The 72,089-nt window shown below is 35.8% G+C and overlaps 1 protein-coding gene across 2 annotated transcripts; it reads right to left on the bottom strand.

Annotated features, from left to right (window-relative positions):
* Positions 1-25,626: 25,626 nt before the first annotated feature.
* Positions 25,627-34,898, bottom strand: LOC149194800 (putative serine carboxypeptidase-like 23). Of its 2 annotated transcripts, XM_089407906.1 has the most exons (10): positions 34,207-34,880; positions 34,003-34,110; positions 28,997-29,095; positions 28,803-28,895; positions 28,378-28,463; positions 27,073-27,321; positions 26,693-26,814; positions 26,434-26,523; positions 26,050-26,155; positions 25,627-25,941 (listed from the first exon to the last, which is right to left on the bottom strand). In XM_089407906.1, exons 1-10 carry the CDS (start codon positions 34,874-34,876, stop codon positions 25,801-25,803), a joined length of 1,764 nt encoding a protein of 587 aa, XP_089264032.1. In that variant the 5' UTR covers positions 34,877-34,880; the 3' UTR covers positions 25,627-25,800. The 2 variants fall into 2 exon arrangements, with proteins under 2 accessions (XP_089264032.1, XP_089264031.1); XM_089407905.1 differs by having other exon boundaries at positions 34,003-34,898.
* Between the last annotated feature and the right edge of the window lie 37,191 nt (positions 34,899-72,089).

The following is a 72,089-nucleotide window of genomic DNA, read 5'->3' on the forward strand; positions in this document are numbered from 1 at the left end:
TAGTTATTTCACAAAAATTTCCCTTTTTCGTTTCAAAGCACTCAACCACTACAAAAAACAAACTTTTCCCAAAAGAGATTTTTTTTATTTTTTATAAAAGATTCAAAACTATGGAAATGACTAACTTTGAGATCTATAAACTATAAAAACCTATTTGAAGTCAAAGCCTACAGGATGTCCTTTTTAAGGATGTTTTACTTAGCTAGATGTAAGCTAAGGACCAATTTATGCAGAATCATAAATCAGTAAAAAACAACCAATTTTTTTTCTTTTTAAAAATGAAAATCCAAACTTTTAAACACAAGATTTTCGATGTTTTGTAAAGAGAAAACAAAAAGCGGATTCCTCAACAAGGGTAGATTTCATAAATGGTCAGACTCGTAAGAAGGTTGGTAGAAACCAATGTGATCTGAGGTCCCTACAGCTTCTAAGCTCAGAGCTACTACAAGACCAAAATGAAAAACAAGCCCAACAAACAAAACTCCTAGGAATTTCACCTAAAACACTAACACCAATGAAATCAACCTAAGGAAAGCTTCTGACAGGTTATATGCAGGTCTGGGCAGTAGATAATAACTTCTAAACAAAAACTAAGCTGACTAATAGAGGAAATCTTAGGTTTTTCAAAATTTTGACAGGGTCCGCAGGCCCATGCTTAACACAGGTGCGGTACCACTCTGTGCTAAAAGAAAAAGTGTGGATAAGTACACACTGTGTCAAAAGGCTAGGGTTCGGTCCTCTCCCAAAGTTATGAAAGACGAAAAATAACCCTGGATCTACAATCTCTACCCAATTTCACACACAACAAGCCAAAAACAGAAAAAAAAAACACAGTTTCTCAGGTCAAAGTAAAAACAAGGAAAAAATCAAGTCCCCAGTATGGTCACCATTTTGTCATACAGAATAAGTCGATCTTGCGGACAAGATAGACCTTCCTAGAATCTAAAGAATACCTAATGACAAGAAAACCAATCACACACTATCTTTCTCTAAATATGCTTTTATAAACAAAGGGAAACAAGTGTTTTAGGCCTACCTTAGGTCCACCGCAAGTTTGTGGAAGCCTTTGCTCCTTCTATCCAAATGAGCTCCTTTGTCTCGAAGCTGCAAACACAAACAAGCAAACAAATTAAATAGCCCCTGAAAAGCCAATATCATAAAACATATTTAACATGAAAGTCAAGGAATTCATGAAACAAATGACATGAGACAATTTGTTGAGAAAAATGAGTTTGATTGTATTAATTCAAATCAAGAAGAACTTTACAACCTGTGCCTTGACACTGTACAGGCTTCTCCCAGGGTCCAGCAAGAAGTCTCCTCTACTTTGACAAGTTTCACTCTCTTCCCAATGAATCCAAAAAGGTATGTGATCTCTCCTCTTAATATCAACTAGGAAGTCTTAATTTCAACAGCATTTACCCTAAAAAATGTTCAGCTTCTAACCTCCCCAGCAACCAGCCCAATGCCTGAATTTATAGTGGTATGGAGGGAAGTTACTAGGTCCTCCTTCAAAGGGATAGCTCCTCTCATCAAGGGATTAGCTCCTTCTCTTTTGGGATGCATGAACCACCTAAGAGCAGCCAATCCACGTCAAAGTTCCTTCTAGAATCATCTAGAATTAACCCAAAGTGAGTTTTTAGAATAAACTTGCGCCATTTTAACTTTCACAGGGGTCCGCACCCACACCTTTAGAGACAAAGCGGGCAGGTCCGCAGTTTTTGTAAACAGAAGGTGCGGGACCACAGGCAATAGTGAGAGAAAGTGTGGAACCAGAGCTTTATTGATTTTCAATGTCTTTCTCTCATTTTCAAAGCTTGACTTGAAGAGCTGAGGTCTGAGACTTGCTTAGGAGGACAATACAAGTGATGATAGACCCATACTGACTGCAAATAATCATGGTGACGATATTTTTTTGTAACACATGTTAGGTCCCTATACTACTAGTGTAACCCCTTATTGTTATTAGTACAACCCCCATATTATATTGTTGTGCCCATGTAGTCCCCATATTGTTATTATTGTGCCCCATAGAAGCCCACTATTTTTATTGTTGTGCCCTTACATTATGATTATTATGTCGTCTCTGATTATATTATGACCCCTTAGACTCCTATATATAGAAAGGAGGTCATGTCTTTTTTATCATCTAAGAATTGTTCATTTGTGTAATGTAAAGGAGGTTGCCCCGTCAAAGAGGCTTATTTCTAAGGTGTTGATCTATCTTTTCTATCTTTTAATGAGCTGGTTTCATAACATTTGGTATCATAGCATTGGATTCTAGGGTTTCGTTGCTCCAAACAAGCCATCGTGGCATTTTTTATATAACTTGTTTTATGTGACGTTTCAAAAGCCAAAAAAGGAAACCCATTTGAGAAAATATCTCGCTAAACCTTAGGTCCGAATTTCAGATCTTGTGTTGCCAGATTTTTGGAGATATGATCTGAGGAAGTTAGGGCTTTTGCAAACTCCAGAATTTAATCTAAAATAGGTCATTGTGGAAGTTTCACTATAACTTGTTCTCTACGAAGTTTCAAAAGCTAAATGAAAACCCATTTTAGAAGAAAGCAGACTGAACCGCAGGTCTAAATTTCAGATCTTGTCTCTCTGTCTTTTCAGATATATAATCTGAGGAAATTAGGGGTTTTTTAGACTCCCGAATTACATCCTAAACATGTGACCTTGGGAGAAACATCATAACATTCTCTCTGAGCATGAGATTGAAATTTAGTAAGAAGTTATAGAAAGAGGACAGTCTTTATTTTGTTTGGGTATAATTTTCAGAACCTAAAGTTGAAATAGTGACATGTGGCATGTCATACAAGTTCACACTACTAAACCAGTCTATAACTAGGTCATCGCGGGAGATTGGGAATAGATCTTTCTTCAGGAATCCAATTGCACTCAGACTTGTGGAGTTAGAAAGAGGAATCAGAGGGCTATTATAGACCAAAATTTCAAAACATAAAGATCTGAAAGTACAGAGTTACAGTTGCTTCAAGATCTGGCTCGTAAAATAAAGAAAAAGTGAGATGAAGAAGTTTGATGGAAAGGATCCGGTAAATTGGATACTACAGATGGAGAAATATTTTGATCTACATGGTGTACCACTTTTACAAATGGTACATATTGCATCTAATTATTTAGATTCGAATAAATTTTTTATGGTATAAAGGGCTTTGTTCTCATAAACCACTTGTCACATGATCAATTCTCATGGAGGAAATGATAGCACATTATGAGGATACAAAGAGAAACACCTTCTTTAGCCAATTGATAAATCTCAAACAAAAGTGTTTAATGGTAGAGAACATTGAGGACATTAAAAAATTGAATATAAGGGAAAATGATATTCCAGAGAAGCAGAGGATTGATGTCTCTATAGGGACTTTAGAGGATAACATTCAACATGAGGTTCATATTTGGGAACCTGATTAGTTGGAGAAGGCATTTAGGTTGGCAAGGAAAGTGGAAAGCAAAATCATGGAAACAAGGAAGTCTACCCCTCACAACTATAAATATGGAAGTATTGTTTCTCCTAGCCTTCCACAACCTACAAGGTTGAAACCACAACAATTGGAAGAAAATAGAGCAAAAGGACTTTGTTACAATTGTGATAGAAAATACACTAAAGGTCATAAGTGTGCCGAGAAGAAATTATTTTACATAGATTATGAAGAGGAGGAAGAAATGGATCAAGAAACATCAAAAGAAGAGGATATACACCAGGAACCAACCACAGAGAAAGAAGAAATGAATCCGACCATATCTTGTGAAGCATTGGCAAGAATTTCCACTCCTCAAACTCGCAAGATAGAAGGACATATCAAGAAGAAAATGTTCAAGAAGTGAAAGATCACATCGAGAAATAAGAAATGAATTCGACCATATCTTGTAATGCATTGGCCGAAATTACCACTCCTCAAACTATCAAGATAGAAGAACATATCAAGAAGAAAAATGTTCAAGAGTGAAAGATCACATCAAGCATCAAGAAATGAATCCAACCATATATTGTAATGCATTGGAAGAAATTATGACTCCTCAAACTCTCAAGATAGAAGGACATATTAAGAAGAAAAAGATTCAAGCAGTGAAAGATCACATTGAGCATCAACAACAAGTTCTCCAACTTTTAAAGGATAACACCACTTTGGTGCAGAATCGAATGAAACAACGGGTAGATCAACATCGTAGTGAAAGAAGTTCTGATGTAGGCGATTAGGTGTTTTTACAACTACATATATAGCAAGCTATTTATGAGAAGGAAATGTTGGCAATATTACATGCACTTAAGAAATGGTGACATTACCTAATGGGAAGACATTTCAAGTTAAAAACGGATCATCATAGTCTTAAATACTTTTTAGAACAAAGATTATCTTTAGAAGAACAAAAAAAATGGGTCACAAATATGTTGGGTTATGACTTTGAAATCATCTACAAAAAAGGGAAGAAAAATGTTGTTGTAGATGCACTCTCAAGAAAGGATGAGGATATGGAAGCATTGTTTTGTGCTATTTCTATTATCCAACCATATTGGATAAACAAAGCAAGGGATGAATGGAAGAAGGACAAAGAAGTGTGGCCACTCATTCAAAATTTGAAGAAGATCCCAATTCAAACAATATTTCCAGAACCTAACAAGGAAGGAAAAATCATATTGGAGCTTGGATAAGTCACAGAACCGAGAAATCGACCACTACAAAATAGATAAGTTTCAGAGTATCTCATCAAGTGGAAGAAGTTACCCACTGAATATTCCACATGGGAGGACAAGAATCTATACAGAAGCATCAAGAAATATTGAAGCGTTGAGGACAACATGTTTTGAAGGAGAGGGGCATGTTAGGTCTCTATACTACTAGTGCAACCCCTTATTGTTATTAGTACAACCCCCATATTATATTGTTGTGCCCATGTAGTCTCCATATTGTTATTATTATGCCCCATAGAAGCCCACTATTTTTATTATTGTGCCCTTACATTATTATTGTTATGTCGTCTTTGATTATATTATGACCCCTTAGACTCCTATATATAGAAAGGACGTCTTTTCATTTTTATCATCTAAGAATTGTTCATTTGTGTAATGTAAAGGAGGTTTCCCCCTCAAAGAGGCTTACTTCTAAGGCACTGATCTATATTTTCTATCTTTTTGTGAGCTGGTTTCATAACAATACATGACCTTGTGAACGCACACTCAACATGGCTCGACGACAAGACACCTAAAACAAACAAGACTAAAGGGTGCAAGTGAGCAATGCAATACATGAGATAGATTATTAAAAAAATGTGACTTTACTTGTACGACATCGCATACAGCTTCATGTGTGAGTGTGACCGATGTTTACATAGCAAACAAAACTTGTACACAGAAAGACAAACCTTAAACATAGCCATAACAAGATCGCAAGAATGATGTTGCAACCAACATGGTAAAAGACGATTGGTGAACGGTCAAGAAAAGATGGTGTAAAGACTCGACACAAGCTCATGGGATGAGCTCGAGTGTTTGCAATGATCAAGGGAAAAACCAAGGAAGGCTCTAAAATTAGATACATGCCAAAATTTTGGAGGGTGTTGCTGCCACTAAAACACTTGGTGACATAGTGGTTGAATACCAGCTTCTCTGTTTTAGTTCATTGACATCATAGAGTCGTCGTCTATTAGGGAGTATTGAATCATTGTGCGCATCACCTCAGTTTCCCCACTTACCCCATGGATAGACATGGTTCATCTTTTTCCAACTCAGTCAGACACAAAAACAAGTTTGAGCTTGATGACAATCTTTCAAAATAGGGAAGGGTATTTTGGCTCACAAGTTTAAAATTTTCAGAGTATAAGTTTTTGTCTCTGGTGTTGCTTTGCTGCCAGCACGCCTGGACAATACCCCGATGGAGTCATGCAAGGACACACACATTGCTCCACTTCCAACAAGCTTACTCATTAACCCAGTGGAGTTGAATGCTTCACCTCTCTGTGTAGGAAGCCTTTCTCTTATTTCACCTTTGTATTTTTGAAAAGAGGACTATGCACATGCACTTATTTATTTTTGGGGCGAAAGAGGGATCGTGACTTATTGAGATAAGAATAGGATGTTCCTTTAGAGAAGCATGTAAGACCTCTAATTTAGGTTTTCTCGTTTAGATTTTCCCTTTTTTTTTCTACTAATTGGATGATCTTGAACACACAGAGCAGAAGATTGAGTACATGCATGGGGTTACCTAGTGTGGACATAGGTCCATGGTTGGACCAGAGCTTCACTTACAGATGGCTTGTATTTTTTGTCATTACTTAATGGGCCGAAGGTTATAACCAAGCATAGAGAAGATAGACACAAGATTGGCCAAGTGTTGTAGTGTCACAAGACTCTTTGGATCTCAGCCGCATACTCACTCAAAAGACATAACTTAGTAGAGGGTAACACTTATTGAAAAACACAAAAATAGCATGATATTAAGAAAACAAAAAAAAGAAGAAGCAAAAATACTAAAGAAAACAAAAAATACAAGAAGTAGTAAACAAACTATATACATAGTGTAGGGCATGGCCCTAACTTAGTGAAAATAATACTTTATTTAATCTTGGTCGTTGATAGGAAGGTTTTCAATCCTCCCATCAAGTGATTGGAGATGGTACGTGTGTGGGCCAATATTTTATTGAACAATGTATGGACCTATCCATAGGGACTGGAAGTTCGTATGTTTGCATTTGTCCTCATGGGGTTTGTCCCATTTCAAAACTATGTCTCCCACATCGAAGTTAGTGTTCCCTGTAGACTTCATGTCGAACTATCTCTTGATATGGTTCTGGTGGAATGTGAATTTTTCTTTTTCTTTCATCCTTTCTTCCTGCAACTTCTCAAGTGTATCCATCCTACGTTGAACTAATAGACAAGGCTTTCCTTGATATTATTGGGACAATTGGAGATCAGGTAAGTAGATGTTTGTTGGGAGGATGACTTCTTTCGCATAAACCAAGAAGCATGGCAAAGTGTTCAGAGAGGGTTTGGGTGTTATGTAGTCAACCCATAAAGCATTTGTCAAAGTAGAGTGTCAGTTATGATGTTCCCAGTAAATGGTCTTCTTGATAATGCAGATAAGGTTTTTATTTGTAGATTCTACGGAACCATTTCCCTGTGGGTAGTAGTTAGCTGAGTGTTTAAGCATGATACCATATTGTAATGCAAAGTCGTAAAGCTTTAAAGATGAAGAATAAGTTTCATTTTAAAAAATAAGTAATACCGAAACGTGAAATCGTGAGATGATGTTCTGTTGAAGGAAGTTTATGACTTCCTCGTAATTTTCTTTCTTAAGCGAAACTTCTTTTGTCCACTACATGAAGTAATCTATAAATTTCAAGATGTATCGATGTTGTTTTGATGAATGTGGGAAGATTTCCCCAATGATTTCAAGGCCCCACTGTTGAAATGGTTCAGTCACTAAATAGGGTGAAGTGGGTTCATGGATCTATGTGTTCTATCGACGCATCCCTAACAGACTGGGCACTTGCGGGCATAGGCATGTCCATCCTTAAATATAGTGAGTGAGTAGAAATAGGCTCGCATGACTTTGTGCATATTGGTGTTTCCTGTGAAGTGGCCCCTGGCTATTCCATCATGAAGATCATGCAAGACCTTCTTTGAATCATGTGCCTCCAGGACCCTGAGAAAAATTTTGTTGTTGTGCTTTCTGTAAAGCACTCCATGCACCAACTGATAAGGTAATTCTTTGAGGAAAAGTGCCCACTTTTGCCTCATGGATAAGTGAGATGGTATGGTTCCATGCCCAAGGTACTAGTGCACATCCTCGTACCAAGACTTTCTATATGAAGTGGGTGGTGCTCACTCTACATCTTACATCTCAATTTCTTGCTCCCAGCTAGTGAGCTCTTCTTCTTCCTTCAATGCATGGAATTCTTTAGCTACAAGTCTTCAGAGACCGTGAAGCTTGACTGTGTGACCTCACTTGATTTGAAGATCATTCTCTTGCAATCATGTCATCTAGCTCGCATGTCTTTCACGCAGCTCTTGTTATACAAGCAATGATCAGACTGCTGGGTGTGACACAAAGACTATGCAATTCTTCTTCAACAAGTAGGGTCTCAAGTGTTTCACCACCTTGTATACTATTTATGCTTGTTTATTGATGATAGGGTAGTTGAGTTTGGGTCCCTGCATGTTTTCACTTGTGAAGAAGATGGGACACTCATTGTTCAACTCATGCTTTTGAGTGAGTACTGCAGCAAGCATATTGTTGGAGGTGAAGGTGTATAACAAGAAATCATTATTAAACATTGGGCTATAAAGTGTAGGTGCATCTCCTATAGCATGCTTGATATAGTCGAATGCATCATTTTTCTTCTTACCCCAGTTGTAGACTACATCCTTCTTCATCATGTCTTAAATAGGCTTCACTATGTGCACAAAATCCGAGATGAACTTTTGAAGGAAGTTTATCTTTCCCAAGAAGGGTAGCATGGCATTCTTGTTGTCTGGGTAAGGAATTTGTGTAATTTCCCGAACTCGGTCTAGATCAACCTTGATCCCACTTTTGGCAATGATGTGCCTGAGGAGTTTTCCCTCAGATACTGTAAACACACTCTTCTTGGGATTCAAGGATATCCCATATTTTCCGAAAGCTCGGTTCAATTTAATTCCTTATCGTGAAGTGGGCTTAATGACAGCGATGTATTTGAATAAGGAATTTGGAATGCCTTATGTATCTACAACTCCTATGGGAGCTGTAGATATGGCCGAGTGCATCCGACAGATAAAGAAATCTCTTGAGACCTTGGCGGCTCCTATTTTATCAAGCAAAAGTGTTGATTACGAATCCTATATCGATGGACAAACTCGATTCGTTTCCCAAGCTGCTTGGTTCTCAAGATCTATCGATTGTCAGAATTTTACGGGGAAAGAAACAGTTCAGATGGCGTATGTGGTCTGACCATTTTCTAGAAGAGACATCCACGCCATCAAGGTAAACCACCATGTTCTATCCGATAATTCCATAGAAGGCGATGTCCATGGCATGCTGAAAGGTTACACCTGTGTTCACAAGCCTAAACAAAATTCTTCTGTAGTCAAATGTAACCCACTTGGTACATAAGGTATTTTTTAATCTATCAGGTTCCACTACCGAAACTTGATTGTATCCCGAAAAACCATCAAGCAGAGAAAACATTTTTTCTCCAGATACTATCTATAGAATGTGTTCCATCAACGACAAGAGGTAGTTGTCTTTGTATGAGGCACGGTTCAAGTTTTGAAAATCAACACATAAATAAATCTCCCCGAATTTCTTATGTACTAGAACAAAGTTAGAAACCCACGTTGAGTGACGAACTTTGTAAATGATTCAAGCATCCAAAAAACTTAGTGAGTTCCAGGTGTATGAGGGGTTCAAGTGATAGATGTCGTTTTCTCAGAATCTACTGAAATGGCTTAAACCCTTATTTGATTAGAATGACATGTTGGATTATTAATGTGGCATATGTTTTCAGATCATCATATGTCCACGTGAAGACATCTGGTACTATTTGAACAAGTAGAAAAATGCTTGTCACTCTTGCAGTGTGCAACACGTACCGATATTGATGAACTTCATGTCTTGTTCTCTTCCCAAGCTAATCTTTTCATGCATTGTGGTGGAGCTATGGGTTTTATCGTTCCTTGGCCCTTGGAAGTGGTTCTGTAAGTCATAAAGCCTTTCAAGAGATACCACACCCTTGGGGATGAGGTTGTCTTTCTTGTCATTAGTTGCAACTTGTAGACACTGCTCGTGCTCATCTTTGACAATCATTACATCCTTGAAGACATAATCATTGCCCATGAGGCGTAATATCTATTGATCATCACCAAAAACACATAAATTATTTATGTTATCAGGGATATAAGGTTTATACAAAACTTCAACGGTAAACCTATCCCTAAGTGGTTTCATCCTAGCAGTTACGTTAGCTAAGGCATCAGTAGTTGCATTATGCATTCTTGGGACAATAATGATATTGAAATCCTAGAAGTTAGAGATCAGTCACCATGACTCTTGTTTATAAATTTTGAGATGAGGTGATAAAGAGTGTATGGTGTAACATACCTATCGTACCAAATTTTATGAATCACCTACCACTTTGAGCACAACAACATTGAGGTGAATGGATTTGTGCAAGCCCAATACGAGTGCTTCATATTCAGCAGTGTTGTTCATGCACTCGAACTCCAAGCGACTTGGGATCAAATGTTTCCTGTTCTTTGGGTCTATCAAGACATACCAAGCTCCAGAGCCATCCTGTGTCTTTGTTTCATCAAAATACATGGCCCACAGCTCGTCTGTACATGAACTGCTTGATGCGCTAGTACTACTACTGCTACTAGTGTTACAATGTATTGTACATGTTTCATTTCCATTATTTTGGCAAGGAAGGACACCCAACTGCATGTCTGGTGGGGTTAGAGCTAGCTATGTGAGGTACCACCCCAACTGTGTTTACAAGAGGAATTTTGCGAACATGAGTTCCATGAAATCCAACAATTCATTCACACCATTGATGGGAGTGACATTATGTTTCATGTATCTCTTGGATAACACCTAGATCTGATTTCTTTTACACTTGTACAGAAACCATAAGTGTGACTAGTTTGTTGCAAGGTATCCATTCAACTTGTTGGACCAGTATCTACTAAGAGGTAAGCCATATGCTTTTGGTATGTCCACAATGACAATGTTGATGCATTGGTGAACACAATCGTCATGAGATAATTGGATGATCACATCCCAAAGTTCACCAATGGCGAGTATGCATGTTTGATCTAGTTGGACGATCTTTGTCAATGTCTTGCTCCATTGTGCATTGATCCTCTTGGAAATGGAGAGTGGCATGACATTATCTGATGTGCCAGAGTCAACCAAATAGTTGTGAACATTACAATCAAAAATTTCAAATGAGAGCAAGAATGGAGGGCAAACATAGTTTGCTTCTTCCAGCTCGAGTGTGTTAAGAATAATTGTGAGTGAACCGTGATATGTGTTTTCTCCCTTGCTGGTAGAGGTCGTACTCTCTATGGACGTTTACCTCGATGTACACAGCAGAATATCCTACTGACCATTGAGCTTAGCTAACTTGAACAAAAAGATGTTTTCACAGGTTTTCTTCATATCTTCAACAATATTGTAGTCAAAAGTGGGTGAACTCACCAAGGTGATCAGGGTTAGTCTCGTGTTTGTACTGTCTGATGAAGTGTTTTGAAGTTTACTTCTCATGTTTGGGACAACTAGCGGATCAACATTCCTCATCATCAGTTTCAACTTTCCTTGCACCTCCCCAATATCTAGGTGAGCCCCTTGACTTCCGAGATTGTATCGACCATTTTTCTTTGGGGGTTGCTTCTCGGTGTTCATTTTTTGTGTTGCGTGGGAGAATTGATACATGTTGATCACCTGCCCAGTACTTGGTGCCTCATCAGATCCAACTTGTTTTTATCATCTTTGTATTCTGGTTGACAATACGCATTGTTTACCATGTTTTTCATACTGTTGTACACTAAGTCCACAACTCGTTTCCAATTGAGACAAGTCCTTTCCATGTGATGATCTTCATGGAATGAGCAAAAATCAGAGTTCGCGCACATTTCCATATGGAATACTGAGCTGGAGCTCTCCATAATTTTAGTCGGGAAGTTGTTGCTGCCTAATGACATGCTCCTCTTATTTTGTTTGGGAGGCTGGTTGCTAGCAAATGTCTCAACCGTTTGTTTCTTCAGTCCAAACACCTATGTTGTTAAACTCTTGACAAGATGGGTAAGGGTTTCAATGTCACTTTCTTCCTTGTCTTCCCCTTACTTGCAACATCCCGAGGCTTCCTGCTCGCATCTTTGGAGTCCTGTGCTAGTTCATCATCCTTGATGGCTCCAATCACTCATAGGTCCTTTTCCACAATGATCACCTCTTTAAAATTTTCAAGTCACATTGGTTTCACAGCTCACTTGAAGAACTACACAATACTCATTAGTAGTGCGTACATTTAATAGTCGATAGTGACAGAGTCATGAGGTTTTGTGTCTTCTACAAACTTGTTAGAGATGTGTAAAAACTTTGGATTAAAGTCTTTCACTTTCTCTTTCAACTCCATCTTGAGACTGCCTAACTCTTTGAGTAACATGGCAGGGGTCTTGTCATTAGAATTTTTTTCCAAAAACAATCTCTTGAACATACCCAAGTTGGGGATGGAGTTGACAAGAAGGTTGTGATATCATACTGTTGCCCGACCATCCATGGCACACAAAAACAATATGCATGTAGCATTGTCGTACCGTAGCTCGAGTCTCTACATTTGTAGGTAGAAGTTGTCCAAGTGGTCTTCTACCTTCACCATTCTATCAAAGTCATACTTTGTCAACATCCTCTCCAAATGCTTTGGAATCTTGTGCAAAGCACTCGGGAGAGCTAATGGTCCCTAAGTCATCCATTCCAAGTTTTAGTCAGCCATGCTTTCTTCTTCTTCATCCTCCTCCTCTTCTTCAAAATCTGATGGTTCTGCCTCTGAGTCAGTTGGTTCATCTCGGGCTCCACCTTCTCAGCTGCCTTCCCCTCCACCTCCTATACCAGAGCCTGAGCCCAAGATCATGAGGGTGTCCTATTTTCCCTGTCAAAAGACTGGAGGTTCCTCTCTATTCTCAAAAGTTGTTGTCAAACCTTCGAGAGTGGAAAGAAATCCTTCTTCCACTGATGAGAAAACAACCCATGTAGGCATGGTGTTTGGCTTCTTTGATGCATATGGAAGGTCTTGTATTCCTAGGATCAAAATTGACTACTTTGGAAAACTGAGGGGTGATGGGATGGACAGAGCAGAGGTGCTGATATGAAATTTGTGTTCACGACTGGGAAGTGAGGAGTAACCAACTTTAGGTTTGTGCGTAAGTGAGAGGTAGTGCAAGTTACTTCCTTGACAAGATGATTGATGAGTAGGCGTTAGAGCACATTCAACCATAAACAAATGGAGGCCCTCCTTCTAGTGCCATAAATGTTGATGGTGTTGGACCAGCCAACATTTAGGGGATCTACCTGGTATGAAGTCCCAACTAGACCTCACACTGTTTGGTGTAAAAGTCTCATCTGATATGATGGCCTGATTGCCATTATCTTAAAGACATGCCTTAACTCTTGCTTGTTAGAACATGAGAGTGGTATACTTAGTCTTCAAACAATGAGGTTCATGTGCCTGGTGAGTGCTTAGTGTAACTTGTGCATAATTTCTTTCATTAGAGAGGGAGAGGGTGAGAGTGAGTCTCAAGTTGAAAGGGAATTGTCCCAACTCAGTTAGTGACACACATCATAGCAGGATCTGTGCAGCTTCCGGCGGAGTAGTCCACATGAATGTGGAAGTCACAAACACAAAGTGAACAAATAGCTCGTCCAACACTTAGTGGAGCAGTCCACATGAGTGTGACAATCATTGCAACAAGCTTACAAGAATGAGTATGTCTAGTGTCTAACGAAGTATTGCACATGGACGAGACATTGTTAACAACTGATACAACAGATTTCCAACAACATATGCACTAAAATAACCGAAATAGTTCAACTACCTTAAGTACAGGTCAAGGCAACATGCATTACAAGCATCCAAAAAATAGTCTTACAAATGAATACAATACATGTGTGAAATCATGTTGGCATGTTAATAGACTTCCGAATTAAGCGAAAGTTCCAATACACATCTGTCCACCATACATCACTAACCCTGATAGCAGGGCGTTAGAGCCACTTCCCACTTGATGAGCCTCATAAATGGGTAATTATATGGGCTCATTTTACCTCTTAACCTAGTCAAATCAACCATTATCTTAGCTTATCGCATGTTTTTTATTATATTTATGCTAATAGAGTGAGTTGGGTTGGTCATTATGCCTTGAAGTCTAATGTGTGCTTAATGCAGATTTTTGGTCAATTTTGGAGACAAAGTCAAGGATTTAATGAACATTTAGCAGCAAATATTCAAAGAAGACAAGGGATAGGATTTACAGGAGGGTGTCCCCCTCATTTATGACTCCCTACCTTGAATTCTCCTTCAGGAAGCTCGGAGCACAAGCAGCCACATCAATGCACCAAAGGGACAGCCAAGCAAGTGGATGTTAACTACTGTCTATCTCAAGTTTTGGGAGCCAAGCCTCCCTGATTTTAAGGGAGATGTTGGGAGCTCTTGTTGTATAAGTAGAGAGGCTTAGGGCCTCATTAGGTTGTTGGATGTTAGTCAATTTTTTGCACTTTTGTTGTAGCTTTTGTTTAGCTCATTTTAAGGCTTACTTTTGTGGACAATTTTATGTAATGTGACTATTATTTTGATAATGAAGATGAGATATTTTCTGAGGCAATGCTGAGTTCTCTCAGAGGGCTAAATATCTTGAGTTAGGGCCTAGCCCAAGCTACCCAACATCTCTTTTTTTGTATTTATATGTTTTGTTTCAGTTCATGAATTAGTTGCTGTTAGGTAGATTTCTTCCTTTGTTAGAATAGGTTGCCTTTGGTGATTTACTTAGCTGTTTCCATTTCAGTTTGCTGAAGTAGGTTAAATAGTGTTAGGAGAAAGATAAAAAAAGGCCATCAGCAGAGCCTTGACCTCCTTTCCTCCCTTTGGGATCATGAGCTGAGGTCAAGACCCTCTCACTGCCACAAAAACACAGTTTTGCCTTCTCCATGCAATTTCTAGTGTTGTAGTTTGATTTAGAGGTTAATGCTTTGCTTCAGATCTAGTTTTTGATGCTTATTTCTATTTCTACAATAAATCTCTTTCCATGCTTTACTTTCCATATAGCATTGTCCAGCATTTTATTTTTCTAGATCAGAATTTAGGTTAACATGAGTACAGTTTTGTTTTTTTGGTGCAGCTAGTTTCTTTGCTTGCTCAGTTTCAGTGTTTGATTCACATCTCTCTTGCAGTATAGCTCTGCTCATAATAATTCAATAAATCAGTCATCACCATCTCTCTTTGCTACATGTTCCACAGGTCATTCACAACCCTTCATAAATCTGCCCTAATTTTCTGCACTTTACTCATAAACTTTCCTTTCGTCCCTTGAACAAATCCAACCATCATTCTCATTCCTAATCTTTCTAGATGGACCTCAAACCCCTTAACACATCCTTCTAGCCTTCAGCTACCCTTTCAATCCATTTTTCCACCTTCAAAACCTCTAAAACGGCTCTCGGCATCCTCCTATATATCCTCCTGTAGATCCCCTGCAACCTCCTGTAGAAAATCCTATAGGTGACTTTTTGAAGTCCGATTGTAGGGAAAGCCTCCAAAAGGTGACTAGAGGCCTCCTAGGACCCCTCCACACCTTCCTACACCTCTGCAAACTCCAGAGTCGCCTTCCATCGCCACCTAATTGCTGCCACATCCACAAACAAATAAATTACATGCATGACAATTTCACATAAAATACATAAAAACCCAAAAAGATGTTTTTTTTTTCATTTCCTTCTAGAAATAGCTTGAATAGATGTTGTTTCCTTCCTAAGTAGGTAATGGCATTCATTTTATGGTTTTTCATCTCTCTTTCTACAAAAGTAGGGTTAGTTGGTTAATTAGGGTTTGCTAGGGTTACTTCACATTTCAGTCTTCCTTTTCTTTTTGAAAGTAGAGTAGACTCTGTAGAGTAAGCTTTTCTTTATTTCATCACATATAAAGCTTCTTCTAGAATTCATAGAATTTGGATTGAGCTCCTAGTGATCTTGTGCCAACTGACCAAGTGACAGCCTGCAGTAAGAACTAGTACTTGTGCATACAACACCGTCGCTTCCAAGTTTGTTACAAACTACCAGGTTGATAAAAGTAAAGTAGGAAGCCCCAGGAGTTGCAGCATTATTGCTGCAATACTAGTGCTCACCACTTTTTGGCATCGTTGCCAGGGAAGCGTCAGAGTATTTTGTGATTATTGCTTTCTTCTATTTCTTCTTGCAACATTATGCTAAGTACTTTATTTCAGCAAAAGTGGAGTAGTTATTTCCTTGCTTTCATTTCAATTCTGCAATTTCCATTTCAACAAAAGTAGATTAGTCATTTCCCTGCTTTCATTTCCATTCTGCAATTTCATTTCAGCAAAAGTAGATTAGTCATTTCCCTACTTTCATTTCAATTCTGCAGTTTCCATTTCAGCAAAGTAGATTAGTCATTTCCTTGCTTTCAGTTCTACATTTCATTTCAGTAAGTTCATTTTAGTTAGTTGCAATTTGTTTGTTCAATCAATTTCAGTTTTGCAGGTACTATCAGTGTGGGGAAAAAGAAACAAAAACCAACCAAAAATATTTCCTTTCATGCCTCATAGGAATAGAGATAATTTAGGAAAATGTTTGCCTAACACCCCCACTGCTTCACATAGCCAACCTTCTCTCTTCTTTGGTGGCTGCAATCAAGAAAAAAACCTTAGGTAACAGCTAGACATATTTGAAGAACCTATAGGGGAAGAAAAAGAAGAAAACATTCCTCTGGAGCCAATGGATGAAAACAAAAATGTTGGGAGCAATACCTTTTCTTCCAATTCATCCATTAAAGGTGAAATTGGAAGCATGTTGGAAGACCTCAAGAGTGAGATGCTATAGATTCTTGCCATGAAAATGGATTCCTTACATATCAAAAGGAAACAAGAGGAAGGAGAGAGGGCTTTGGCCATTTTTTTCCCTAGATGCACCAAGAGGCATCCTAGGAATGAATGCCCAGTGAACTCTATAAGGTTATGTTCACTCTGCAAACAAGATCATTCTACAGATAAGTGCCCTTCCTCGCCTAGACTTAAAGTTGTACTGAACATATATATTACATCAACCAAAGGAAGCCGCATGGACCTAGACCATATCAACAGGGGATGCAAGGGATATCTTAGGCATACTAAAACCCTAACCAAGTCACCTTCATACCTTCTTGGGGCCCCCCTGCTCATTCTTCCTAGTCCACACCTCCTCCTTAGTCCTTCATATCTCCATCTCATGCCCAACCAGCCAAGCATTCATTTCAATCCTATGATTAGCCACCACCTCAGTGGAATGCATCTCATCAAGGGTGGAGGTTTAGTATAACTCTCCTCCCGCTCTTTTGCCTCCACGACCTACTCAACCATTGGCTTCTGCTCCACCAAGGCAACCCCAAATGCCTCCCTAGCCGCCCCGAAGCCAAACCCAAACAACAGACAGGCTCAACAAGTATATAGTGGGGAACCACCTACCCAACCACAACCCCATCCACATCCATCTCAAATATACACTCCCACCAAACTACATGTACCACCTTTTCCAAACCCGCACATTGAGGTAGCTCAACCCAATTACAATGCTAAGGTACAACACTTCCAAACAACTCCACTTAAGCTCAATGATATTCACCATAGCTCAGGAAGAGTATTGCAAAAAGGAGATTATATTGATATCATTGAAGGATCACCTCAAGAAGAAGAAGTTTCAAAAGAGAAGATCAAAGAACCATGGGATACACTTGATGAAGAGAAGACATCAAAATCAGAGATCGATAGAGCTCCCTCATGGTTACCATCAAATCCTCCATGTATTCAAGAGAAAAATCAATAAAAAGACAAAGATATGAAGGTCATGGTAGCAGAAGACATGAAGAATGATCCAGATCAACAGAAAGGCCAAGGACATCACAACTATATTGAGATATGGTTCTAGATAATCACTAAGTTGCAACATCACTCTCTTCCTCAACTATGCTTGATCCCTTCAAAGTCAAATCATTTGGCCTCTGAAATATGATATATGTCAAAGCATACATTTCCAGCCTCCACATCATTTTGTCTATCATCTCGATTTGCACACGGCTCCATTGGAATTATTCTTATAATTGAAAATGATTTTATTTTTCAAGTAGGGTAGGTTAGAGAGAGAAAAAAGAAAAAATGAAAAATAAGAGAAAAGATAAAAATCTAAGGTGAAAACCTCCTTGGAAGCACCTCAGATTGGCTCATTGATTAAAAAGCTCCATGAGGCAATCAATGGGTTGGAAAGAAGAAAAAAGAGGAAAAATAATAAGATCCCTCGGTGAAAACCTCTCTGAGGTACCCTAGTTGTTTTCAAAAATTAAAAAAGAAAAAGAAAAAGAAAAATGAATTTTGAGTTGTATTGCAGGTATAGGAAGCAACAACAGGTGCCAAGGGAGCTCTAAAACCAATAACAACACATATCCTACCTTTCCTCACTTTTATCCCTCATTCTTGACATTCTTTTCACCTCACTGTGCTTCTTTTTTGAAAACTGTGTTTTCTACAAGAGGCTCCTATGGAAATTACAGAGAGCTAGAAATGGATTTTAAAGGAAGTTTGGGGAATATGGAAGCTTAATACAAGATTTATAAATCCTTCTGCAGTCTTCAAACCTCTCTTCCATTATTTTCAAGCCTGCATCACACCCCATGCTCATTTTCCTTGTTGTCCAAAAAACTATAGGATGGAAAAATATATCAAACAGAAATTTGTTTTTTCCATAACCTGAAAACTGTGCATCCATTTAAAAAATTGTTTCATGGAGAGTTGCATATGGATGATGGTAACATGCTCAAGCAATTTCAACAACTTCCAATGCACGGTTACCAAGAAATTGGCCTCCATCACCTTCAGCCATTTCTGCATTTTGTCAATATCTGTGCATCCATTTAAAAAACTGTTTCATGGGGAGATGCATATGGATTTTGGTAACATGCCCAAGCAATTTCAGCCAATTCCAGTGCATGGTTTCCAAGAAATCAGCCTCTATCACCTTCAACCATTTTCAGTTTTTCTCAAAATCTGTGCATTCATTAACAAAAATTTTTCTATGGGAGGTGCATAAGGATGATGGAAACATGCTCAGAAAATTTCAGGTCAATCCAGTCTACTGTTTGGGAGATATTGACAAAACAAGTCATTGTCCCATTAACATCTAGCATTAGCAGCATGAGGGTGCAAATCTAAAGGTTGAAGTAGACTCCTGAAGATCAAATCTAGCCAGAAAGGAACTTGCACAAAGCACAACCACATATCAACAACCAGACAAGCATGCATCCACAAAACCAAAGGCATGCAACAGAAAGAAAGGCCACAACACCTCACAGCAAATGCATTTGGATCTCAGGTAAGTGACTAACGTGCTCCTCTGTTTGCATTAGTATAATTAGAGAGCATGCAACAGCAATGAGATGGTTGAGTTTGGTTGGGATTGAGGTGGCCAGTTAACTGGGCCACCTTCATCAAGTTGACTTCACTCATCTGGAGGTGTCACCACATGTGCGATTAGTCAAACTAAAGAGAAGATGTCAAGGACAGGCAGTGGAGGCGATGGGAACTACGATGAAATCATGAGGGGTGATTACAAGGAAAGAAACTATGATGACAAGGTAGCTGGGGACCAATGGTCCAAATAATGCCAACGCACATTTTTGCCAACTCACCCCATCACGAGAAATATCTAAAAGAAGAAATAAGTACTCCTCCTTGAAACAACTTCACCACCTTTTCTTTCATTTCATCCTCGTCCACTTAGCTGCAGCAAGCTCTTTGTCACCCCCATAGCCTCGAAATCATCATTATCCATTGCTTTCATCCATCCTCCTGCTATCGGCATTCTACATGAGCACTTACAGGTTCTACAGGAGCACGTACAGGCAGTTCTACAGGAGGGGCAGTAAGCTATTTTTAAGGAGAAAACACGGGGTTTTTAGCAGAATTCTCAGGCTGCAGAGGTAGGCTCTTGGCATACCTCCATTGAATATCAAAATATGCTAACAATGGTTTAGTTTTTGAGGAGAAAATAGAACTGTTGGGTGGAGGAAATTCATAAAAAATTGTTGCTTATTGTTAAAAAAAATTAAAAAACAAAGAAAAAAAATTGTTCTCTCAGTTTTTTTCAAAGAAATTGTTCTCTCCATTTCCATAGTTGGTTTTCCAAGGAAGCATAAATAAAATGACAGGAGGTTTTATGAGAAGGTGAAGAAACTGGTGATTTAGTAGAACAAGAAGGGAAAAATAGAAAAAACCAAAACAAAGAAGGAAGAAACCAAAACAGAGCAGGAAGAAACAGAACAAACAGAGACAGAGAAAAAGACAAAAGGAGGAGAAAGAGCGGAAAAAAAGACAGAAGTGTCCCTTGAGACTCTAGAAAGAGAGGCAGCAGCTTCTCTCACTACCCTCAACACACCAATTAAGCCAAAACAAAAGAGAAAGAGGAGACCACATCAGAAGCATGGGATGTTAGGGAGGCCACTAGGGCCATCAAAGATGAGGAGATGGACTAAGTTGCTCAGAGGATGAGCAACACTTTCAGTAGGGGGGTGATGATGAGCCTCATAAATGGGTAATTATATGGGCTCATTTTACCTCCTAACCTATCAAATCAACCATTATCTTAGCTTATTGCATGTTTTTTATTATATTTATGCTAATAGAGTGAGTCGGGTTGGTCATTATGCCTTGAAGTCTAATGCATGCTTAATGCATATTTTTGGTCAATTTTGGAGACAAAGTCAAGGATTTAATGAACATTTGGCAGCAAATATTCAAATAAGACAAGGGAGAGGATTTATAGGAGGTTTCCCCCCTCATTTATGACTCCATATTTCGAATTCTCCTTCAAAAAGCTTGGAGCACAAGCAACCACATCAATGCACCAAAGGGGCAGCCAAGCAAGTGGAGGTTAACTGCTATCTATCTCAAGTTTTGGAAAGCAAGCTTCCCTGATTTTAAGGGAGCTTTTGGGAGCTCTAGTTGTATAAGTAGAGAGGCCTAGGGCCTCATTAGGTTGTTGGAGCTTAGTCAAATTTTCGCACTTTTGTTGCAGCTTTTGTTCAGCTCATTTTCGAGCTTACTTTTGTGTACAGTTTTATGTATTGTGACTATTATTTTGATAATGAAGATGAGATCTTTTCTGAGCCAACGTTGAGTTCTCTCATAGGGATAAAGCTCTTGGGTTAAGGCCCAACCCAAGCTGCCCAACACCTCTTGTTTTTTGTTTATGTGTTTTGTTTCAGTTCATGAATTAGTTGTTGTTAGGTAGATTTCTTCCTTGGTTAGAATAGGTTTCCTTAGGTGATTGACATAGCTGTTTCCATTTCAGTTTACTGAAGCAGGTTAAATAATGTTAGGAGAAAGATACAAAAAGGCCATGAGTAGAGAGTTGACCTCCTTTCCTCTCGTTGGGACCATTAGCTGAGATCAAGACCCTCTCACTCCCACAAAAACTCAGTTTTTCCTTCTCCATGCAATTTCTAGTGTTGTAGTTTGATTTAAAGGTTAATGCTTTGCCTCAGATCTAGTTTGTCATGCTCATTTATGTTTCTGCAATAAATCTCCTTCCATGCTTTCCTTTCCATATATCATTGTTCAACATTTTGTTTTCCTAGATCTGAATTTAGGTTAACATAAGTATAGTTCTATTTTTTTGGTGTAGCTAGTTTCTTTGTTTTCTCAGTTTCAGTGTTTGATTTGCAGCTCTCTTGCAGTATAGCTCTACTCATAATAAGTCAATAAATCAGCCATCACCATCTCTTTTTGCTACATGTTCCACAGGTCATTCACAACCCCTCATAAATCTGCACTAATTTTCTACACTTTACTCATAAACTTTCCTCTCATCCCTTGAACAAATCCAACCATCATTCTCTTTCCTAATCCTTCTAGATGGACCTCAGTCCCCTTAACACATCCCTCTAGCCTCCAGCTACCATTTCCAACCATTTTCCCACCTTCAAAACCTCTAAAACAGCTCTCGGCATCCTCCTGTAGATCCTCCTATAGATCCTCCTGTAGATCCCCTGCAGCCTCCTGTAGAAATTCCTTAGGTGACTTTCTGAAGTCTGATTGTGGGGAAAGCCTCTAGAAGGTTACCAGAGGCCTCCTAGGACCCCTCCACACCTTCCTACACCTCTGCAAACTCCAAAGTTGCCTTCCGTCGCCACCTAATCATTGCCACATCCACAAACAAATAAATTACATGCATGACAATTTCACATAAAATACATAAAAACCCAAAAAGATGTTTTTTTTTTCATTTCCTTATAGAAATAGCTTGAATAGATGTTGTTTCCTTCCTAAGTAGGTAATGGCATTCATTTTATGGTTTTTCATCTCTCTTTCTACAAAAGTAGGGTTAGTTGGTTAATTAGGGTCTGCTAGAGTTACCCCACATTTTAGTCTTCCTTTTCTTTCTGCAAGTAGAGTAGCCTCTATAGAGTAATATTTTCTTTCTTTCATCACATATAAAGCTTCCTCTAGAATTCATAGAAGTTGGCTTGAGCTCCTAGTGATCTTGCGCCAACTAACCAAGTGATAGCTTGCAGTAAGAACTAGTACTTGCGCATATAACGTCGTCGCTTCCAATTTTGTTATGAACTACCAGGTTTATTAAATTAAAGTAGGAAGCCCCAGGAGTTGTAGCATTATCGCTGCAACACTGGTGCTCACCATCACTCCTCAAATAAAAGTCTACAGAGTCTCAAGGCTATGTGGGAGAAGCCAAGGTGAAAAATCTTTTGCGTGTACAAATGAGGGGTATATATAGCCAAGGGTCAACTTGACCCTTGTGACTCTTTGACTTCACACATGACTATTTGACATACATGACTCTTCTACTGACATGACTCTTCAACTTCATATGTGGGTCTTTTTGACATCCACGTTACATTACATTGATTATAGCGGTATGGACCACAATAATGATGTGGCCGAGATGACTCAAGACATGATTCGATATGACACTGTTGACGGTTGTGTCCATGTCGAGCTACTATGCTGCTAAGTGATGAGTGTTCTCTTGCTATATGATAGCTTCACATCTACATGAGAAGGTGTGCAAATTCTTCTATGGTCTTGGTGTTCACTTGATGTTGCACGTGCATGTATCCCCTTCACTAGTACTTGGCATGGTTCATGTGTTTACCCATTTGCGAACAAGTCTCCTAGAATGCGCTCCTTGTTCATCCCATTCATCATCGTGCCATATCTCATCCATTTACACTTATCTACAATTACCCATGATGAGACGACATCAAATCCGTAAATCCCCTAGTCTACCATGATGCATCATCTTTCTCTTTCAGGTGCAGGTGACCAAGACAGAAGACAAGGCTCTGAAACTGCACATAGCACATTTCAGGCCAAGATACAAGGCCCTAGGGCACTGTCGGCAAAAACTATGTAGAGGTCACTAAGAGGTTGGGTTGATCAGTCTAGGACAATAGTGACATCTCTCGGATCTGGCTCATCTGAGAGGAGGAGCTGCGCAATTTTTCCAGGGAAGGCAGTGCGGGTAGAAAGAGACACTTGCAATGAAAACTAAGTAGATTCTTAGATGAAGCTGGGATCAAGCTGCAGGAGCTTGCTGGCCAGAACTACACAAATCTTGGAGGCAGTCATGCAAGACATGTTTGCACAGTTTCCAAGTTGAGTTGGGTGTAGGGCAGCAGGTGGATTGTTTATGAAAACTGAGCAATTTTCAGGAGTGGCAAGCAGGCTGACAAGGGGACTGACTGACAAAACTGCGCAATTTCAAGAGACAGTGCAGTGACAGGCAGTAGGTGCCTATCCCTCATGTCTATGCAATATATTTAGTCATTGCATGTAGGAAGGTTGACAACTTCTGCACAATTTTTGGGATGAGTGTAGCCCTAGGTCACTGCTCAGTGAAATTCTCTAGTTGACCAGCGAGAGCCTTGATAGATAGACTTGTGGGAAGCACACACTGAGATAGCTTCTCGGGCAACTTCTGTGATGTTTTGGGTAATAGTCAGCCAGGTTGATTCCAGGATTGCATAGTGTAGACTGCCTGGAAGGCAGTCTCAAGCATTGCATAGTTTTGGGCAACAGTGCTTGGCCACTGAGGGTTGAGACTACATAGTGCAGCTACGTGAAGGATAGACTAATGGAGGGTGGTCTAGTCGATAGACCTTCGATAAAATGGCAAGTGAACTCGTGTATACATTACCTTGCGAACACACACTCAACATGACTCGATGACAAGACACCTCAAGCCAGCAAGACAACATGGTCATTGTGACTGACTAAAGGGTATGAGCGAGCAGTACAACACTTGAAATAGATCATTGAATGACCATGACAACGCTTGCACGAGATTTCATACAACTTTGCGTGTGAGTGCGATTGATATTTACATAACGAACACAACTTGTACACACAAAGACAGACCTTGAACATAACTAGAACAAGACCGCAAGCAAGACATTACTACCAAACATGCTAAAATATGACAGGTGAACGGTCAAGCAAAGAGGCTGCAAAGACTTGACACGAACTCTTGGGATGAGCCCGAGTATTTGCAATCATCAAGGGAAAAACTAAGAAAGGCTCTAAAATTGGATACAGGCCAAAATTTTAAAGAGTGTTGCAACCGCTACAACATGACCCAAATTGATTGTGATTCCAAAGTGATTTTGAGCTTAGATGTCCTTATTTCATAACCTTTTAGAGCACAAACTACCATTTCCATAAACAAATTAGCATATTTTATATATAGATAGATATAATCATTTAGTAACAAGGTATAACATTAGACATATAGCTTTGAATAATAGTAATAATTTAGGGTCACAATCAAGTCAAACATCAAATTGGTATTAGTGTATAAGACTATATTTCATTGTTTCTTGAAGGTAGTCTCCAACTTTTAAATTTAAACCTATAATGTTCTAAGAAGAAATATATACAATTAACTATTAAACTTGAATAATTAATAAAAAATATGAAAATTATTTTCTAATTTTCAAATTCAAAAAAAAATTTAAAACAATAGATGATAATAACTAAATATGTGACTTTAAAATATAATTATAATTATATTTGTATTTATTTATTTATTATTAATTTTATAGAGTAAAACAGCGTAACGTTAACAATTATGTCCATGTAAAATTTAATAATATACAAAAATAAATAATGAAAATAAAATAAGAAAATCTTAAATAAATATATAATTATTGTAAAAAAAACTCTCTAATTTTATAATTAGAAATTAAATAATAAATAAATATTTATGACTTCATCACATCGATATTTTATTATATTAAATTTAAAGTTATATTATATAATAATTCATATCTCACATAGTGTACTATCCACTTATATTAACAATTAATTATTGGTGTTTCCAAAATGATATGTCCCAAGTGTAGGCTCATGTGCACATAAGCCTTTTGTCCGAGCGAATTGACCATTGTAGCTGTAATATCCGCTTGAGCAGTAGATAGATAAATGTATGTAAGTATAAAAAGTTAAGCATCTGTTAAGCATCTGATTGGAGCATTTGATTAATCTTATGTATCCATTTGTTAGAAGTTCAGACAACATACAATAGATTTAATCGATAAGATTTAAGTAGATAGATAAACGAATAGTATAACTATATCTCATTGGACCAGTTGATTAATCATATGTATCCATTTGTTTGAAGTTCAGACAGCATACAATTAATAGAGAAGCTTTGAGCAGATAGATAAACGAATAGTATAAGTAAAAAAAGTTCAGCATCTGATTTGACTATTTGATTAATCATATTTATCCATTTCTTTGAAGTTCAGACAACATACAATAGATTTAATAGAGAAGATACATATAAGAACAGTGAAATTCTCCCGCAAAAAAATTGATCTTAATAATTGTAACCATAGAGTAGTAAATATTCAAGCAATCAATGAAAAATAGATGGTCTATCAATAATGTCTAAATGGCCTATGATCACTGCGGATCGAGATATTGTACTAGTGACGGACGGTTATACATGCAGCCTCGGTAATTTCCACACAATGAAATTAACTTGGCAAGGGTTTCCCTGCCAAAAAACTTTTGAACAACGTTAAAGCCCTGGATGGTTGATATTCCGGAACTTCATGCCCCGACCCCCTAACGGTGGCAAATGTTAGGCCCTTGTAAATTACAGTATATCCTCCCACCTGCACAATTTTTGATGAGCCAGCATGCATGGAATCAGAACGTTTATGGGCATAAAAATAATATCATCCGGGCTTTATAAATGAAATTATTGAAACTGATCTAAGTACCTCGTCACCGTTAAGCCAGGGGTACCATGGAGTCTCAATTGGAAGTTTAAGCTCATTGATGGAAAGTCTCGTAGAGGTCACGGGCACTACTGTATCTGTGTCTCCACTGAAAATAAAAAAAGAAAATGGTGTGAATACCAATTTAGCATAGATTACATATTTAAGAATATTTTGGAAATTTGAGGGACATAAGCTAAGTCTAATAGTTAGTTAGATTTCGGAAATTATTGGATTATCCAATGATATTTCAAAATATTATTGGATTATCTGTGCTATTTCAAAATACTTCCGTCAATTTAATTTCAAAATATTCTAAAATTCTACAATCAAGATAATTAACTATAACCCTCATAGAATACAAAGTCAACAAGTTAAATTTGATACCTATAGAGAAGTATTCGCAACCCTGCTGCGATTAGTCGACGATAGGTTGGTAACATAGTTAGGGCAGAATCGGTCCAGTTAAGATCACTACTGCAAAGGCGTAACATAACACATTTGACAAATAAGTCGACTGGTGAAATAAATTTGCAGCATTAATTCGAAGTCAAACTGACAACCATTATAGTGACTTGGTCCGGGGATGTTACCTGCATTGGGTCAAATTGACTACTATTGTAATAACTTGGTCTAGGGATGTTACCTGCATTGGCTCCAGTTTGTGACGCTTGCATGCATGGCTTTCTGAACTTCTGGGCTGTTAAGATACGCGTCTACGTAATCATCCATGCAAGGATCGTATGCGGGAATTTCTGCCACTTTCTCCTTTTTAACATGGCAATTATATTTGTCGTAAGAAAATTATTGATAACAAGCTTTTGGAATAATCTCTCTAAAAATGGATTGAATCTAAATAACTTTTATTAAGTAGAAGAAACAAAACACATGAACTGAGGCTCAACTTGATTGTTACAATAAATATGACACTCACCTAAAATAACTTGACATACCACACATAGTATAAATTCTGACCTATAATACTGCATATTAAAAAATTTATTACTTGTAATGCTATTCACATACCTGGGCTAATTTGGATGATTGGGATGAGTCAGTTGGGCATAGCGGAGCATAGATGTTGTAGGGATTGATATTTCCCATCTCTCTTTCCATCGTATCTTCTAAATCACTGCAAAAATTTTCATCTGCATCTGATTGGGTACAGTTGTTGATCAGACCCTCATAAGTTTCATCCGATATCAATGCATGTGTCCACGGGTACGTGTATTCTCCAATACCATCCGTATCACTATTCATTATGCCATTCCCCACCTGCATAAATTCAATAAGCACACCCGAAATTGATTCAAAATTTCTGAATTCAGCCAGCTTGGTCTAATTAAGAGAAAAAGACGTCGACGAAATGGTTTGTTTTCTTGTGCAAGTGTATTTTTTAATGTTCAATTTTGTTTAAAATTGAATAGTGATTTTTAAAAATTATAAATTTAATTTTTTAATTTATTTGATTTTTTAAAATTTACAAGTTAAAATTTATTTAATTTAAATTTTAGTATTAATTTTGTTTAGAATGTTAAGCTCATCAATATATTTATAAACACCATTTTGATAATAAAAAATAACAATCTCAGTCAATATTATATCACTAAATTCCAAAAATAAAAATAACTCATTCTATTAGTTAGAGTGCAACAATTTAACACAATGACTCTCAAGAGACTTGGGAAGTTCCTATTATACATGCCTCCTTGGGAATCAATATTTTAGTCTATAAATATATTATAAGTGTTTGAGTAGAAGTTGATTACACTAAAACTTTTAGGCTTTGCAAACACTTACTTTTATTTTCAAATGCTTACTTTTACTTTGAGTAGGGTGGTTATTATAAGTGTTTGAGTAGAAGTTGATTACACTAAAACTTTTAGGCTTTGCAAACACTTACTTTTACTTTGAGTAGGGTGGTGAGTCTCATGTTCTTAGAGTGTTCAATTAGTGATCAATCTAAATGATGGAGTCCACCTTTCCTTTTTAGGTCAATTTACAAATCTAAAACGTGAAGAAGGCTTTGATACCAAACTACTCACAAAAATACTACACATTAAAAACAATAGAATAGAATTGCAGCTCATTTCTTGAATTGTTTAAAAATACTATAATAAATAGACCCATAAAATTCATAGAGAATCCCTCAAAAAAATCATGGAAAATCTTCAAAAAAAACTCATTTGGAAGATAATTATTTTTATCATTATACATAATTTAAACTCGACTGGAAGTCACTCACCTGACCAGAAATAATTAACACAATCAAACAGAAACATATTTTTAAATGCATTCTACATAAGCATTTCTAAATGGAGTTCAACTCACCATTATTCCTTTGAAATTAATGAAAGAAGCCTGTGATAACCTTTGGTGATGTAAAATTGTTGCAGCCAACTCTGGAATGTAATTTCCTACAATCATGTTTTGATAATTATCGTTAACATCGAACCAGGATTGATTTTTTTTTTTCCAGTATCACGGTTTGCAAACAAATATCAGGACAAAGTTTGCATAACAAAAGGACTGAGACTAGCAACCTGCAGTCCAGTTTGCACTAGAGATGCTATACTGTAAATTACATAATTTGACTTGTTTTAGAATTAAAACTCTGAATATAATTTTTTAAAACCTTCTCTATGATATTGTAAATCCTAGAGTGTCCCGTAAAACATAAATAATAGAACAATATATATATTATATTCTATAATCCAAAGATTACAGGAAATACAAGGTAATGTAAAGGATATTACCAGCATAACTTTCCCCAGCTATGTAGAAATCTCGGAATTTGTATTGTGGAAATCTGTTAAACCATTTTACCAAAAATGCATACGCGTCTGTAGCTGGAAACCAAAAATAAAAACATGTTTAGACTTCTGGTATAGTTCTAAGGTTTCCGGCTTATTATATATGCTACTCTGGAAACAAACGCTTCACAAGTTACCTGTTCGTCTATCACCACTATATTCTGAATAATCAGCGCTCGTGTTCGAGTAAGAGAATCCAACGCCTGCTGGGGACTCCAGAAACAATAGATTGGCCACTGTCGAAAGAATACATAGGAATAAATTAGATGCAAAATCATAATCCGGATTAAATTTTCAGCGAGATGCACTTTCATATCATGAAGGTCTTGTTCTAAATTTGCTGAACTGTGCCATACATTCAAACCTAAGCTGTGGAGCTAGCAACGTTTATTTAATCGTTATCATCACTTGGCGGTGGAATTAGGAATCATATTATTACGAATAAAATAATATGTAATATATATACCCTACTCTCTTCCATCTATTTTTTTCATTGCTCTAATAGTGGAAGTAAGGAATAAAGAAAATATAAATCTGGTTCATTCAACTTTACCGTAGTTTATCATGAAAGGGAAGTCGAGGATGATATTTTATTATTATGGATGATATAGTAAGTTTAATAATAGTCTAAGTATGGAATAAAGAAAATATAAATCTGGTTCATTCAACTTCACCGTATTTTATCAGAAAAGGGAACTCGAGGATGATATTATACTATTATGGATGATACAGTAAGTTTAATAATAGTCTAAGCATGGAATAAAGAAAATATAAATCTGGTTCATTCAACTTCACCGTAGTTTATCAGAAAAGGGAACTCGAGGATGTTATTACATTATTATGGCGGATATACTAACTTTAATAGTAATTAAGATGTAGAACTTAATTGAATATCAAACTTTAATTAATAATTTAGATAGGAAGAAGCTTGTTTATGATTCAAGCGGAAAAGTATTTATGTGGCTGGGAATATAGGGCAAATAAATAAGATAAAGCTTATATTTTTTTATTAGGGATTCAGTGAGCGAAAGAAAAATAACTAATTTTTCTCACTATGTTGTGAAACTCCTTATTAAGATTTTAGTGAAGGGCTTCTTTCCTGGGTCAAAATATTATAATGGCTTAGTATAGTTATGTCATTATGGGATGACATGTAAATTTTGTTTTTTGGTGGGTTAGTTTTGTAGAACATATACTTACTAAATATTGTTTTCTACTGTTCAATTTGGAGTCTTTCCGGATAAAATTGTAGTTTTGTTAGATAAAACGGTTGAGGCAAATTTTTGGAAGATATACTTGTATACTCCTTGATATATTTATTGTGATTTAGACTTAAACTTGCATACAAATACAAATTTCTCATTTCTATTATAAATAAATAAATGATTTTTTCTCCTCCAAAAAAACCTTCTACTTTCATTCATAAACTCAAGCCCAGATACATTTTATATATGCACCTGAGGTGATTCCTTTTAATATGGCCCAGCCCACATCAGAAAAAAGAATAAAAATACATCTCACACAACAGTGGTGTAATGGTACAAAATAAGACATGTACAAATAAAAAATTAATGGCACAGAATAAAACAGATGCAAATAAAAAAATTAAATTTTATGGAGGATCAAACAAAACAATTTTCAAGTAAAACTAATTTTCCCCTTTTCGGCTTTGTTTTATAAACAAAGAATAAAAATATAAAGCATACAAACAATGATCTAATAACACAAAATAAAACATATACAATTGCAAAATTAAGCTTTACAGAGGATCTTGTAGAATTAATTTGTTTCTTTTATGGACCTATTGCCAGACCCAAGTCAGATCTAACTGGGACCAAAGCTAAAGTACCCTCTGATATATCTAGATGATGTTATTTTTCTGAGTCTGACCCTGATATATCTAGATGATGTTATTTTTCTGAGTCTGACCTTTCTACATATAGACACGTTTCGTAGCCCCTAGACATTCCTCCATATCTCAACATTTCTTGTAACCCCAGGACCTTCCTCCATGTGTATCTCAACATTTCGTTGTTCTAAAACCATGACAGGTACAGAATTTGTCATGTTTTCTTTGAACGTAACATCAACGGGGAAGAGCCCACTCTGTTGTAAGCCCTGGTATGTCTGAGCTTCCTCTTTTACAGAGTTTCCTCATCATCATATGTAAGTTCTGAGTCAGTTTTTCTGCTATGCCTTTTGGTTATTTTTTAGTCTCTATTTCTTTTTTGGTTTTTGTTTTTTTACTTCGGACATGTGTTTTTTAAATGGTTGGTTTCAAAAACAATTAACACATATAAGGTCAATCTCAACACATATTCTAGTAAAAGAAAATATACCTTTCATTATCCATTTGTTTGAATTTCCCAATCCATTTGTTTGAATTTCCCAAGAGTATTTCCAATGTCCTTTATGATTTTGGAGTGCTAAAAATTAAAAAGAAAACTTAGGGGTCTCAACCAACCAACATGGTGGAAACCACCATAATTGTAACATAATATTTTGAGAACCATTGAGTAATAAAATGTCCAGCCTTACCCCAAAACCAATGACTCTCATTAAACACATTTTCCAATTCTATTAAGTGTAAAACTAGAAAAAAAAAAAAAAAAATGGAACCTAAGTAAATGTCACAATTCAACTTCCAAAGTGTTAAAATCCATTGCTGTAGAGCCTCAAGTTTGGGCTAGAACCAGTTAAATCTATAGATAACAGTTTTCGTTTTGAGGGAAGATAGGAGTGTGTTTTCTTTATAATATTTACCTCTATGGCAAAAACATTCACTATTTGTTCAACAATGTACCGACCAGGATTATTTTGGATCTCAGGTTCAATGTTGTTTTCCTGTGGACAAGTAGAATGGAGAACCATTCCCTTGGGTGCTTCCTTGTAAGAAAAAGATCCATTTGTAGCCCTGGAATCCGGAGCCCCATCTTGGAGTCCTATATTCAGGTCAATGGATAAGTTCGTGAAATTGCCATTTTCTTGAATTTTTTTCCATGTTTTAGTAAAACCTCCGCATAACTGCAATATTGGCATCTGTTCTTTAAACTCGGTTTCAGAGTGTAAATATAATCTAAAGAGCAGAGTTCTTTTTTCTCGTAAGTTTTTTATGAAAATATGGAATATATTGGGCTCTGCACAAGTCTGAGTTACAACAGGCTCTTTCTCGCAAAGTCGCGGTTCCATATGTTAGGAAACTTTAATCTGCCAAGGGCCATAAACACCTACCCTGTGTAGCGCTAATTCAACCAAATCGATGCCATCAGAAACCTGGGAAAGCTCTAATGAGCCCGGGAAGGGACGCAAATAAATTCCCCCATAAAAAGGGCAGGGAGGCACCCCAAAAGCGGAGCTGCACCCGATGCCCCATGGGCGAAGCCTGCATGGGAAGCCTTGTGGTCTAGGAGCACGGTGAAAGTAAAATTTCCGGTGAATGGTCTCAACGCAGCGACAAAGAGCATACAAAACCCCACGCATGGAGGCACTAGATGTAAAAAACTTGCATATACCGTCAACGCCAAATGAAACCCCACCTAGGGAACCCGAAGCTTTAATCTAAAACAAGTATATAAGTGTGGAGACAGTAAGAAACTCACAACACTTGCCCATCCGTCCCGAATCGCCCACCACAGCATCTGTAAGTCAGCCACATCCACGGCCGCAGAAAGCTATCAGACAAAAGGGTGTCGGCTACAGTGTTATGGCTGTCCACCATACAGAAAGAAGCCATAAAGTCCCGCTCATTGGTTTCATAAAGACCCATATGCCACCCATCGAAATAAGTTCCCACCGATAAAACCAACCCATGACGACAACGAAGGTTCTATTCGCTAAGTAGTTTTGGTCCCCTCGTCCTTGGTCCCCAAGGCGTCGAAGGAGAGAAGGATCCAAGACCGCTGTGAACTTTTTAGGAACCCTAACGAGAGCGGGAGCCATTTTTCTATTAAAACAAAAAACCTTCTCCTTAGTTCAATATATGATCTTCAAATAAATAAATGATTTAATGATTTATATATATTCAGGGTGTGTTTTTGTGATTATATTATGAAAAAAAATAAGAAAACTTTCTATAAAAATTACATTATCATACTTTTGTTTACAGTATTCTAACTATCTAGTGTAATTCATGGTCATGATTTAAAATATTACAAATAAAATCTTTTAAATATTAATTTATAAGGTGTAGTGTAATTTATGATGGGTTGTTTTTTAAGTATTTTGTGGTGAAATGTTTAGTTATTGGAAATGTTCAGCGTCTAAATCCAAGACATCAAACATTGTTTTGGTTTTGATAACTTAAATGCTTCTTAAATAAAGTTTATTTGAGAAAAAAAAAATTGTATGTAATATATATATATATATATATATATATATATATATTTATTGAAAATTAGTAAATAAATTTATATTAATTTTAAAATTATTTAAATTCAAAAATAATTACCAATTTTATATTTAAATAAATTTATTCATAATTTTAAAATCTAATTTCTATCCAAATAAATATTTTTAATAACACACAAATTTAACTTATATAAATTTGATTTATGTCTTTTATATTTAATAAATAAGATTAAAATACATATATGTTAAAGAAATTATAAAAAAAAAATCATTATTTTCAATTATCATAATTAAATTATAAACTATAAATTAATTAAATTATAATTTATAAATTATTTAATTAAATTTAATAATGAAGAAATATGCTATCGTCTAAAGAGTTCAACTGAAGCCATAGAGACGCATTATGTTTCTAATAGTGACGGGTTCAGATCTCTAAAAAAATCTCTAAATATTGAAAATTGTGAAAAAAAAAAAAACAAAAACAAAAACAAATTCTACTGAAACCAAAAAACATTATTATCACTCAAGTTTATATATGCCAGCTTGCATCCTCAATCACTATTTATAAATTTTAAATGTCACAACTCCGACCATTAATTCCTACATTACAATTTAAATATAAAACCTAGAAAAAACTAGCGCCACCGATACCTAAATAAAATAAAGGTAAGTCTACTATAAAAAAAAGAAAAAGATAAGTATACTGTTCTAATAAAAACTAACCACACAAACATAGATAAAATTAAGCCCGGGGTTACATATAACCCCGAGAAGCACGCAGCGCAACGCTAACCTTGGTTCCATCCGTCGGGATTGAAGTAGAGCGTTTTCCCGTCTGGATTTACGCGGAAAGGTCCGAGTTCCTCAAATGCTCCAATTCCGAGTGACGAACATCCAGGCCCTGCGCGCATAGCTATTTGTGAGGAGGAACAAAGCTGGGCGATAGAGTTAATACCGAAAGCAAGAAAAGGAAAAACAAATATTAAAGTGAACTTACCGCCATTAAGCCAGAGAACCAGCGGCTGCTTTGAAGGGTCTCGAACGGCCTCCGCAAAATAATAGAAAAGCGCTCTGCCTGCATGGGCGTTCACTGTTACATACCCTGAGTACTGTTTAAATTTGATGCCCTCTGGCTGTCCGGGGAGGCCATGGGGGAGATAATCGGCTTCTCGCAGGTGGCCATCTTCTGACTCTGTCAAATAATCGGAATCATTCTTAAAGCTTGACAGGGGGCTATCAAACTCCCACTCTGCAGTTTGTAGGCTATGGCTCTTGTATCTTCTATTTCTTCTCCACGATCGCAGTGCGTCACCTTGTGTAGCACGCTGATGAGAGGGCGCAATAGCTGCGCTCAAGATCACGAACAAAATCAAGAATTTAGCTGCCATAATTCTCCCCATCTTTAGCCGAAACAACGATGGAAACAACCGGAGAAAGTTACAACTACATATATTCACGGCGTGGGGTGCATTATTTGTAGTTGGTGGTGCAGACTTCACACAGAGCGCCCTAAAATTTCCAGCATAGATTAACATGCAGCCTTCGGAAGTCCGAGAGTTGGACTCAGAGTAGGAGGGAGAGAGACTCGGAGTTGAGTTGAGTTTGGCACTGGCTCTTCTCAGTCTGTCAAGGCGTTTCCAATGCGGTATCCTGTGAGAGATATGCATATCGACGCGTGCTCGTATAACTAATTACTGTGTTTTTACTTATTTTATTATTTAAATAAATATTTTAAAATTCACTGTGCTAAATCGAGTAGATATGTTATGTTGTACTATTTACTATTTAAATAAATATTTTAAAATAGCTGTTTACTTCGTTGTGTTACATTGTGTTACAGTAGACATGTTGAGTTGTAAGACAATGTTAACATTTTGTTTGAGTAAAATTATATAACAAAAAAAAATAATGGTAATTTTATTTTATTTTTTTTAAATTAATTCTTAAAAAAAATAATAAGAAAATAGCTCATAGTAAAATTGAGGTATTATTTATGGTAATCATATAAAATATAAAATTAAAGTACATTCATCTTAACAATTAATTGATTGGAAATCCAAATATTTTTAGGAATAATAAGAGGTTTTATCTTGTTTAATATTTAGTAGATTAGAAATTGAGGCAGATCTAAACTAATATGAAAGTAAGACAGATGTAAACTAATGGCAAGCCATAAATCTCATGCTATAGGGATTTTAATGCCTTATAGTACCCCTCATAATACCCCTCTTATGTATGACCATACCATTTCATGCCATGGTTACGGCATCTACACATCACTGACTTCAGGTGTACAGTGGGACCCTGTTACTGAATCTCGGAGGCATAGGTGAGTTGGCCAATCGCAAGTACGTGGTACACCCCTGCATGATTCCCTTTTCGCTGTGGAATGTACGCTTATCAAGCTTAACGTTACACGTGTAATGCATGATAAGAGAGTTTCAATATTCAATTTAAACTTTGCATCCAATTTCTAGATACTTTAATAATTTTCAGTGCCACTTTCGTTTAAGAACGCATTTAGCTTTGGATTAATATCTTATTCGGTTTGGAACTATTATAACTACATTTATTCGGATGATATACGCGGAAGCTCATAAAAAGTATTATAAAAATATTAATACTATTATTTACTTAACTATATTTATATAGTTAATTATATTTATATTTATATCAAGAATATTTAAATATTATCTTTATTAAATAATTTTTTTAATATAAAAATAAATATAATTAATTAATATTATTATTTTATATTAATTATATTAATGTTTTATATTAAAAATAATTAATATAAATATTGTTTCTAAATAATTTATAGTAATTATTATTAATTAATTAAACATAAAGATTTATGTTTAATCCAAGGACTAATATTAAAAAGCCTGTAAATAACATTATACTTTACAAATATGAACACCGAGATTAATAAATTTAAGAGATTGATATAATAAACCCAAGGGATTTATACTAAAAAGCCAAGGGATTAGAAACCCAATGAAATAATATTAAATCCACTCTGAGCTACCTAAACTTGACATGTGGCACATATTCTATAAGGTATTGTAAAGTTCAATAGGATACTTAATTTGTTCTACCTAATGGAATTTAGGTAAGACATTATGTTGCATTGAGTTGTGTACATTATGTTACAGGGCTCCAAAGATAAATAAAGGAATTGTTAATATATATATATATATATATATATATATATATATATATATATATATATATATATATATATATATATATATATATATATATGTATATATATAATAATAAAACTTAAATAATACTACACCACTTATCAATAAATTTTTCATCTCTAAATGTTAGTAGTTAAGTGGTAAAGGCTCAAATCATTATCTATTTTTGCAGATTTTCTTATATGGCATGTATAGTGTACTTTTCTTTTTCATAAATTCAACTTTAGTTTTCTTTTTCATAAATAAAAAATTAAAATAGATCTAAATCCATATATATGCTCTCTTCATGTACATGATACATCTATTATTATAACTAAGCAAAGTTCCTTGGTAATGATATGTTTTTTCATGCGTGCAACATTGAGTAAGATATAAATATAAAAGTAACTTAACTTGCAAACTTGATAACTTGTACATGAAACAAATAAATCCATTCTAACTACATTCCTCAAACCTGATGTAACATTGATAGAATATAACATCAAATCCACATCATGAATTTAAAAGTCAATGAAGACATTGTCATACACACAAGTTCAAATTCATGTATTTGTATTCCAAATTTGTCTAGTTATACATTTTTCTTTTCTACAAAATGGAACTTCATTCCCAACATAGATAATGGAAGTTCATGCCCATGAATGACATTATGGAAATGCCGCCTCATGAGTGATCTAGAAATTGGGTGTATAAGTCAACATCGCCACTCTTGGCACTCCCAAGTGCATTTCCAAAGTGATATTGCTGCAAAAATTCAATAACCAATTAGTTGTAAAATCCAAAATGCATATAATCAATTTCGTTAATTAATGATAAGTTTTTGGTCAACTACTCATTCTCACCATGAAGATCTAAGGCAATGGAGAAGACTGCCCTTCCTGGGTAGATGGTGGAGCACTTGATGATGGATATAGGCATGGTTCAGGGGTGATGGATAAAGGCATGGTGGGAGAAAAATTGAAAAAATGTAGTGGGTTGGGGCGATGATACATCCCTATTGGTTGTACGATAGTGGGAATAACCCTAGGGCGAGCGATCACCCTAGGGGGGGAAATTGGAATGTTGAGGGTGGATGATTGGAACAATGAGAAGGGCGGATGGTTAAAGGGGAGGGGTGGGAATTGGGAAGGGTTTGGGGAGTCGGTTATAGGCATGGGAGAAGTACTGATTGGAGAAGTGCTCCCAATGCTATAGTTTCTTTCATCGACATGCTCATCAAATAATTGGAGTCGACAAGTTGGCCTGTCAACTGTAACAACAAAAAAAGTTCATATAGTTATGCCTATGCATTGCAAATGATAGTATATCATATTTCACATGAAAAAATGCATAACATCAGATTTACCATTTTTGTGTATAATAGAATGTTGCACTAACTCAGGCATGTGGTCCACAGTTCTTTGTCGTTGAGAAGACAACTCCAGCTATTCATTCATGCTCTTTTTTTTTTGCACGAACTCGTCCAACCCTTTCAAATTGTAGTTTATCTTTCCGTGCATTTGACTTGTGACCACAACACCTTTTCTTATTGACTGGGCTCAAGAAACTATGTTTTCTCTTGGTAGTGATATTGGATGGAGTTATAGTATTGAAAAACATTTTGTTGTATTCTTGACATACTTTGTCTACCAAGTTGTTTAATGCATATGCCTGTTCCAAATTTGTAGGTATTATGGATCTCAATTTCACATGAGTTGATGAGTTAACACGTTTCATCTCATCATCTTCAAATAATGCACTATCTGGTCGTACATTGGTCGTTTCAACATTATATGAGAAATTATCTAAATTATCATTGCTTGTTTCATTATGATAATTTAGAATGGGAGGAGAATCAAAGCATGGTAGAAGCTCTGTTTAGATTTCTGGGCCCAATATAGGTGACTCATTCAAATAAAATAAAATTCTAGGAATTTTTGTAGTAGGATTAGTGACATTAGGGAATACATTTTCACCCAAGCTAATGTTACTTGCCAACATCTCAACTTTCAATACATGTTTACAGATGTTTCCATTTAAGGCCCACTTGCAATTACAAAAGTGTAGAGTGGAATCTTTATATATGACATTGTACCAAATATCACGAGTATTGTTATTTTGGCTACGAACCCAATAATTGTTGTTACTCTTTTCATCAGGCACACAATCTTCATTTGGGATTTGGTTAGCTCTACACCTGGATGAATTCAACTGTTCCTCAATTTTTCTGGGTCGTACAAAACCAGCTTCTTTTAAACGTTGCATATGATTGTAATATAATACAACCTTTGTCAACAACACATAAATCAACCAATCAACCTGCCTATGGCATGCATTGTTTTTCTCACTTAGGTACCTCTGCTTGATATACCGATGGTAAGACTCAATTGCATTATTTGTATTTTGATTGGAATGTGGAAAATTTATGTACGCTTTTTCCCACATATCTGTAGAAAGAAATTTATTGGTTATGAATTAATAACTATACATATGACATGCAAAAAAGAGTCATTAAAGCCACTTATAAGAAACTTACATATTTTGTTGTTGGCTAACCAAGTTGCTTTAAAATATTCCAAAAACTTTGTATTGTCACTGAATCCTTCAAATAAATTTTCAACTGCCTTTTTTACAGATTCATCATCTGCACATGTGTGCATGATTTCTCCTAAAGCACGGAAAATTCGGATTTGGTTTTCCCTTCCTTGGACTTTGTTTCCAACATTCTTCAACCATGCACGACGAACATGCCACACACATAATAATATTGTACAGTTGATTGAAGACCTGGAATAACATAATTTTTAGAGAGAATATACATTAAGAATATTTTTATGTCTCTTATAAAAAGAATAAACACATCACCTTAATGCTTCAATTTCAGCAGTAGCATCATCTGTAATGAAGGCTTTAACATGCCAATCTGGTTGCTCTTTCTTCCCAATGGCAAAGAGAGTTGACATCCATTTACAAATATCAACTATAGTATTGCGTGATGATATCACCCAAGCTACTGGAACCCCATTGTGATGTTTTTCGAAGGCCATTAAAGTGTAAATTTGATACTACATTACAAACAAAGTACATAATTATATTTATATAAGATACAAGCATTAAAATGGTGTTGAAAAAATGAATTAGATTTAGGGTAATTTTGTACTCACCCCGTACTTATTTGTACCAAATGTTGAATCCATTGAGATTATATTGTTGTGAGAATATTTTTGTTGGAAATAATACTGAGAGGGGCGGGGGGGGAATCAGTATTATCAGATCAATAAAACCTTTTCAATTTCATGCTCAGAAACATATACGCGACTTCAGTTAAGTGAACCCGCGTGTACACGCGACTGTGTATAAAGCAAATAGCGTATATGCAGAGATCTTATGATTCAGTTAATCTTATCTTCAGTAAATGCATCAGAATATTATTAAGCATATTAACAGTAAACAGGTGCAGTATAACAGAACAGATCATTACACAAAAGCCACACACATGAACACCATGATATAAGGTGGAAACCCAATGTGGGTGAAAACCACCTGCTGCAATTTGTCTCTTTCTTCTTTAATGAGAAACTTCTTTTACAATGTACTGGTGCAGTCCTTTACCAGCACGCAGGCTACAACCTGCAGAGGGCTACAACCCTCTTAGCTTTTGTACTAGCCGATCCATTTACTAGTACGTAGGTGCCTACCTACAAAATGCTTCTTTACTCGTTTTCCAGCTGCTAGTGGAAGGGAGCTACAACCCCTTGGCTCTTGTACTGGCTGATATGTTTACCAGTACGTAGGTGCTGGCCTACAATCTACCCGGGACCACGTTTCATACATTTTCATACTGGATCCATAAGACAATCATCATTGTAGTACAACCTGCATCATCAATCACTGAAACACCCAATTCTGAATCACTGTAACCCTGTCAACAACAACCAGACAACATAGCAATAACCAGATCCAGCTCCATATTCAAATATCATACTTCACATTGTATACGCTACTTGGATGAACCCAACCTGCGTGTATACGCCCTTTTACCAAAACCAACCCGCGTACAGATCTGTAAATTCAACCTTAAAACTCTGTAGCTATATCAGACATCAAAGCATACCCAGATCATAATAATAAACATGCGTCAGTAGATCTAGTCTATCCAGAGTCAAACCATATGAAGATAATCATTCCAACCCTTGAGATCTCGTTCCATCATTCATCATCCTCCACATGAGTGAAACCTTGGTTCAGATCACCAACCCATAACCAGCACTTGGATCTCACACTTCCTCAGATCTTCATCACTCATACTCATTGCTTACACAACTTGCCTAATGATCTTCTCCTTATATAGCCTTAGGCCTTGTTCAATACCAAGAGCCAAAACCATAGTAACACAATACCATCAACTTCAAAACTAGGGATCGACACGCCTGTCAAGACACAATGGTCCGAAACCATAGGCACAACTTCCAAGGACTAACCGTCATGGACCAAAGGTACTTTTCCACATACACGCGCTTTTGCTGAAGCCAACCTGCGTGTACACGCGACTTGGGCTTAACAAACCTGCGTGTATGAACTTTCTTGACATGCTGTACTAAGATCTGTCCTCTGATTAAGTTGTCATCACCTGTACAAACCTCTGAGCACCTGTACCAACCTCTGAGTGAGTTGCCATCAAGGACAACACTTGAATCATAATGCCAACAATCTCCCCCTTTGGACTTGATGGCAACCACCACACCAAGTCACTCTCCCCCTTTGACATCAAGGGCAAAGGGTGGACCAAGATATTCTCTTCTTTGGTATACCTTCTGCTGTCCATACTCCCCCTGAGTACCTGCTGAAATCTCCAAATGTGCTCCCCCTTTGTGTATGCCAAAGTGTACCAATCTATCCATCCTGCTCTTGCTGAATTGTGCTGTTCATGCTCCCCTTGACTGTAGGCAAGATCTGTAAAAGATGTTCTTCAAGAAGAACAAAGACTTATACATCATAAAAGACCTTCCTATCACCAAAAGACTCAACATACATTCATCACCCAACCTAGTGGGGATATACCAATATTGACTCATCCACCTAACCATGTGGAGATACATGATAATACATGAACATTTCATCATTCATCATGGGAGGGGTAAAAGATTTTCTTTGAGGAGCCTCTTTCCTTGTTTGTTGATGGAGTTGTCCTTTCATCTCCTTGATGAGCCTTTCAGACTTTACATTAGAGTTTCTTTGTGAACCAGATTCAGCTTCAATAGACTCATGAAAACCAAGTCCAGTTTTGATAGCCGGGGACCTTTGATTACTAAGAATATCATCCAAGATCTTAGTACTATCTTGAAATCGTAATAGTTTATCCTTTTCTTCTAATTTACTTTTCAAGATATTTACCTCAACTTGATGTTGTTCTTCTTTTTCAAGACATTACTTCTTCAAGGTCTCTTCAGCTTTCCTTCCTTCATCCAACTGATGCCTTAGTTTGAGGATCTCGTTTTCTTGCTCTTTATTCAGTGCTAGCAACATTTCTCGAATTCTGGAGGCACATTCCAACTGATCTTCTAATCTGATGATTTCTTCTTTGAGGGCATTCTCCCTTTTGCTAGGTAGATCTTGTTGATCTATGATTTGATCTGATGCTTCATTTTCTTGTCCATCTTCAATCTGATGTGGTTCAGGATCTGAGTACTTGCTTCCACTCAATGGCAGGTTGTCATTGTTCCTTTGAGCTGTCTTCTTCTTCTGACGTGCTTTCTTCCCCATTGCTCTACGAATCTCCTTCAAGCGATCAAGCTTCCTCTGAAGGACCTGCTCTGATACCAATTGTTGGAAATAATACTGAGAGGGGGGGGGGGGGGAATCAGTATTATCAGATCAATAAAACCTTTTCAATTTCATGCTCAGAAACATATACGCGACTTCAGTTAAGTGAACCCGCGTGTACACGTGACTGTGTATAAAGCAAATAGAGTATATGCAGAGATCTTATGATTCAGTTAATCTTATCTTCAGTAAATGCATCAGAATATTATTAAGCATATTAACAGTAAACAGGTGCAGTATAACAGAACAGATCATTACACAAAAGCCACACACATGAACACCATGATATAAGGTGGAAACCCAATGTGGGTGAAAACCACCTGCTGCAATTTGTCTCTTTCTTCTTTAATGAGAAACTTCTTTTACAATGTACTGGTGCAGTCCTTTACCAGCACGCAGGCTACAACCTGCAGAGGGCTACAACCCTCTTAGCTTTTGTACTAGCCGATCCATTTAATAGTACGTAGGTGCCTACCTACAAAATGCTTCTTTACTCATTTTCCAGCTGCTAGTGGAAGGGAGCTACAACCCCCTGGCTCTTGTACTGGCTGATATGTTTACCAGTACGTAGGTGCTGGCCTACGATCTACCCGGGACCACGTTTCATACATTTTCATACTGGATCCATAAGACAATCATCATTGTAGTACAACCTGCATCATCAATCACTGAAACACCCAATTCTGAATCACTGTAACCCTGTCAACAACAACTAGACAACATAGCAATAACCAGATCCAGCTCCATATTCAAATATCATACTTCACATTGTATACGCTACTTGGGCTTAACGAACCTGCGTGTATGAACTTTCTTGACATGCTGTACTAAGATCTGTCCTCTGATTAAGTTGTCATCACCTGTACAAACCTCTGAGCACCTGTACCAACCTATGAGTGAGTTTCCATCAAGGACAACACTTGAATCATAATGCCAACAATTTTAGCATCATTGAACGCATCCACTTTGTCTGTATGCCTATGATAAAAGGGATGTTTTCAGCAAGATCTTGTTTCTGGTAGAAGAAAAAGCTCTCAGCGTGTTCCTTATACCAACATTCAACACTGATTGGATCACTTTGATCTTTAACATACTCTAGCCTTACGGTATCATTGTAAATGTTTAATATATCTTGTCTTGTCATGTATGTATCTCGAGATGTCCCTGTGTATAACTCACCGAATCCATCCTTCACATCAGAGATGAACTTATCCCATATCATTGTAACATTAAAACCTCTTTGGATTAAATGTTGGACAATAGATCGCATATCCCTTGTTAAATGTGGTGCATAACTGAATCTCATAGGCCTACCGATTGCATCTTTTCCATGACAAACAACATTGGATTTATCAATATGCCTACATGCAGTATATATTATTACAGCATCATCTGGTCTAAGTTGAAGTCGCCGCACAATGAAGTGGCATTGGCGACCAACTTTAATACTTTCACGTTGATTGTGTTTTTTGTTTTGATCTGAGGATGCACTCATAATTCTGTTGTTGCACTTCAGACCATATGCACACCAATAACTATATATAAAACATTTACAACAAATTAGATATAAAATTTATGCATATTGAAAAGAATTATACATATATTGAAAAAAGATATAAAGACTCACATCATGTACTCCAGATATGTTGAAAAATATGTTTGTCCGATATCCTCTGCTTTTTTACTTCGTTGAGAAGCAAGAAGAAATTGAGTGGGTGCCCGTTCACTCGATTCCTCTCCTCTTATAAAATCATCAAGTCGACAATATGGAATAATTGCAACTTGGTCCCCATTAATCTCTGTCCATGTTAAATCTTCTGCTGAAAATTCAATCATATCCTCCGGGTCTTCAACTTCCAACTCATTAATCCTCTCCCACTTCTTCATTCTTCAAATACCTATAAAAATTGCATCGAAAATAATTTGGTTTGAGTAGATATTATGGTCTTGATTAATGCATATCGCTAAGAATAGCAATCACATTTTTAGGTAACTATTTTATACTTTTCAGGTAAACCACTTTGGTAAAGGTAATATTTGGGTCATTAATCAACTTATAGATTTCATACAAATTTAGACTAACCATGTATGACATATGATGTCTTTGTGGAGGTGGTGTCACCATGTTGGTCTCATGGTACAACTTGTGATGAGTGGTTGAGGTGGAAGGGGTCGAAGGGAAATACAATTATAGATTAGTTGGGTTTTATGTTTTTTTAAATCTTAATAAAATGAGATATGCTAAAGTAGTGTCTATTGTTATTGATTATGAATTGATATCTATTATTTACTAGTCATCTAATTTATATGGTTGCAATAGTTTCATTGAACTTTTCTAATCAAACATATTGTTTTTCAAAAACACAAGCTTTGGAAGTAATTTTTTTTTACTTTGATATATATTGATATAAACTTTGCGGCTAGTTGTAAGAATTAGAATCCTACTTTTGTAGGTACATTTGATGAACTCGGTAGGTTATTTATTTATTCAATATGTGTGTGCTTTTTATTAAAATGTGTTAGTTGTATTTCTTTCTCCACTTATAAATAAATGTTAAGAACATTGATTTGGCTCCTAAGACATAAAACTTAATAAACCATAACCGGTTCTATATCATTTGGTAACAAATTTCAAAATCTCAATGACAAATACGTGAATTATTTCCATTTTAGTATAACAAAATTTCCATTTAGATATTAACAAGAGTATTTTCGGAACATATTTCAATTTGTACAAAATAAATTATTTTATGGCCCCTGTGGGGAAATTTAGTTTGTTCAAGTTATGATTGCTTTTATGTGTCTTCCTTCACTTATGGTGTGAAAAAGTAAGCTCAAATAAACTATGAACAAAAGCTCTTGAAACTTGATGCCCTTTGTTCAAAGTCCCACTCCTAATGAAGTAAAAATTCTTTGGTTAGTAAAAAAATATGTGTGGATTATGGACCACTTAAGTTATGTGACTTGTGAAAAAAAAAAAACAAATTAAAAACGATGTCACACTTCGTTTCTCTTAAGAGGCTAGCTATAAACTTTCATTCACAAATATGTAGTGTTCAATTAAAAAAACAAAATTGTATCTTGAATAAGTAAAAAATTACATTACTTAGGGTTATTGGTTTAGCTTACATCATTATGGGTAGATAAAATTTGGATACTAAAAAAATAATTTATTGATAGTCCACCAAAAAAATCTATTACTCTACATATATTTGTAAGTCATTAACTTATAACTTTATCTCCTTATATTATTATTATAAATATACTTCATATATAATGAAAGCACAAAAACTTGGAATACTTCAACAGATTTCGTTAATTTCGTGCATCGTAGACTTTGATGGTTGGACAAAATCTATATATATCATTGTCAACATGATGATAATTACCCAAATGTTAAAGATCTCCTTCACTTGTATAATGATAATTACCCTAAACCACGTCAAGATGAAGATAATTACCCTAAACCACGTGTATAGTAGAACATTGAAAATATAACTTTAAGATCTCAATAAGGTATTGGGATTATAACTCTCTCTAATCAAACCAACATAATCTTGCATTACCCAAAAAGCACATTGGAATGTATAACACCATGAGAATCAAACCCAAAAAGCTTTTCCATTTACCCAAAAGCATATTGGAAATTGAAAATGTCATGATTAGCGTAGCAGATCCATCCATATCAACCATAGGTTGATCATGGGATTTCTTTGTTTTACACCATAAAGTTATCATGCTAATTCACTAGTAGTTTAGCTAATGTATTGTAAGTATTAGAAGCTGTTTTTTTTGGTTAATTTAGTTAAAATGTATAAGATTTTGTTTAGAATTAATATTTTAAATTTAAATGTTTTTAAAGCTTTTTCAAGATATTGATTACCAAAATGATGGAAGTTACCAGCAAAAATGAGAGATATTCCTAAACAACAAAGCTCACAGCAGACGGGCTGCTCTTCACGTAATCAGATGACTGCAAGGTGAAGGTATCGAGTCAAATAGAGCAACCCTTTCTTCTGCAACAACCCTCTCTATATATTGACGACCTTGTACAACTCTTTCTCACCAAATGTATCCAATCTCTGACCACTATTTATCGACTACTGCAAGGCTTAACGACCAGAAGGATTTGAAAAAGATAAGAGGTGTAAAATCTCAGTACAATTACCTAATCCCAGCCTGCATCTATACACCCAGAATTTAACGTCCCCAACTCTTTGTTCAAAGATCGCTCTTCCTCTTCAACAGACCCGTTCTTTAAGATGGATGTATAAACCCTGAAATCATAAATCATGCATCATAGATTCATCATGGAAAAAAACAAATTGAAAAGGCATCCATGCTAACAGAATAAACTTACCTGTTTCAAAATGCAGACGCAGACGCAGAAATGGACCCTGGTTTCAAAACGCAGACGCAGAAATGGATGCCGAAATGGATACCATGATTTCGCCCTTTCGCTGTTATTTAAAAGGCGGAATTCAGCTATCAGACGGCGGGAAATTTATAACGTGGTAGATACGCGGCGCCGGAAATCTCAATCGTATTCAAAAGCCGAAAATCTCGTAAACCCGGAAATCTCGGGCGTTGCATTTACGCCATGGGGGATGGGTATGGCATGGTGCTGCATACAAATCCCATGCTATAGACATAAGATGGGGTGGGCATTAATGGCCCAATAGCATGGGATCTATTGCTCGCCTAAACTAATATGATATTCATTATTGTTATGTGCAGTCAACTAAATAACTTTTATTTTTTTACTTAAAACCCATATTATCTTGAAAGTTGTTAAAATTATATATATATATATATATATATATATATATATATATATATATAATATTTTCTAAAATATCTATAAATTTAAATTATATATATGAATTATAATTTTGGTTTTCCCATTTTAATTTACTTAAAAATCTTGGAAGAAGTTACTTCATTGGAAAAGACTAAAAAGCCGTGAATGAAGTAACTTCATCGAAAAGTCTTTATGAAAAAAATGTTATGAAAGTAACTTTGTTGGTGTTTATTTTCCTAGTAATTGTGTTCTTATTTTCAAAATAAAAGCTATCGCATGTCATTTTGAATATTGTTTAAAATATAAATATTCATTATTTCCCCTTTTTTCTTTTTCCTCTGGTTAGGTTGAACATATGGTACGAAAAATCTAATACCGAATGGAAAGATGATTTATCAATCTGAAATGCGATATATTACCTTTTTTGGTTAGGTTGAGAACATGTTATGGAAAATCTAATACTGAACGGAAAAATTATTTATCGATCACAAGTGTGATATATTATTTTTTATGTTATTGTAAATATGACTTTAAAATATAAATATTTTATGTTAGAGAAAGATTTCGGCGAAAATCACATGGAATCTTATTTGTCGACCAACCAGTGTGGTTCATCGTCAATATTTTTTATTTTAATTTTTATAGTTGAACATATTTTGAGAAACTTTCAATGTTGAATGGAAAGACTATTTATTTATGTATTCAACTGTGATATATTATCTTATACAATAATGTTTATTTCCACCTTTAATTATTTTTCTTAAAATTGACCATTAATTTCCATTCTTAATTCCTCTTTGTTTCTCACCCTTAATTCCTCTTCTTAAAATTGATCCAAAACATTTCATGTTGTAATTATTTATTACGGAAGTCTACCCTAAAGCTACCATGAAATTTGAATATTCAAATTTATTTTTAACAAATAAAAAGCATTTTAAGTAAGTTCTTATTTATATTGTTTAATTAAGTTTTGATTCATTACTTAAAATGAGGAAAATTTAAGTTCAAATATTCCATAGCATAGAATCTTCTATTACACTGCAATGTAACCCTATGCGTTCCTAATTCACCCAGTATTGTGCCCCTAGGCTCAACGACTTTGTGTCCTTGCTTCATCGTAGCCCTTTTTTCCCTCCATTTACCATTTTTATGCATCTACAAGATCTTCTTAATTAGAGGCTTCGGTGTTGCCTTGCTAGGCCTATGATTCTCTACTCTATGGTGCCTTTCTCAGGCCTGGTGGTCAATCATGGCTAGTATGACCTCCGCTTCTAGGATCGATCCAGAGATTACAAAACTATCTTATTTCTAATGGCCCCAAGTTCCAAAAAGCCTCGTCTTCTTGGTTTCTTAATAACCTGGATGAAATCCCGAAGGTAGAGGCTTATGCCCCTGAAGCCATGTTTTGTGCTCTTCAACTAGAAGATGAGGGTTTAATGGGACAATTTAGGGGTTTATAGCCATCCCCTAAAATTGTCCACCAATGGGTGGTAAATAATTGGAAATCATTGATCAAGGGTGAACATACCTTTTCTTTCAATAGCAAGGGCTTCTTCATTTTTTTCTTTAAGAATAAATTTTATTATGATCTAATCTTAAATGGCGCCCATATTTCATGGGTACAGAGGGGTTACAACTAGATCACTAGAGCCCTAATTTCAACCCTAAATATGATGTCACTTCCATGGTTCCTATTTAGGTGAATTTTCCCTTGCTTCCATTGCATTGTTGGTATAATTCTACCTTCAGGATGATTGGCAATGATCATGGCAAATATGTTGACTATTATGAACCTTGAGATGGTCTCATCTCTTGTGCTTGAATATGAATCGACATGGATGTCATAAGAGTGTTAGCAACCACAATAAACCCCATGTTTGATAGTTGGTCTCATATCCAAGAGGTGGATAATGATAAACTCTCATTCAAATACAAAATCAGTCATGACTATGGAAACTTTGTCAGAAATTATTCCCAAAATATAGAAGATCAGGAAAAGTAAGGAGAATTTGTAGATTCATGATAGAAAGCAAAAAGGAAGAAAGGATCTCACAAGCATCAACCTCTTGCAAATTAGCAGATTGAGTAAACTCACCAAAAGTGATTTGGACCCAACTCTCCCAAAAGTAAATATAATTCCAGTGGAGAAGGGACGGGCAAATAAGCCAACCTTGTAGGATCTAACAATATATTTGATGATTTAAACACTAAAGTAGAAGAAGGGGAGATTCCCCATCAAGGCTCTATTGTCACAGATCAACCCTCTAATCCTTTTGTTCACCTAGTTCCTATAGAGTAGGTGATTGAAACAAAGTTCAGTGAAGAACCTGAAGCCTTGTCAGATGATTCCTTACAAGAAGAATAATATTTCCTTTCTGCATAAGAAGGCACTACTAGAGCCATGTTTGCAAGATTTGTTGATGAGGAATCTAAAGAAGAAAATGTTATAGAGAAGGATTGCAAAACCTATCACCCAAGTAGGAATTCAAACAAAGAAATTAGAATAGAGCAAACAAAGAAGGAGAAATAAATTCGCCATCAATCCATTCCCAAAAACATTCACATGAGAGATATGTGGGGCAAGTGAAATAAAATAAGCTATGGCATTGTCCCAGATAAGGGGTCACCTGATCTAAAAAATTAAAAATGATTTTCCTCTCCTATAACTGTAAGGGGTTGGGGTCTAAAAAAACAAGATCAAATGTTAAATCTCTAATTAGAAAAGAAATACCCCCAATTTATCTATTGAAATAGATCAATTTGGAGGAACAGATATCATAACTCTCCAACAATAGTTGTGGAGAAGTAGCAACATTATCTCAGTCGACACTAGAGATGCATCTAGAGGGATCTACATGTTATGGGATTTGAATTGAGTTGAGATTTTGAACTCTCTACAAAATGTTCATTTCCTTGCTACATACTTTCTTGATTTTTTCTCAAATCAGTTATGTTTTTTCATTAATATCTATATGTCTATTCAATTTCATGAAAAGAGAGATTGTTCAACCTCCCTTCAAGGCCTTGGCAACTTTGTGTTTAGGGATTTTAAAGTATTTTTGGCATATTTCAATACAAAATTTAACAAGTGGGAATGGAATGGGGGATATCCTATTAGAACCCCTTTCGACGAGGAATGGAGGATTTTATTGGCCATTCTAAACTAATGGTCATTAAACCTTATGGCCTTAAATATACCTATAATAATAAAAGTGTGGGCCTGAATCATCTAGCTGTTGGACTAGACCACTTCCTCATATCTCATAACTTTATGTGCTCTAAAAGCTCCCTCAAATCTATTATCCTTCCCCAAAATGTTTCTAATCATCAACGTATCAGATCCACTTGTCCCCTCTACTTAATTATAGCCCAATCCCTTTTAGATTCATCCCTTTATGGATCCAACACCCAAACATTCATAACATGGTTTCATAGTCTTGGATCCCTTGGATGGAGGGAATTAGATCTAGAAAATCAAAATTAAAAGGGAAAAAACATGTACCATATCCTTGGTCAAATTGTCTCTCCCTTGCATGAAAGAATCTATTCAAGAGATAGAAGATAAAATATGTCTTCTCCACTTCTCCATGGATACTGAAATTGTATCTTCAGAATTGATGAGCAAGGATAGATCCATGTTTTATAAGAATTGCTGAAAATAACAATAAGAAATGTTAAACATAGAATCCAAAAATTCTAGTTTAATTTGTCCTTGAATTAAACAGAGAATTAAAAATGAATTTTATTCTCATAGCAACTTGTAAATAGTTAATTAAGTTTAATTAACTTAATTAGCTTAGGAATTTGGAGTTGGAAGTCTTTCTTAAGTCATGTATATGCTCTCCCTATATTATAGGGGTCCAAGATGCGTTTAATTGTGAGTTGTAATTAGATAACTCATTTTACTGAGTTATGTTCAGTTAAATTAGTTCCAAGCTATTTATGAAACTAATAGAGAATTAACAATCAGTTGTTGCACTAGTGCATCCACAAGTGTCACTCTATTTAATTAAAGGTTCCCTCATTAGAAACACATGCATGTCAATTATGAGAAATACCCGGTTGAGACTAGAGTGCAAGGACAATGTACTATCATTTGTATAATTTTCTGAGTTGTACAGATGTTTCATGCAATCAGGAACTGAACCTACAATTTTGGATGCGTTGGTTTCCCATTAATATGAGCTCATGAGCCATAGGAATTACGAAAGGAAATAGGGGCTTGGAGAGCAAGAGAATTTTCTAAGTGTTGCCCAAGAGTTTTCTTGTGAGTTGCAAATTGATCTTAATGAGTGTTGGGATTGTTCTTGTGAGAACAAGAATTGTATTATCATCTTGGATTTTTGATCTAATGAAATAAAGATGGTGGATTTTGAGCTGTGGTATTTCCCAGATACTTATTGTTTTATGTGCCATTGATTTGTCTTCCTCTTTCTATTATTTTTTTCCTCGATCTATTGGCTTCTAGTTGAAAGTAGAAGTTGATTCTTGTCTCTTCTTCTAGTATATTACATGAGTTTGTGAATGTATAGGAAATTCTACATGGTATCAGAGTTGAATTCAATATACTAGAGGAGATTTCAAAGTTTTGAGCTCTGGGTTACAAGCGAAATTCGAATTTGCAATACATACTTTAAGATCGAAAATGGCATTTTAGGTTTGCAACTTGAGTATGCTTAGATGGCAACTCAAATTCTATAGCTTGGAAGGACAAGATGGAGGTTGTGTTGGAAGACAATGGCTTGAAGGAATTCATTGATCAGGATATTCCTAAGTCACCAACATCGGATGCTAAGAATCTGGCTCAATGGAAGAAGTGTGTGGAAAGGGCGAGATGGATAATCCTTGAGGGAGTTCAAGACCACATTATCTCGAGTATCCATGGGATGGAAACTTCGTATGCTATGTGGAAAGCATTTAAGGACCTTTTCCAGAACAATAGTGACCAAAGGAAGTTGGCACTGAAAGATAATCATTGAAAAATCAAGATCGAGGTGGACGACTCAATTCTAAATTACTTGACCAAGACACTCACTGTCAAGATGAAATTGGAAGTGTTGGAACCAAAGCTTCTAAGAATGTGTTGACGCCACAAAATTTGCTGTGACAACATGGGGGATGACCACCGAGTCCGACCCTTAAAGCATTTCCTTTTCCGTTTGGAATGGTGGTTTTGAATGGTTCAACTAAGTCCAGTTACTTTCTCTCAATCTCCAAATTACTCAAAATATGACTTTCATCAACAAACGGAGAAGAGACATCAGATTAGCCCTCTTGCTGGTCAGGAAAGAAAATGATCCTTAAGCTGATGTGGGGCTCAGCCAAGCCACAACTAAATTTTGCCTCTTTGGGAAGAGGACTTATAAGAATATACAATTAACCTAAATGATGATTGTTCTAAAATGCAAGCAAAAGGAAATAAATTCTAATCCTATCTCAATTAGGCAGATATAGATCTAGCCCAATCGAGAGAAAGATATTTGAATGATTGGGATTTAAGTATGTTTGGCTTATGATGAATATCAATCTAACGAAGTATTTCAATTAACTGACATTATAAATACCAAGTCACATTCTATTAAGAGACCTCTTGACTGAAATAATCAACCAACCGAATTTAGGAAGAAGTTCAAAAAAATGATATTGATTGTTTAATCGGTAATCGAATAATTACAAAATAATATGAAGAATAAGTTCACAACATATTACTATTTGTTAAACCAATATTAAATGATAGATTTATGACTAAATAGTTACTCAAAAATCAGAACTCAACCCATAAAAGCAGAGATAAATAATAACATATGATTGAGGCAAATTAATCATACCAACAAAACTGCACAAATATCAATAAAATGACACATTCTTGCCATCATAAAATGAAACTAGTATTTAAAACAATAGTATTAGAAATACCGATTTCTTGAATCCATTTCACTGACTCTGGTCTCCAATGGTCCTTTACATTTCTTGAATTTCTATTGTTACAACAAGAGATATAGAAGTGTAGATTCTACCCATGTCACATAATTCAGAATGTAAAAGAAAAATCCTCAATAATCCCCATATCTGAGATTTTTGACTCCTCCCACCTACAACTCTAAATCCATATTACAAAATTTCTTTTGGAACTCCAGAATTGTAGAGGAGAGATGCCCTTATTACATTCTACAATCTGTTATTTATAATATTTGCAAAGGAATTCAAAATAGAAAAGTTTGCTGAAAAAGAAATTTGTTTAATCAATTTTTATTGGCGCAAAATTCCATTAATGTATTGTTAGAACCTTCTCATTGATTTAGATCCTTTTCCCTTCATTTCTTCAACTATTTTCCTACAATATCAAATCAAAACAAATTTAAACTGCAAAAATAAAATCAAAATGCCAAATATGGATTTAAAACAAATCTAATTAAATTAAATTAAATAAATAATTGAAAAGGAAATCTGATCTTTTTATTGATGTCTGTGATGATTTAATTATCTGAGGATATCACTGATGAATGGATTTTCATTTAGAAAATGATTGGGCAAATGAAAATGTAGAAAATAAAACTAGGGAAAATTAGTTTTATAAAAAATTCAAAGCTTGATATTCTATTGGATTTTAGACCCAATAAATGATCGAATATATTAATGAAACCTCTCGAGAATTTTTGTCCGTGATTTTATCTTTCCAATGAACCATCTTGGACCTCATTTGGCCAGGTAAAACTCCATTCATGAGCTTCTGAAGTTGGTCTATTAAAATTGCGAGAATTCTGGAAATTCTGTTGCTTGAGATAAAAATCTGATTTTTTTGACTAAATTCTATTTCTAAATTAAATTGCTGTTATTTATTAATTAATAACAATTAATTATAACTATGTTATTAATTCTTATTAAGTGATTAATTGAAAAAATTAATTAAAATTTTTAATTTAATAATTAACGAAAATAGTATTATATATATCCAACATTTTCTAAAATATCTGTACATTTAAATTATATATATGAATTATAATTTTCGTTTTCCCCATTTTAATTTACTTTGAAATCTAGTAAAGACGTGAATGAAGAAGTTACCTCATTGGAAAATACTAAGAAGCCGTGAATGAAGTAACTTCACTGAAAAATATTTATGAAAAAAATGGTAGGAAACTGACTTCGTTGGTGTTTATTTTCCTAGTAAATGTGTTCTTGTTTTCAAAATAAAACCTTGCGCATGTCATTTTAAATATTGTTTTAAATTATAAATATTCAATATTTCTCTTTTTTTTCTTTTTCCTCTGCTTAGGTTGCACATATGGTACAAAAAATCTAATACCGAATGGAAAGATGATTTATCTATCTCAAAGTGTGATATATTACCTTTCTGGTTATGTAAGGTCCTCGGCCGCACAAACGGTTGGGCGCCGGGTGAATGCGGGCGCGCGGGCGAGTTGGGCCGCACGATGGGCAAGCGCAGGCGTGTGGGCAAGCGCAGGTACACGGGTGAGTTGGGCTTCACGTGGTCGGGCGCACGGGCGCACGGGCGAATTGGGCTGCATGTGGGCGGGCACGCGGGCGTGTGGCGAGTTGGGCTGCACGCGAGCGGGTGCGCAGGCGCAGGGCGAGTCAGTACACACAACAATGCGACGATAGGTCGAGCTCAATGCGACGAAACCTGCGACACTTTGAAAAATTGCAATGGAATGATGGAGTGTTTATACAACTGATTGAGGGTTGGAACAACACTTGAGGCCGACTTGTATTGTGGGCAAGCCAACTTGTAAAGAAGGAATTCAAGCTTATCAAAGAGGGTGTAAACATGACTTTGGGTGGTCAGCTTGGTGAGCCACCACCACACCTTTGAACCCATATATATTGGAGCGTTTGGAGGTCATTTTGAACAACAATTTCGATGAAGGATCTTCGCATAAAAGGTGCAGATCAGAAGTGCGCATTAAGGAGCAAGGATAAGCACACAACTCATGTGCTTAAGGTTGGTCTTGTGCACGGTCTTGGGTACGCACTTGGTGGAAGGTGAAGGTTGGGCAAGGCGTGCCCATGAGTTGATTGAAGTGCAATTTTGTGTGAGACTTGACAGGGGAGTCTTGGTGACTTAGGTGAGCACCCTCCCACCGTGCAAGGTATGCACAAAGGTTGTAAAAGGCAGTTTTCCTCTATTGTAAAGATTGGCTAAGTATAGACTTGGATTTTGCCAAGAATACTTGTAAGCTTGTATTATTGAAGAAAGATTGTTATATACATATTATTATTGGGTAGACTCATTGTTTAGGGAGTTGCCCCTCCCTTTATACTGTGCAATTGTGTTCTTATTATAGTTGCTGTTGATAATGAATGAGTATGGGTGTTCATTAATAATACTTGGTTGCGAAACACAAACTAAGTAAGAGAAAGTGAATTAGGCGTATTCCATGAACATTAGTATTGGTAAAAAGAAAGTGTTCGATGATGCCGCACCTCGCCAAGAGCGGTTGGAAGACTACCACAGGTCTGGGGGCGTGACAGTTGGTATCAGAGCAGCTGATTTGGGCATTGAAGGTTGAAGCTGCTACACAACTTCACCGAAGTGAAGTTGGTAATAGAGCTAGTCTGAAGACTTGGAGGAGTCTTGCGGAAAGCTGGTAGCAGGGTTGCTCGTGACAGTGAAGCAGGTACTTGCAGGTGAAGGAAGTCGTTTCACACAAGTGGAACAGGGGTTGGTTCAGGTTGTAGGCATCTTGGTCAAGCTGTTGGATGGTCGAAACTAGATTGCAAAAGAGGAAGAAGTTGTTAGAGATAGCAGCTGAATCTCAGGCTAGGTCTAGTCATCATGTGCAGGATGCTACTATCACACTTATGGAAAAGGTGTTGTTGAGGATGGAAGTTATGGAAAATTCCTGGGATAAGAAGATGGACTTGTTCACTAAGGAGCAAGAGGCCAATTCGAAGATGAAGGAAGAGTTTGATGAACTCTGAACACAACACAAGTACACTGATCTTATGTGTACATAACTTGAAGTAAGGGTAAAGGAGGTTGAAGAAGCAAGGGACCAGGGTCTTGCAGAGATCATGGACTTGAAAAAATACCTTGACGAAGCCACAGATGAGATCGCAGTGTTGAACAAGGCCGTGAGGCATAACTCAGGTGGAGGAGTGCCTCATGTGAAAGTCAAGGAACCAGAATCTTATGATGGTACAAGGAGTGAAAAGACTCTTGTCAACTTTCTATGGGACATGGAGCAATACTTGGAACGGTTGGGTCTATCTGATGATGAGACGAAGGTCAAGGTAGCTGCTCAGCTCTTAACAAAGGATGCTAAGATGTGGTGGCGAAGGAGGATGGATCAGGTTGCCAATGGCAGTGATGGTGACATTACTTCGTGGGATGACATGAAGAAAGCTTTGCAGACCCATTTCAGTCCTCAGGATGAAACATGGGAAGCAAGGATGAAGATTAAATACATAAAGCAGACTGGGAACCTACAGATATATCAGCGGGAGTTTGCAAGTGCAGTTCTGGAACTTCCTGACATGGCGGTGAGGGACAAGGTGTTCAACTTCATTATTGGGTTGAAGCCTTGGGCACGCAATGAAGTGAAGAGGTAGAGGATTAGAACACTTGAGGAAGCTTTTGCTGCTGTTGGCAGGTTGGTGGAGCATTATGATTAGACTTTTGATGATAAGAAGAAGAAGTTCGATAACGAAGGAGAAGAAGAAGGATGATGCTTCAAAATCGAATGATGATTCGAAGATGAAGAAAGCCTTGAAGTGTTGGATATGTGCTGGACCACACACGGTGAATAATTGTCCTTCTAGACCGAAGGTGGCTACGATTGCATAGTCTGATGCGAAGAATGAAGGTGCTTCTATGGGGATGATGCAGATACTTGGTGCTTTTGCTACTACAGAGGTGGTCTCTCGGAAGGATCCTGAGAGGAACAGATTAGAGTATGTTCGAATGAAGGTTGGAGGTGCTGATGTACTCACTATGGTGGATAGTGGGGCCTCTCACAACTTCATGGGAAAGGATACTGCGAGAAGGATTGGGCTGAAATTTGTACCGGAAAAGGAACAAATGAAGACCATGAATTCTCCTCCTATTGAAGTTCTTGGTATAGCCGAAGGGGTGGACATGACACTTCGTGAATGGACAGGGAAGGTTGACTTCACTATAGTGCGGATTGATGACTATGAGGCTGTATTAGGGATGGAATTCATGAAACAATTTGATGCTATGATTGTTCCACATTTGAAGAAGCTATACATTTATGATGGAAGGGAAGATGTACCCATTGGTGTGCTAACCATTGGAGTGACAAGGCCTGATTGTAAATTGGGAGTGATGCAAATGGAGGATGAGAAGAGAATGGGAGACATGAGTAAGCGGTTGTCTACTGTTGAGGCAAAGTTTACCGAGCAGTCGTTGGTCATCAGGTCACTTTCAGATAGCATATTGGATTTGTCAAGAAGGCTAGAGTTGGTTAAGGATGATGATGACGATGAGGAGGTATATGCAAGGCCGGATGTCCAAGGGGAAGACCGGGTTGCTTATCTACAAAGGATGGAGATTGAAGATCCTAATAGATGGATTGAGTTGATTAGTGAGGGAGAGCCTTCAGGCTTTACTCCCTCTACATCTTCTTAGATGCATGAGAAGATGGGGCTCATTGTTAGCTGCTCAGGGCAGTGAGTCCTTAAAACATGTTGAGCAGGTATGACTGATGGTGCAGGGATGGCTTGGCATCAAGCATCATGACATGTTGCAGATGAGATGGATGGAGTTTCCATGGACCTGAGCATGGTTTGCACTTATGGGGATAGATTCTTGATGAGTCAAGAATGTGACAGGTTGTTTTGAGAAACGACTGGTGGTGATGGAAGAATGTGCATTCTTGTGGTTTGGGCGTATGGTTGGATTAGCTACCCATCTAGCTTGAGTCATGAGGGGATCTAGTGTACAGGATGATGTTGCTATTGGGATGAAATGTTGGCACATGATAGACATGTGTTAGCTCTTGTTGGAGTATCATGACAGAGGTTCACATGATGACACATGATGAGGTTGACACGGGATGTTGCAGTGAAGATTGTGACAAAGGCGTCGATGATCATGGATCAAGCTGATATCTGATACATGGCATATCGTTGATGTGTATACCTTGGTATGGAGATCTTGGTGGCAGTTGGTCACTAAGGTGAGACATGATGGAGATGGAGTTCTGCATATGTTGCAGGGATGTTTGTTGTATGTGGAGGAGTTGATATCATGGATAGTGATGATCTTGGTGGATGGATACCGGGATGGTATGTTGTCGAGGATGACAATGATTTTAGGTGGAGGAGGATGTAAGGTCCTCGGGCGTACACACGGTTGGGCGCCGGGTGAAGGTGGGCGCATGGGCGAGTCGGGCCACACGACGAGAAAGCGCGAGCGCGTGGGCAAGCGCGGGTACACGGGCGAGTTGGGCTGCATGCAGGTGGGAGTGTGGGCGAGTTGGGTTGCACGCGGGTGGGTGCGCTAGCGGGTGGCGAGTTGGGCTGCACACGAGTGGGCACGCGGCGAGTCAGCGCACACGACAATGCGATGACACCCGCGACACTTGGAAAACTTGCGATGGAACGATGGAGTGTTTATACAACCGGTTGAGGGTTGGAACGACACTTGAGGCCAACTTGTATTATGGGCAAGCTGACTTGTAAAGAAGGCATTCAAGCTTATCAAAGGGGGTGTAAACATGACTTTGGGTGGTCGGCCGGGTGAGCCACCACCCCACCTTTGAACGCATAAATATTGTAGCGTTTGGAGGTCATTTTGAACAACAATTTCGATCAAGGATCTTCGCATAAAAGGTGCAAAGCAGAAGTGCACATTAAGGAGCAAGGATAAGCGCACAACTCATGTGCTTAAGGTTGGTCTTGTGCATGGTCTTGGGTACGCATATGGTGGAAGGCGAAAGTTGGGAAAGGCATGCCCATGAGTTGATTGAAGTGCAGTTTTGTGTGAGACTTGACAGGGGAGTCTTGGTGACTCAGGTGAGCACCCTCCCACCGTGCAAGGTATGCACAAAGGTTGTAAAAGGCAGTTTGCCTCTATTGTAAAGATTAGCTAAGTATAGACTTGGATTTTGCCAAGAATACTTGTAAGCTTTTATTATTGAAGAAAGATTGTTATATACATATTATTATCGAGCAGACTCATCATTCAGGGATTTGCCCCTCCCTTTATACTGTGCAATTGTGTTCTTGTTATAATTGCTGTTGATAATGAATGAGTATGAGTGTTCATTAGTATAAAGGTTATGCATAATAATACTTGGTTTCGAAACACAAACTAAGTAAGAGAAAGTGAATTAGGCGTATTCCATGAACATTAGTATTGGTAAAAAGAGAGTGTTCGGTGGTGCCGCACCTCGCCAAGAGCAGTTGGAAGACTACCGCAGGCCTAGGGGCGTGACATGTTACGTTGAGCATATGCTATGAAAAAATATAATACTGAATGGAAAAATTATTTATCGATCACAAGTATGATATATTGTATTTTTATGTTATTTTAAATATTGTTTTAAAATATAAATATTTCGTATTTCTTATTTTTATTTTTTTATAGTTGAAAATATTTTGAGAAAATTTCAATGTTGAATGGAAAGATCATTTATCTATGTGTTCAAGTGTGATATATTATCTTATATAATAATGTTTATTTCCACTTTTAATTAATTTTCTTAATATTGATAATTAATTTTCACTCTTAATTCCTCTTTGATTTTCACCCTTAATTCCTCTTAAAATTTATCCAAAGCAGTGTAATTATTTATTATTGAGACTTGAATTCTACCCTAAAACTACCATAAAATTTGAATATTCAAATTTATTTTAACGAATAAAAATTATTTTAAGTAAGTTCTTATTTATAGTGCTTAATTAAGTTTTGATTCGTTACTTAAAATGAGGAAAATTTAAGTTTAAATATTCCATTGCATAAAATCTTCTACTACACTACAATGTGACCCTGAGCGTTCCTAATTCACCCTGTATTGTGCCCTTAGACTCAACGATTTTGTGCCCTTGCTTCTTGGTAGCCCCTTTTTCCCTCCTTTTACCATTTTTATGCATCTACGAGATCTTCTTAATTAGAGGCTTCGGTGTTGCCTTGGTAGGCCTGTGATTCTCTACTCTATGGTGCCTTTCTCAGGCCTGGTGGTCAATCATGACTAGTATGACCTCCCCTTCTAGGATCGATCCAGAGATTACATAACTATCTTGTTTCTAATGGCCCCAAGTTCCAAAAAACCTCGTCTTCTTGGTGACTTAAGAAATTGGATGAAATCCTAAAGGTAGAGGCTTGTGCTCCTCAAGCCATGTTGTGTGCTCTTCAACTGGAAGATCAGGGTTTAATGGGAGAATTTAGGGGTCTATGGCCATCCCCTAAAATTGTCCACCAATGGGTTGGTAAATAATTGGAAACCATTGATCAAGGGTGAACATACCTTTTCTTTCAATAACAAGGGCTTCTTCACTTTTTTCTTTTAGAATAAATCAGATTGTGATCTAATCTTAAATAGTGGCACATATTTCATGGGTGTGCAGGGGTTACACCTAGATCACTAGAGCCCTAATTTCAATCCTAAATATGATGTCACTACCATGATTCCTATTTAGGTAAATTTTCCCTTCCTTCGCCTGTTGTGTTGTTATAATGGTACCTTTAGGGGGATTGGTAATGATCATGGAAAATATGTTGACTATTATGAACCTTGATATGGTCTCATCTCTTGTGATCGAATATGAATTTACATGGATCTCGTAAGAGTGTTAGCAACCGCAATAAACCCCATGTTTGATAGTTGGTCTCATATCCAAGAGGTGGATTATGATCAAATCTCATTCAAATAAAAATCGGTCATGGCTATGGATACTTCGTCAGAAATTATTCCCAAAATCGAGAAGATCAGGAAAAGTAAGGGCATTTTGTAGACTTGTGGTAGCAAGAAAAAAGGAAGAAACGAACTCACAAGCATCAACCTCTTGCAAATTAGCAGATCGAGTAAACTCACCAAAAGTGATCTGGACCCAACTCTCCCAAAAGTAAATATAATGCTAGTGGAGAAGGGACGAGCGAATCAACCAACCTTGGAGGATCTAACAATAGATTTGATGATCTAAACACTAAAGTAGAAGAAGGGGAGATTCCCCATCAAGGCTCTATTGTCACATATCAACCCTCTAATCCTTTTGTTCACCTAGTTCCTGTAGAGTAGGTGATGGAAACAAAGTTCAGTGAAGAACTTGAAGCCTTGTAAGATGATTCCTTATAAGAAGAATAATATTTCCTTTCATCATAAGAAGGTACTACTAGAGTCATGTTTGCAAGATTCGTTGATGAGGAACCTAAAGAAGAAAATGTTATAGAGAAGGATTGTCGAACCTATCACTCAAGTAGGAATTCAAACAAAGAAATTAGAATAGAGAAAACAAAGAAGGAGAAATAAATTCGCCATCAATCCATTCCGAAAAACATTCACATGAGAGATATGGGGGGCAAGTGAACTAAAATAAGCTATGGCACTGTCCCACATAAGGGGTCACTTGATCTAAAGAATAAACAATGATTTTCCTCTCTTAGAACTATAAGGGGTTGGGGTCAAAAAAATCATGATCAAATGTTAAATCTCTAATTAGAAAAGAAATACCCCCAATTTATCTATTGAAATAGAGAAATTTGGAGGAACAGGGTATGATAGCTCACCAACAACAGTTGTGGAAAATTAGCAACATTATCTCAGTCAGCACTAGAGATGCATCTAGAGGGCTCTACATGTTATGGTATTTGAACTGAGTTTAGATTTTGAACTCTTTGCAAAATGTTCATTTCCTTGATACATACTTTCTTGATCTTGTCTCAAATCAGTTATGTTTTTTTATTAATGTCGATATGTCTGTTCAATTTCATGAAAAAAAAGATTGTTCGACCTCCCTTCAAGGCCTTGGCAGCTTTGAGTTTGGGGATTTTAAGGTATTCTTGGCATATTTCAATACAACATTTCACAAGTGGTAATAGAAAGGGGGGTCTCCTATTAGAGACCATTTCAACAAGAAATGGAGGATTTTATTGGCCACTCTAAACTAATGGATATTAAACCTTCTAACCTTAAATATACCTAGAATAATAAAAGTGTGGGCCTGAATCATCTAGCTGTCAGACTAGACCACTTCGTCATATATCATAACTTTATGTTCTTTAATATCTCCCCCAATTCTATCATCCTTCCCCGGAATGGTTCTAATCATCAACCTATCAGATCCACTTATCCCCTCTACTTAATTATGGCCTAATCCCTTTTATATTCATCCCTTTATGGATCCAACACCCAAACATCCATTACATGGTTTCTTAGTCTTGCCTCCCTTGGGTGGAGGGAAGCCCTATTTAGATCTAGAAAATCAAAATTAAAAGGCCAAAAACATGTACCATATCCTTGGTCAAACCCTCTCTCCCTTACACGAAAGAATGTATTCAAGAGATAAAACATAAAATATGCCTTCTCCACTTCTCCATGGGTACTGAAATTGTGTCTTCAGAAATGTTGAGCAAGGATGGATCCATGTTTTATAAGCATTGTTTGAAATAACAATATGAAATGTTAAAAATAGAATCCATAAATTCTAGTTTAATTTTTCCATGAATCAAACAGAGAATTAAAAACGAATTCTATTATCATACCAACTTTTAAATAGTTAATTAAGTTTAATTAACTTAATCAGCTTAGGAATTTCAAGTTGGAAGTCTTTCTGAATTCATGTATATATTCTCCCTATATTATAGGGGTCCAAGATGTGTTTAATTGTGAGTTGTAATTAGATAACTCATTTTACTGAGTTATGTTGAGTTAAATTAGTTCCAAGCTATTTGTGGAACTAATAAAGAGTTAACAATCAGTTGGTGCACTAGTGCATCCACAAGTTTCACTCTAGGTAACTGAAGATTCCCTCATCAGAAACACATGCATGTTGATTATGAGAAAGACCCGGTTGAGACTAGAGTGCAGAGACAATGTACTATCATTTGTATAATTTTCTCAGTTGTATAGATGTTGAATGTAATCAGGAGTTGAACCTAGAAGGGATTGTGTAGTTTTGGATGCACTGGTTTCCCATTAATATGAGTTAATTAACCATAGGAATTACACAATAAAATAGGGGCTTGGAGAGTAGGAGAATTTGCTAAGTGTTTCCCAAGAGTTTTCTTGTGAGCTACAGATTGATTTTAATCATTGTTGGCATTGTTCTTATGAGAACAAGAATTGTATTATCATCTTGGATTTCTAATTTAATGCAATACAGATAGTGGGTTTTGATCTGTGGCTTTCCCCAAATACTTATTTTTTTATGTGCCATTGATGTGTATTCCTCTTTCTATTATTTTTTTCATCGATCTATTGTCTTCTAGTTGAAAGTAGAAGTTGATTATTGTGTCTTGTTTTAGTAATATACACGAGCTTGTTAATCTATAGGAAATTCTACATGGTTTTGAAGTTGAATTCAATATACTAGAGGAGATTTCGAAGTTTTGAGTTTTGTGTTACAGGTGAAATTCAAATTTGAAATACATACTTTAAGATCAACAGATGGAATTCCATGGTTTGCGGCTCGCATATGCCTTTGATGGCATCTCGAATTCTATAGCTTGGAAGGACAGGATGGAGGCCACGTTGGAAGACAACGACTTGAAGGAATTCATTGATCAAGACATTCATAAGCCATGAACATCGGATGCTCAGAATCTGGCTCAATTTAAAATAGTGCATGGCAAGGGCGAGACAGATAATCCTTGAGGGAGTTCGAGACAACATTGTCGCGAGTATTCATGGGAAGGAAAATTCGTATGTTATGTTGAAAGCATTTAACGACCTTTTCCAGAACAACAGTGACCAAAGGAAGTTGGCACTGAAAGATAAACTTTGAAAAATCAAGATGGAGGTGGACGACTTAATTCTAAATTACTTGACCAAGTTCACTCATTGTTGAGATGAACTTGGAAGTGTTGGAATCATAGTTTCTAAGGATGTGTTGAAGCCTTGAAATCCACTATGACAACATGGGGGATGACCTCCGAGTTCGGACCTTAAATAATTTCCTTTTCTTTTTGGAATAGTTGTTCTGACTGGTTCAACTAGGTCCAGTTACCTTCTCTCAATGTCCAAATGACTCAAAATATGACTTTCATCAACCAACGGAGAAGAGATATCAGGTCAGCACTCTTGCTGATTTGGAAAGAAAGTGATCCTTAAGCTGATATGGGGCTCAGCCAAGCCACAACTAAATTTTTCCTCTTTGGGAAGAGGACTTATAATAATGTACAATTACCTATATGAAGATTATTCTAAAATGAAAGAAAAAGGAAATAAATCCTAATCATATCTCAATTAGGCAAATATAGATCTAACCCAACTAAGAGAAAGATATTTAAATGATTGCTATTTCAATATGTCTGGCTTATGATGACTATCAAGCTAACAAAGTCATTCAATTAACTGACATTATAAATACCAAGTCACATTCTATTAAGAGACCTCTTGATTGAAATAATCAACCAACAAAATTTAGGAAGAAGTTCTAAAAAATGATATTGATTGTTTAATCAGTAATTTGAATAATTAAATAATAATATGAAGAATAAGTTCACAACATGTTACTATTTGTTAAACTAATATTAAAAGACAGATTTCTAAGTAAATAGTTACTCAGAAATCAGAATTCAATCCATAAAAGCAGAGTTAAATAATAACATATGGTTGAGACAAATTAATCATACCAACACAAGTGCAAAAATATCAATAAAATGACACATTCCCGCCATCATAAAATGAAACTAGTATTTAAAACAATAGTATTAGAAATACCAATTTATTGAATCCATTTCTCTGGCTCTGGTCTCCAACAATCCTTTACATTACTTGAATTTTTTTTGTTACAACAAGAGATATAGAAGTGAAAACTCTACCCATGACACATAATTCAGAATGTAAAAGAAAAATCCTCAATAATCCCCAGATCTGAGATTTTCACTCCTCCCACCTATAACTCTAAATCCAAATTACAAAAGTTCTTTTGGAACTCCTGAATTGCAGAGGAGAGATGCCCTTATTACATTCTACAATGTGTTGTTTATAATATTTACAAAGGAATTCAAAATATGAAAGTTTGTTGAACAAGAAATTTGTTTAATAAATTTTTATTGGCTCAAAATTCGATTCATGTATTGCTAGAGCCTTCACACTGATTGAGATTTTTTTCTCTTCATCTCTTCAACTAGTTTCTTGCAAAATAAAATAAAAACTATATTAAAATGCAAAAATAAAATCAAAATACCAAATGTGGATTTAAAACAAATCTAATCAAATTAAATTAAATAAATAATTGAAAAGGAAATTTGATCTTTCTATTGATGTTTGTGATGATTTAATTGTCCAAGAATATCATTTACGAATGTATTTGCATTTAGAAGATGATTGGGAAAATGAAAATGTAGAAAATAAAACTCGGGGAAATTAGTTTTATTAAAAATTTGGAGCTTTATCTTCTATTCGATTTTAGACCCAATAAATGATCAAATCAATTAACAAAGCCTCCCGATAAATGTTTTCCGTGATTTTATCTTTCCAATGAGTTGTCTTGGGCCTCATTTGGCCAGGTAAAACTCCATTTATGAGCTTTTGAAGTTGGTCTATTAAAATTGCGAGAATTCTAGAAATTTTGTTGCTTGGGCTGAAAATATGATTTTTTTTAATAAATCCTATTTCTAAATTAAATTGTTGTTATTTATTATTTAACAACAATTAATTAGAACTACCTTATTAATTCTTATTAAGTGTTTAATTAACAATTTTTTTTTAAATTTTTAAATTTAATAATTAGCTAAAATAGTATTATATTAATATTATAATTAAATTATATAAAAATTATAATTAATATATAATTTTATAAATTAATATTATATTATATTAATGAAATCATTTTTAAAATTACAAAAGGTTCACATAGTGCTATGAGAGGATGGTGGAGAGTTATGGAGGTCAACGAGAAAATGGAGAGATAAGGAGTGGAGAGTGAGGTGAAGGGTGGGTGAGGTCATGGTGACAGGAGTCATAAGGTGTTGAAAAACTTTGTATTAAAATTTTTAACCCCCACATAAAATCAAAAAATTAGGTATCGGAGTTTTAATATTGGTTGATAAAAAATAAAAACCTTTATTTGTGATATGCGATTTTTTATGTATCACAATCGCAATATCGCATCGCAATTTTTGGATTGCAATTTTTAGATCGGGATTTTGGAACAAGAGAAGTAATATGAAGAGGGGACAAGGTGGAATTAATAATCCTACAAATTGGACTATAGACACTTTGTAATTTTGAGAATCTGGTCTTGGCAACTTATTTTAAAATAATAAATTGGAGTAAATTACCAAGATTCTGAAACATGATTTTATCCATTGTATGATTTAGCTGGGTCATTTTGTATGATCATTAGTGAAAAAAATGAAAAATAAATAAAAGTTAACTAAAAGTAAATATCTATAATCAATGACTATTGATCTTAACTAGTTACAAAAATTGAAATATTATACATTTATTTACAGTTTTAGTCCACGCGAGAAAATGATCGAACTTCAAAGGAGTGCCATTTACAAACTGGTTGACCAAATGAGTTGAAATAAGTGTCAATGGAAATATTATGAAAAGTTGGATTCAAAGAAACAATAAAAACATAAATCCGAAGAAAGTAAGAAATGGAATTTTTTTTTAATGAAAGTTATAAAAGGTGTTTTGCCAAAAATTAATGGAAAGGGTCCCATTATTTGAAATAATGGGGGGTGTTGGGCTTTCCCTAAAACAATGGAAACATACTAGGAAGAACCACTTATCTCTAGTGAAATATAATGAGCTTTAATTTATCCAAAGGTTAAAAATAATGGAGATCAGGAAACTGTCTAACAGTAAAACATTCCATAGGTCCCAGTTAAATAGATTAAGTAATATAAGTTTGCAAAGACAAGTACTCAAAACAGACTAGAGTAAATGTCATGAACCGAAATTTGGGAAATTTTGTTTTAAAACTACCTCTCATAATAATAGAAAAAGGTAGAGATAGGAGTTTTTGATAAAGCATATATCTATTTCATGATTGTCTCTGACATCACTTCACTGCCAGCGAGCCTGAACAGTACGCTGTCAAAGTTATCTTTTATGCCATACAAGCCTAGTCACATTTCAGCAAGCGTCTGTAGCCCTGGCAATTTTGGTTGTATTTCTCAGGCTTCCTCTTTAATCACTCTTTTGATAAGCGAATTTGCACACTTTTATTTTATGATGTATTTGAGTGAAAGAGGTGGGATGGTAATAGAGATTTATGTTTAATGGACATAATACTTTCGTAATTTTTGCTCCAAATTATTTCCCTGCAACTATCAGTCAGAGGCTTTTATGTGAAGGGGTGGGAGGGATTCACTGTGTTAAACTCAAATCAATTATTTCCTTGAAAAGGTAAACTATATCACTTAGTAAGGACATGTGTGCCTCCATGAAAAATATTTAAATCTGGATGACCTTATGGTTCCATAAGGATATGCCTATAATGATAAATGAAATTGACTGATATAGGTAGAGTTAAGATTCTCCCCTGTATGTGAACCATTGTTGAACAAGAATGTTCCTTTCACATATATCATGGTAGAGTCACCAAAATAAAAACAAAACTAAAAAAGATAAGAAAAAGAATTCCTATGTTAAAGTAAAAAAACAAATCAGCAACCAAAAATAAAACTTAAGCAGGTGAAAGGTGAAAGAAAAGAAATCCAAAATTTTAAAGGATAAACTCCAACAAGAAATTTTATACCAATGTCTAAATGAGACAAAGTAAAAGAAAATAATCATGTGAATGTTCGTTCTTTTGTTGAGATTTTGATAAATTTAATCTTGCAGAGTTATAAGCATTTTGGCTTCCGCTAGCAGTGATGATAAAATTCAGCGACAATGAAAAAATTCTTCATGGTTTCAATTGTTCTATTTCAAAGCATAATCTTAACCATTTTCTAAGAAAAGAAATGACTAAAGAAAAAAAAAGGAAAGGTTTAGAAACTCCCCAGTGTAGTTGATTCAATGAGGATCTTCCTTGCTTCTTTTAAAAATTTGAAAGAAAACTAAGAAAAGAAGAATAAGCCTCAAAATCTGATCTGGTGAAGGTTTGAGAAGTTTTATAAAGCACTACAAAACATAGTTTTATATTATAATAAAAAATTCAAACTAAAATTAAAGGGATGAAAAGTAGATGAACGCGGGTACATGAAACTTACCATTGGAGAATTGCATTTAATCTTACCTGAGAGGTATCATCTTCTCCAATACTAGCTAACTTCTTCTTTTAATTAGAATTGAAAGAATGAAGAAGTTGAATTGACTGGAATCTTATTGAGCCACAATCATCAGTTATTAAATCTAAACTAAAACAAGCAACAAGCTAGAAGAAGACAATGTTTCATGTTCCAGGAATCTGAAGTGAATTGAATTCATCAGAAATGAAAGGATGCTTTTTAATGAATTGCAACGATCAATGTTCTCATAATATTATAAGTTTCATATCAAATCCATGATTTTCATGAATATTTTAGAATTAAGACCATATCCAAACTAATGAAATATAGATGTGTAGATGGGGAGGTCTTAATTTCATATATTAAATATAGAGTGATATATCTAAAGCTCAAATATAAGAGAAATAAAATTTATTTAACCACATTGCAATTTTGTTAGCAATTGCTTCATTACCATAGTGGTTGCCCAACAGTGCCTTGAAATCTTTAATATAGCCCAACGCCTTATCAGATGTTTTGCATCGCAAGTTTTTCTGCCATGAATAACTTCAAACTGCAAGATTCATCCTTGCCGATATACAATTGAGTGTTATATAATAGTTAAAATTCATTGGCAGAGACGCATATATCGGATTATATCGCATTAGAGCATGCCAAGATAGTATGTGGTTTGAGTTTCGCAATGCGATATAAGTGTTGCGATGGCAAGGTTGCGATATAGCATATGAAATGAGAAATTGTGATGGAGCGATTGCTATATCGGAGATAGTCATATCGGCAATCATAATGGTTAACAAAAGGAAATGCCGATATGATTCTTGTGATAATAGGATTGTGATAAACAGTGTGGTTCACTGGTGGGACTGAATTTGCATTTTTAAAAGAAATCGATGATCGACATATTTAAGTAGAAGATATACCATTGTTGATATGCCAATGTGCGATGAAGAATGGACACGATAAATTTATTATGTGATGTTTAATATCGTATCGGATCTGGAACATCGAAAATTTTAAACATGTACCTCAATCGAAATTGTGATTTATGTACGGATGCGATATTTTCCATAACTAGATTTAAATGTTGTATTGGGTCTTGGGTTGTATCTCAATATTGGTGAAGTCAATTATCGAATATTGTTGATTTGGGATGTCGAAGAAAATTAAAGTATGCTTATTTGAGAACTTGTGATATGCAAAACGCAATATGAGACATGGTATTTTGCAGGTTTGGCAACTTCCTAAGGTATTCAATTCAAAAGAAAACGATCAAGTTAACTTTTCCTTTTAACAAAATCCCTTTTAATAGATATCAGAAATATTGGATAAGGGAATATGTTAATTGGAGCTTTTTTGAATAATGACAATTATGATATTAGAGGGCTCTGATATGAATCTTCTGATATTACCTTTTAAACACTTGTTGGGGTTTTTAATGAATGAACATGTTGCAAATTTGAAAAGGTCTAGCTACTTTCTTTTATTAAGTATCCATAATTTAGTCGATGAAGACCTGTAAAAAAAACATAACAAAAATAAAAAAATAACCTTGGAAAAAGTAAAACTAACAATAGATAATGATCAACCTGTAAACACATACCTAGAAGAAAATTGATTGTAAATTTACCTCATGAATCTCCAAATTCTGCCAAATTTTCTTAAAATTTTCATATGTTCAACCTCACCTACTAATTTAATCTAAAAATGTTAAGTAATGAGTTTTCATATTGCATCCACCTCCAATTTACATCGGAAGACATGACTGGTGAAACTGAACTCTTTTTCAGGCATACTTGTGAATAAAAAATTGTCAAGCTGTAGCAAATCCTTGGAATTTCTTTATGTATGATTGTTGTGATGATTTTTTTCCAAAACAAGATAATGAAGTGCTTTCAAACATATGTATGATCTAAGATCTTATAATTTTTTAATCCTCTTTCTAGAAATGAAAGGGGGTGCCTAGAAAAAGTCAGATTCGTTACTTTCTTTATTGAAAATATGAAAAATAAGTGTAAACAGAAAAGGAATCTAATCTAAATTAATCTATTTCTATTTCTAACTTAATGAGGGAAACATGACTAGGTATAGTCATACTTCCAATGTAACTATGTAAGCATTTTAATTCATGCATGTATGTAAAGATCAATCATTAGTATCAAAAATAACAATAAAATTAAACTAAAGAAAATAAATCTTAATTTGAAATACATAGTTACTGTTAGTAGTTTATTCACAATTACCTTCTCCTGAAATGTCATTTCCAATTGAATTTGAATTGGATCATAGAAATCTGGATGAATTTCTATTAATGATTGGAAGAGGTTCAAAAGAGAAGATGAGAGTCCAAATTGTGGAAATGTGTTTTTAGATTCAATGGCGTGCATAAATATATGAGTTTTATGTGCAAGTGTTAAACTATTAACAATATTCCATGAAGGAAAAATTTCCAAATATTTTTCAAATGGGTCAATGAAAAATGGATGAAAATTTGTTAGATGCAGTGGAATATTATTAATTAAATCAGATTGCTAGTCATATTGTGAAAATTCACTCTCCTTTACACTGCCTTTGAGAAGGTAGAAGTAATTGATAATAAATGAACATTAGTTGAAATTGGAAGAAAAATAACTCTTGATGTTCAAGATAAGAATTTGAAACTTCATTTCCCCATTTAGACAACACATCAATTGAGTGTACAATACTCAGCTTCTCAATATGCCAACCCAAATTATCTAAAAATTGAAGATTAAAAACAAAAAACAAATTTATGAATTTAAACAAAATAAATGAAGGAAAAATAAAAAAATCGAATCATAGTTTACACTAAAGTTATAATTATTATTACAACACAATTGGGATTTATTTAAAACAATTTTCTTTTCACAAGGCTTGGTTAAAATGATAGAATTTGAATGACTTCTAATACCAAATTGTGAATTAGAAAGATAATCATGACTATGAATAGGAATGATATCTTGATCACCATATAAATCATGGATTGGGTTGGTTTCTTGAATGTCGAGATCATGGGTATGATTAATTTTCTGAAAATGAGAATTATTTTAAACAATTTTTGAATTAGAGTGTTCTTCATTTTCACACGTAATCTGACATTGATCATGAGGATTCAATTGAGAATAAGATAATTTAATATCCTCAATGTCAAAGTCACTATCATAAATGACCTCATCACATTCATTAAAATTTCCTTCAATCTTATCTGATGTATCAAAACAAGAAGGAATATGAAGCACATGTTTATTAATGATAGACGAATGACCAATAATTAATTCTCTATCTTGATAAAAATTAATTGGCAATTTGTTAAGATCAACCTCTATATCATATGAAATATCATTGACGTGAAGAGGGGATAAATTGCAATCAGCAGAAATATCAGGATAAAGGGAAAAATGAGAATGAAAAGAAATGGATTTAAAAATGTCTTTATTTGAGAACTCTTGTGCATTCTGTTCATTGTAAATTTCAGGTTTGAGATCATTCATTTGTGTACTTGTGCTTGCTTGAAAAATATTGTTTTGCTGTCCAAAATTTGGCATTTTCTCATGATCAAAGAGTTCATAAATTTGTACAGCAAATTGTTCATTATTTTAAAGTTTAATCATTGATTGTTCTTGCTGATTTATGCTTTGATATTATGAATCTAATGCGCACTGGTTTTCATATTTCAAAGTTGTATCTTCTTTAAGATTATTGCTGCTATTTTCTTGCCT

The sequence above is a fragment of the Pinus tabuliformis genome, chromosome 2_2, assembly GCF_031772625.1.
Source record: "Pinus tabuliformis cultivar Carrire ecotype Pingquan chromosome 2_2, CPIR1, whole genome shotgun sequence".
Lineage (NCBI taxonomy): Eukaryota > Viridiplantae > Streptophyta > Pinopsida > Pinales > Pinaceae > Pinus > Pinus tabuliformis.

What these genes read in the sequence shown, in the direction of transcription:
- LOC149194800 (XM_089407905.1), bottom strand. Translation starts at nt 34,876, where the DNA reads ATGCATATCTCTCACAGGATACCGCATTGGAAACGCCTTGACAGACTG. An exon ending in TCCCGACGGATGGAACCAAG is followed by an intron (nt 29,096 to 34,002) that starts GTTAGCGTTGCG and finishes TTCTTTCGACAG; the next exon opens with TGGCCAATCTATTGTTTCTG. An exon ending in TTAATTTCAAAGGAATAATG is followed by an intron (nt 27,322 to 28,377) that starts GTGAGTTGAACT and finishes GAATTTATGCAG; the next exon opens with GTGGGGAATGGCATAATGAA.